The 59,027-nt window shown below is 46.5% G+C and overlaps 1 protein-coding gene across 1 annotated transcript; it reads right to left on the reverse strand.

The window, feature by feature from the left end:
• Positions 1–30,421: 30,421 nt before the first annotated feature.
• Positions 30,422–37,130, reverse strand: KCNA2 (potassium voltage-gated channel subfamily A member 2). The gene is made up of 2 exons (XM_065592370.1): positions 35,991–37,130; positions 30,422–35,334 (listed from the first exon to the last, which is right to left on the reverse strand). Exon 2 carries the CDS (start codon positions 35,167–35,169, stop codon positions 33,673–33,675), a length of 1,497 nt encoding a protein of 498 aa, XP_065448442.1. The 5' UTR covers positions 35,170–35,334; positions 35,991–37,130; the 3' UTR covers positions 30,422–33,672.
• Between the last annotated feature and the right edge of the window lie 21,897 nt (positions 37,131–59,027).

A 59,027-nucleotide genomic window follows, 5' to 3' on the forward strand; every position in this document is an offset into this window, starting at 1 on the left:
GTAGCTACCTGTGTATGTGTGTGTTTATCTCTAGGTTTACTCCAGTGTGTGTCTACAAATAGATCCTGGCGTGTGTATGTTTAAATATAGCTCTATCTCTGGGTACATAGATATAGATACCAGCATTTGTTATGAAAGATTTATTAGATGAGTGTGTGTAGGTAGAAGGAAGGAAACACATCCCTCTGTTTGTGTGAATTGCAATAAGGGGGGAACAGGGGAAATCAGCACAGGGCCAGCAAGAAAATAATCCATACAGGCCCTGAGCCTGTGAGCTGCTTCATGAGGCTGGACGCCTGTGTAGCCATGGAGCCCCGCTGAAGCCGAAGGGGCAGCATGGGGGTTTACCTGCATGGAGCAGCTTGCAGGATCAAGGCTATAGGGTGAAACTCATCCCTATGCAGCAGCCAGCCTGAGTCCCATGCACTTACCTCTTGTTTAAGCCCATAAGGCAAATTCATTACCATTACCCTGTGGTAATGCTAGGGATGGTGCAAGGAGTGAGGGGAGGTGGCTTGTGCTTCCCTGAATTTGCGGCTGGTTGGGCCACCAGTACATCATGGGGCTGCCCTGACTTATGCTTCCTTCTACCCATAGCCTGCTTGGGGCAGCATAGACTCCCTGGGGAGCAGGTTGGCCCCAGCCAGGCCTATACTTCATCCTTGTCATGCCACCCCTCCCCCCCATTCCTCCACCTATGGGTCACCTTGGCACACAACGGGCACGGGGGGGCAGAAGCTAATGCCTGGTAAGGAGCCCTACTACTCTGGCAGTGTTCAGGAGGAGGAGCTGTTCGCCCATCCAGGGTAAATTCCCAACCCCATATCAAAGGTCTCAGTTAAGGTTTGCAAGCAGAGAACTAAAGAAGAATGACATTTTGCCATTTGATACAGAAGGCAAGAGAGGGAGAGATCACTAGGAAGAGTTTTTGTGATGAGTAAATTTCACTCCGGTACAATCTAGAAGAGTTTTGAAAGGAGAAGTCTCTCTGCCAGCAAACTGTCCAGGGCAATAATGCAAAGAAGCAAGAGGTCATGGATGGGACTGGAAGGAGGGAATTGCCTGTAATCAATTCAGACATTTATTGCAAAAATTGCAATTGAAACATGACATGAATTGCCAAATGCATCAGTCACTTCAGAAAGGAGGTTGGATGGATTTTTTTTTTCCGGGGGGAGAATAAATTAGGATGGTAACAATTTTTCTGGAGGTTGATGCATTACCTGGGTAACGTCATCAATAAGAAAAGGACTCTGGAGTGCTATAAAGTTTCTGATGGTCCATCAAGATCTCTCATCCCTTAAATATTCCTGCAGAATGCTTTTAAGCAGGAGGTGGCTAAGCCAAGTGGTATATTCAGGGGTGACTGAGTTCACAAGGTTGGGACAAGAAGAAAGTACGTTCCGAGTACACAAGAGTTTGGTTCTTCTCTGCTCTACCCTGCAAGCTAGTCTTGGTATCTATTGCATCTTTCACTCCTGCCTCATACTTGGAGCTTCCATATATCGGCCAGAGTTCTGCCAGCAGGACAGGTGCCGATGATGCGTTGTTCTTCGTACGGAGAATGTAGTGAAACAGTTTCCATCAAAATTGGTCTTTGTTTGATATTAAGAGAACCACAGAACAAGGGAATGCCCAGGAGAGAGCACTGTGTGTGTAGTCCTGGACCTCCTGTCATAGACCTCACTGCGCTAGGTGTGGTACAAACACAGAATCAAAAGGTGTTCCCTGCCCCAAAAGAGCTGACCACCTCAATGAACCTGCACTGAACAGCACACAAATTAGAAGCGAGACTCTGCAAACAAAGACTGGGGTTTTCCAAGGAGCCTAAGGGTGATACCTACCTCTTCTTGAGCAGCTCCATTCCTTACACTCCTTGAAAAATCCCAGGGGGTTAAATTTGAGCCCATTGAAGCCAGTGGGAGTCTTGCCATTGACATCAATGGTGCCAGGATTTCACAACGTAGAGGTTCAGACATGGAATCAGGCGCTGTTTCTGATCTCACAGCGCTATAGACCAGGAATAACTTGATCAAATTCAGTAGAGTTACCTTAGCTTTATGCTGGTCTAAGTGATGGGAGAATCGGCCCTAGCATCATGGCCGTTCCAGAGCTGAATGCACCGTTGTCTGGGAGAAAGATTCCACTCAGTGCGACTTCTGCTGCTCGGTAGCGATTGTAGCGGTGGGTCTGTTTGGGGGGATGAGTCAGATACCTGACTGGCACCATATATACAGGAAGTACAGCAGTAGCGGCGAAGGGCCTTAAGCTGATGCTATCCACCTGCACAATCTCATGGGGCCTCATTCACCCACTTGGCACCAGTCACAATGCCACAAGCATCATAACAGCTGGAGGGGGACACTGCATAAACCAACTACTGCATCCTGAGCATTAACCGATGTAGGGATCCCAGGGAACAATGATGGCTACACCCCCGAGGAAGGGTTCAAATGGACAAATGCCCCTTCTCAGGAGGTAAACATCTGCTTCTCCACAGGGGAGAGGCAAGTTCCCAATGCAGAGAAGGCCACATTGCTCCTCCCGTTACCTCTGGGCTTTGAGCTCTCTGCTGTGTTGGGGTTTTGCTTACATTCACGTCAAGGACCCTGTCTTCATGTCTAGAAACTCAGGTGCCATCTATAAGGTGAGGCACGATTTACCCTTCTCTCTATGGGTGAAGTGCAATTATCTCTTCACTGCCAAGCACCGTGTGGGGTATTTAAACCGCTCCCCTCAAGATTTTCCCCTTATCTCCATGTACACCGATCTACAGACATACCTGGCTTGTGCATCAGGTGGATGCTCTCCAGTGACTGCAGAGCAAAGAGTGGAATGACCACAGGGGAGGAAGGAGCAGGGAAGAGGTCAGGCTTAATTCTGCATTGTGTGACCTTGGGCAAGTCGCTTCCCTGCTCTGTGCCTCAGTTTTCCCATCTGTAGAAGGGCGATAATGATGCTGACCTCCTTTTGTAAGCTCTATATAAGAATAAGCATTGTTGGAGGTATATCCAGCAACAAGGCTCTCATAAGCAGGACCGAGTCCCCTCCTACAGACATTGGGGGGGAGGGATAGCTCAGTGGTTTGAGCATTGGCCTGCTAAACCCAGGGTTGTGAGTTCAATCCTTGAGGGGGCCATTTAGGGAACTGGGGTAAATATCTGTCTGGGGATTGGTCCTGCTTTGAGCAGGGGGTTGGACTAGATGACCTCCTGAGGTCCCTTCCAACTCTAATATTCTATGATTATTGTGATGGACTTGCCCCCCCTCCCCCCCAAAGCATCAAATGGGATAAAAGCTCTGTGCTATGATCAGGCCAGCACAGCATCACCAGCTTGCTAACAAAAAAGCCTGAGTCCATGTGTGCTTAAATCTGCTCAAGTCTGACATACAATGTCACTCCGGAGAAGGCATTTTCTGGAGATGTTCCTTCTTGTGCGTCTTCCGCCTGTAACGTGTTGCTCAGCATTGGCAGAGGAGCCATCAGTCCAAGGACCAATCAGCAGATTTCAGAATAACAAACCCCCGTATTTCATGTCCTTATCACTCTGTCTCTCCACAGGCCCTTGTTTAGCTGTTGCTACTTTGAAATGCCATGGACTAGCCAGCTTGCCATGGAAGGCTGATGCAGGGTGGAATTGTGAGCCACCCACAGGGTGTTTTTCCTTCCACCTCTGATATCCTTTCACTTCTTCCTCCTATGAACTTCATGGCTGTCCCATCGGGGCTCTTCAAAGCTAGAATTGATCACAAAATCCCCATCAAAACTATATTTAGGGAGGCAGTGATCTGGAGGATAGAGCACTGGACTGGGAGTCTGGATTCTGTCCCAGCCCTGCCACTGAACTGTTGTGTCCCCTTTGGCAAGTCTCTTCACTTTGCCATGCTCCTGTTTCTCTTCCACCCTTTGTCTGTCCTGTGAGCTCTTTAGAAAGAGAGAGGCCTTGCCCTATGTGTCTGAATGGTGCTTAGCACAATGGGGCCTCCAGGTGCCAAGAAGTGGCGCAGGTCCTGATCAAAAGTGAAGGGCTCAGTTCTCGAATCAGATCATACTTTGGGTAGATTCATAGACAGGGCCGGTGCTACCATTTAGGCAAACTAGGCAGTTGCCTGGGGCGCCAAAAAGCGGTGCCCCCAATTTTTTTTTTTACATTGTTCCTATGCCCTCCTCCCCAAGCGCGCAGTCGCCGCTCCATTTCTCCCGCCTCCCAGGCTTGCAGCATCAATCAGCTGCAAGCCTGGGAGGGGAGGAAAATTAGAGCGGGGGCGGAGTGCTCGGGGAGGAGGCGGAGCAGAGGTGAGCTGGGGGGGGAGCTGCCGCAGTGGGGGCACCTCAGGGCAAAGGGGGGTGGAAGCTGCCACAAGGGGGGGCGCCTCAGGGCAGAGGGGAGGGTGGGGAGCTGCCGCAGGGCTGGGGAGGCGGGGGCGCAAGGTGGAAGTTTCGCCTAGGGCGCGAAACTTCCTTGCACTGGCCCTATTCATAGATTCATAGATTCTAGGACTGGAAGGGACCTCGAGAGGTCATCAAGTCCAGTCCCCTGCCCTCATGGCAGGACCAAATACTGTCTAGACCATCCCTGATGGACATTTATCTAACCTACTCTTAAATATCTCCAGAGATGGAGATTCCACAACCTCCGTAGGCAATTTATTCCAGTGTTTAACCACCCTGACAGTTAGGAACTTTTTCCTAATGTCCAACATAAACCTCCCTTGCTGCAGTTTAAGCCCATTGCTTCTTGTTCTATCCTTAGAGGCTAAGGTGAACAAGTTTTCTCCCTCCTCTTTATGACATCCTTTTAGATACCTGAAAACTGCTATCATGTCCCCTCTCAGTCTTCTCTTTTCCAAGCTAAACAAACCCAGTTCTTTCAGCCTTCCTTCATAGGTCATGTTCTCAAGACCTTTAATCATTCTTGTTGCTCTTCTCTGGACCCTCTCCAATTTCTCCACATCTTTCTTGAAATGCGGTGCCCAGAATTGGACACAATACTCCAGTTGAGGCCTAACCAGCGCAGAGTAGAGCGGAAGAATGACTTCTCGTGTCTTGCTCACAACACACCTGTTAATACATCCCAGAATCATGGTTTTTTTTTTTTTTTTTTTTTGCAACAGTATCACACTGACTCATATTTAGCTTGTGGTCCACTATAACCCCTAGATCCCTTTCTGCCATACTCCTTCCTAGACAGTCTCTTCCCATTCTGTATGTGTGAAATGGATTTTTCCTTCCAAGTGGAGCACTTTGCATTTGTATATTATTTATATGTAGCGCCAAAGGCCTCAACCAAGAGCCTCATGTACGAGGCACCGTACAAACACAACAAGAGCCAGTCCCTGTCTTGAAGAGCTTGTCCTCGAAGCAAAGGGTGGGAGACAAGAAGTATCACATTTTTTCAGATGGGGAAGTGAACCCCGGGGAGTCTATAAGGCTTGACCTTGATCGTACAGGGGTCTCCTGTGGCACAGCTGCGAGTCGGATCCAATCACCTGAGCCCTGGTCTAGTATCTTATACGCAAGGCCCCACCCTTCCTTTCTAGGTGGGGAGTTTGTGGTTTTGGTCCTATCTATTTTGTTACGTGTGTGTCCTTGGCTTGGGTTTACTCTTGCACTTGTCCTTTGCCTTGCTGGGCTAGCATGTAGGCAGTGATCCTCATTGGGTCACAATGGGAGATAACTAGGGTTACCATATTTTGTGCCTCCAAATGGAGGACACTCCACGGCCCCCGGCCCAGCCCCGCCCACACCCCTGCCCAACCCCGCCCCCTCCCCAAAGTCTCCGCCCCCTCCCCTGCTTCCCGCGAATATTTGATTCGCGGGAAGCCTGAAGCAGGTAAGGGGGGTGTGGGGGGAGGAGGCGCGGCCCAGGCTGGCCCCCCGGCGTTTCCAGCCTGGGTCAGCTCGGGCCCTGGGGTGCCGGCCCCGGCCGACCACCCCCGGCCCGCCCAGCACTGCCGGCCCCCGGCGGCCCGGCGCACCCCCCGGCTCCCGGCCCCGCGGGCCCGGCTCCCCGCCGGCCGGGGTCCCCGCCGGCCCGGCTGACCCGGCTCCCCGCGGGCCGGGGTCCCCGCCGGCCCGGCTGACCCGGCTCCCCGCCGGCCGGGGTCCCCGCCGGCCCGGCTGACGCGGCTCCCCGCCGGCCGGGGTCCCCACCGGCCCGGCTGACCCGGCTCCCCGCCGGCCGGGGTCCCCGCGGGCCCGGCTGATCCGGCTCCCCGCCGGCCGGGGTCCCCGCGGGCCCGGCTGACCCGGCTCCCCGCCGGCCGGGGTCCCCGCCGGCCCGGCTGACGCGGCTCCCCGCCGGCCGGGGTCCCCGCCGGCCCGGCTGACGCGGCTCCCCGCCGGCCGGGGTCCCCGCCGGCCCGGCTGACCCGGCTCCCCGCCGGCCCGGCTGACCTCCCGATTTTCCGGACATGCCCGGCTTTTGGGGATTTCCCCCCGGACGGGGATTTGAGCCCCCAAAAGCCGGACATGTCCGGGAAAATCCGGACGTATGGTAACCCTAAGATAACCCAGTTCTATATCTAAGGGCATTCTCTGCTGTCACCGCTAGTAGCCATGGTCCCATATGCAAACGGGCTACTCTTGTGGCATTAAAAATCCCCCTGTTGGCTGGAAAGTTAATCTATGTCAGTAGGCCTAGCAACAAAGATGCACTGGCTGCTCTGTGCATGGCTTTTCCTTCTGAGCTTGTCTGGTGGAAACGAAAGGGATACGTAGCTGGGAATCTGCACTGCTGACAATCAGATTTGCGTGACTCACTCTGTGTGGTGCACAGTGCCTCAATTAAAACCATAGGTGGTTCTCCTAGGCTGAATTCCTACTGGACTAAAACTCTCTGCCTCTTGTTGAGACAAACACATGCGATGCCTTGTTACAAGTTCATCCACATGTGGTATGCTTGTCTTACGAGGAATTATAAAGATTGACCTCCTAGGAAGGTGATGTTTATTTTCCTGCCAAGAGGGCTCAACTCTACTGGGCATTTTATCTTCCCAGAGATGATGTGCATTCGTCTTCCTGGGAATTACACCCTATGGGCTGGTTCTTCTGTGCTTGGACAATCACAAGCACTTGTCCTGACAGGAATCTTATGATTCCTAGGTTGGCATTTCCATGCAGGACAGATACCCCTTATATTCCAGGTACGATAAATGTACATGATCCCTAGAAGGGTATTGGATAGCGGTGATTCACTCTGAACCTCTCTAATATTGGCTGCATGCTCCCAGCGTGCATAGAACGCAAGGACACCCTCTCCGGTTCCATACAGCTGTTTGGCTGCAGGGTTTGGCCAGCTGTTTATCACCCTGAAAAGGCAGGATGGTGTTGGGTGAGTCATGCTTCTTGTTTCTAGCTACCTGTGCTCTGCTCTCGGGCATTTCCTGACCCTGGACCCAGGATCTCAACTTCCACTTCCCTGCTCTACCTGCTCGGTCGTGTTCCTCCCACCCCCATAAGCCAGGCTTCCAGGAGAAGACAGCCTGGAGTATTTTCCTGGCTGACCATCTAAACCATTGTTTCTTTGGCAAGAGGCTACCTTGGAAACCATCTGACCAGAGCGTGACTAGGCCTGGTGCCATCTTAACAGATGGCTGGGAGCGTAGGCAGCCAAAAAGCAGTGTATGAGCATTAAACGTGTACGCTAAAGGCATGAGTCCCAGAAGAGAGCATCCAAGGGGGTCTGTTACCCTGTAGGCACCAACAGCTCCCATTGATATTAATAGGAGCCGTGCATAAAGGGTGAAATTCACCCCTCTGCAGAGGGCAGCCACAAGGGCTGAAGCGACACATGTGCTGGCTCTGTGAATTTCACCCAGAGAGAGGGGCGGCTGCGTTCCAAAAAGCTGCCTGTGCTACAGGTGGCTAGCTCAGGGGGAGATGGGATGCTCTGGAGAGACCAGAGGCCAAGGAATTCCCATCCAGATTCTGAAGAGCCCCCAACATGGGGGCGTCAGGAACTTGGAATGGGGCTTGTCTCTAATTATAATTGTAGTATATTAGAAGTCCTGTGAGCTTTGAGGTCCTCCAATGACAGGCACTATACCAAAGACCTAGTGGGGGGGGAATACTGAGGATGCTCTGCATATGTCTTTCCTGTGGCCAGATTGTTTGTTTGTTTGTTTTTAACGCTGCTACTGTTTGGGGGTTCCATGGCTATTGCATGGGCTCCCCCTGATTTCAGGCACTTCAATTTTTGAGAGCCAGCCTGGGATACACAGAACCAGATTCTCTGACGAGCTCATGGTCAGAGTCCAAAGCGCTGAACACCCACAACTGGTATCACTGGAGCGGCTGGCTGCAAAGGCCCTTTGAAAATCTGGCCCTTGCTCTGTGTGTTTGAGTGTTAAATGCTTTTGAAAATTCCAGCATTTGGGGGCCTCATTTTCAGAGCAGCTGAGCACCTGGAGCGCTAGATGAAGTCACCGGAGTCACTCCAGATTTCCACCAGCTGTTCATTGCTGGAGTCTTTCCCCTCTGCCTTCCCCCTCCCAGAGCCTTTCACTGGCCCGTGTAGCTACGTGCCACAGTGTGGCTGCAGCCTCCTTTTCACTGCAGTGTGTATCGACACGTACCCTGCACACTGCTGCCAGTGGTGTGTAGTGTAGATGTAGCCCTAGTGTAGACGCAACCCACTGGGATGTAAGTGTTACATGTCCCCCTCTGTGCCCAATCCACAGAGGATGTGAGTCTATCCCACATTAGCTCCGGCGGTGGCAGATAATGCTTACAGCTCTAGAGACTCCCCAGTGCAGCTCTTGTTCTTGGCCAAGATGTTGGTACTAGCATTTGCACTGATGCAATTTACCCCTGCTTGAAACCAGCGTGACTTGTGCCTGGCTGCACTAGGAGCAGCAACATCAGTGGCTGAAATTGGGGCAAATCCCCCTGTGTGGACAAGTCCTGAGAATTGCTAGCGGGCCTGTCTGCAGGATTGGGGCTTAACATTCGTCAGGATCCAACAAGTGAAGGACATCTCCGGCTGAAGAACGAAGAGGGAGATCGATAGAATGGTCACATTGGTGTGCATCAGCAGCATCTTGAAATGTATTTAATACGTTAAAATACACTCCCCCGTTTTGCTATTTATGGAAAACAAGTGTCTAATCCTCAAGCCGCGATTTTGCATTTTGTGCTGAGCAGGCAGTTTCTGCTGGTGCCGCCGGGGAGGGGGAAGTGCTCCACAAATTGCAGCGCAAGCTGCAGAAGAGAACTGAGCAGCCCATTTAACCTATTGTGAAATCAAAGGAGAATCAAGCAAATCGAAGCTGCCGAGACACCAAATGTCTCGAAGTGAGTGCAGCTCGGTTCGGTTGGTATTTGCAGTTTAACTTGACCTGCACTTTTAAAACAGAAATCAATGCTTTAAAGATGCATGTGTTTCTGGTCCCTTGGGCAGGGTCTGTAAGGGCTCAACTCATACACCCTGGCCTGACTTGTAATGAGCTTCATACAGCAAAAAAACTTCAGGACCAGACTCCAAAGAGAAACAACTGAGCTTCAGTTCATTTGCAAACTTGACACCATCAGATCAGGGTTAAACAAAGACTGTAAATGGCTAGGCAACTACAAAAGCAGTTTCTCCTCCCTTGGTGTTCACACCTCAACTGCTAGCAGAGCACCTCACCCTCCCTGATTGAACTAACCTCGTTATCTCCAGACTGATTCTGGTTGTTGCATAGGTGAATGGACAAAAATTAAGGCTTTTTCTGTCTATTGTGTTTCTTTAGCATCTATCACTGTCGTAGAACCATAGAACTGGAAGGGACCTCAAGAGGTCATCTAGTCCAGTCCCCTGCACTCATGGCAGGACTAAGTATAATCTAGACCATTCCTGACAGGTGTTTGTCCAACCTGCTCTTAAAAATCCCCAAGGATGGAGATTCCACAACCTCCCTAGGCAATTTATTCCAGTGCTTAACCACCCTGACAGTTAGGACATTTTTTCTTGATGTCCAACCTAAACCTCCCTTGCTGCAATTTAAGCCCATTGCTTCTTATCCTATCCTCGGAGGTTAAGAACAACAAATCTTCTCCCTCCTCCTTGTAACAACCTTTTTTATGTACTTGAAAACTGTTCTACTGTCCCCTCCGTCTTCTCTTTGCCAGACCATTTCTCCAGTTTGTCCAGATCATTTTGAATTTTAATCCCATCCTCCAAAGCACTTGCTTGGTGTCATCTGCAAACTTTATACATGTAATCTCTATGCCATGAAGATATTGAACAATACCTGACCCAGAATTGATCCCTGCAGGACCCCACCCGTTATGCCGTTACAGCATGACTGTGAACCACTGATAACTACTCTCTGGGAATGATTTTCCAACCAGGTTTGCACCCACCTTATAGTAGCTCCATCTAGGTTGTATTCCCTTAGTTTGATTATGAGAAGGTCATGCGAGACAGTATCGAAAGCTTTACTAAAGTTGAGATATACCATGTCTACCACTTCCCTCCCCCCGCATCCACAAGGCTTGTTAGCTTTCCTTTGACAGGGTATCAGGTTGCTTTGACATGATTTGTTCTTGACAAATCCATGCTGACTTTTACTTGTCACCTTCTTATCTTCTAGGTGTTTGCAAATTGATTGCTTAATTTGCTCCATTGTCTTGCCGGGTACAGAAGTTAAGCTGGTCTGTAATTCCCTGAGTTGTCCTTATTTCCCTTTTTATAGATGGGCACTATACTTGTCCTTTTCCAGAATCTCTCCTGTCCTCCATGACTTTTCAAAGATAATTGCTAATGGCTCATATCTCCTCAGTCAGCTCCTTGAGTATTCTAGGACGTATTTCATCAGGCACTGGTGACTTGAAGGCATCTAACTTGTCTAAGTAATTTTTGATTTGTTCTTTCCCTATTTTTAGCCTCTGATCCTACCTCATTTTCACTGGCATTCACTATGTTAGACATCCAATCACCACCAACCTTCTTGGTGAAAACCAAAACAAACGTCATGAAGCCCCTCTGCCATTTCCATATTTTCTGTTATTCTCCCCCTTCCCCCCCATTGAGTAATGGGCCTACCCTGTCCTTGGTCATCCTCTTGCTTTGAATGTATTTTTCTTGTTACCCTTTATGTTTTTAGCTAGTCTGGTCTCATTTTGTGCCTTGGCCTTTCTAATTTTGTCCCTACATACTTGTGTTATTTGTTTTTATTCATCCTTCGTAATTTGACCTAGTTTCCACTTTTGTAGGACACTTTTTTTTTTTTTTTAGATCATTGAAGATCTCCTGGTTAAGCCAGGGTGGTCTCTTGCCATGCTTCCTATCTTTCCTACGCAGTGGGATAGTTTGCTCTTGTGCCCTTAATAATGTCTCTTTGAAAAACTGCCAACTGTCTTCAATTGTCTTTCCCCCGAAGAAGTGGGCTGTAGTCCACGAAAGCTTATGCTCTAATAAATTTGTTAGTCTCTAAGGTGCCACAAGTACTCCTGTTCTTCTTTTTGCGGATACAGACTAACACGGCTGCTACTCTGAAACCTTTCCCCTTAGACTTGCTTATCATGGGATCTTACCTACCAACTCCCTGAGTTTGCTAAAGTCGGCCTTCTTGAAATCCATTGTCTTTATTTTGCTGTTCTCTCTCCTACCATTCCTTAGAATCATGAACTCTACCATTTCATGATCACTTTCACCCAAGCTGCCTTCCCCTTTCAAATTCTCCACCAGTTCCTCCTTATTTGTCAAAATCAAATCTAGAACAGCCTTCCCCCAGTAGCTTTCTCCACCTTCTGAAATTGTCTCCAATACATTCCAAGAACTTGTTGGATAATCTGTGCCTTGCTGCGTTATTTTCCCAACAGATGTCTAAGTAGTTGAAGTCCCCCGTCACCACCAAGTCCTGTGCTTTGGATGATTTTGTTAGTAGCTTAAAAAAAGCCTCCTCCACCTCTTCTTGGTTAGGTGGTCTGACAGTAGACCCCTACCATGACATCATCCTTGTTTTTTACCCCTCTTATCCTTACCCAGAGACTTTCAACAAGTCTGAGCCCTATTGCCCTCTCAACCTCAGTCCAAGTTTATACATTTTTAATAAAAAGGCAACACCTCCTCCCTTTTTTTCCCTGTCTGTCCTTCCTGACCCAGCTGTACCATTCTATACCAATATTCCAGTCATGCGTATTATCCCACCAAGTCTTTGATGCCAAGTATGTCATAGTTGTGTTTTATTTACTAGCATTTTGTGATGCACGGAATCTCAATATTTCTTAAACATGAGGCTGGTATTAAAGAAAACAATGGCTAGTTACAGACAAACAGGCTTCTACCCAACTCATGTTTCAGCTTTAGCTCCTTGGTTTACCAGGGACCACACCCTGCATAGAATTCTGTACAACACACAGACATCTAGTGGCTGAATAATATTCTGTAAATAAATATCACTGCAGTAACTAAGACATGAACAAATTTAAATGTTCTCTGCTCTGAAGATAAAAGCTACAGTTTGAATTCGACATGTTGTAACAGAATCCCCTGTACTTCTCCGATAAGAGTGCCTTGTTCCTGTTTAGCTTAACCCAAGACTGGAAAGGGAGCTGTCCAGCAACTAATTAGACTCCCCAGCTGAGTATTTTGTTCATTTGCAATGACTTCCCACATGGATAGTCAGCAGGGGTTGAATCTGTGACTTTCAGCCCTGCACCATTGCCCTCTACCACTTGAGCTAAAGGCATACTCTCTTAGATGGTGGCAGTAGTGGGATCTTATCTAATAGTGGACCAGCCACCGGTCATCGATTTTGCCAATGTGTTATACATTCCGAGCTCACAAAGCATGGTTTAGGGCTGGTAGATTTTTGGGGCTGAAGGAGACCAAAACAGCAGCCTCCTAGACACAAAGAGGCTGTGGGAGTTGTAAAGGAACAACTAGGTTTGGGTTGTGTCTTGTGCTGACTTGACTTCAAGGAACTGTCAGGCCCATATTGTTCCTTTCCTAAACTCTGGAGAGAGAGAGAGAGAGAGAGAGAGAGAGAGAGAGAGAGAGAGAGTGTGTGTGTGTGTGTGTGTGTGTGTGTGTGTGTGTGTGTGTGATGATCTGCTATTACCACCTTCTAATCCGGGAAGTGTGTTGACCCCTGAGCCAAAACTGGTGTGCTCCAAGGTAAAAGGATTTTGACCTGGACTTCTGCAGCTGCAATGGACTATTCTCAGCCACTCTGCAATTATAATGTTCGAGTCGGCATTCCTTGTGTGGAGATTTCACTTTAGTTAACCAAGGATATAAGTGAGCTAGTGAAAGCCAGGTCCTGAGTACAGTGGAAAAAGGTTCAAACACTGTGCAGTTTGCATTTTTGCAAGGAACGGAGCAGGTGCCTAGTGAACTAAGCTTGTTCTGCCCCGCTGGGTAAAATATGTCCTTGGAGGTCTGATTCTGCTGTGGTGTACACACAGGCATGGAAATCTCAGAGGAGAAACAAGGAGTAGGTATTGGGGGGGAAAGTTGCTGTGGACTTCTAAGGATCTCACCTTATCCATGGAGAAATGGCAAATAACTTTGTAATGCTCAGCTGCTTATCGATCTAGGGAGTGGATGACTTTGAGCTGGTGTGTCCCACTTAGCTATCCCCATAACTGCTGCTTTACTGAGCTGATTACTCTTCAAAAGGGCAGTAAAGGAACTCAGTGTCAGGGGATGTTGTGAAGGCCAAAAGTATCACTAGGTTCAAAAAAGAATTAGAAAAGTTCATGGAGGATGGGTCCATCGATGCCTATTAGCCAAGATAGTCAGGGATGTAACCCCATGCTCAAGGAGACCCTAAACCTCTGACTGCCAGAAGCCAGGACAGAAAGACTGGGGAAGATCCCTCCAAGATCCCCCTGTTCTGTACACTTTCCCTGAAGGTCTGGTACAGCCCACTGTTATAGACAAGATACTGGGCTAGGTGGGCCATTGGCTTGATCCAGTCTGGCAGTTCTTATGTTGTTTTTTTCTTGATTTAGCATTGCCACATTCCCTATAAAAATTCTCTACAATATCTACCTTAGCTAGATTTTTTTCCTGCTGCTACTATTAGTTTGGGGTTCCATGAAATTCATCAAACCATCTTCCATCAGCCCACTGACTGTCTCTCAGGGAGTTGGATTACCTTCACCGACAGGAGAATTCCTCCCTTTGGCGTAGGTAGTGTTAACACGGGAGCACTGCAGTGGCGCAGCTGTATTGCCATAGCATTTGAAGTGTAGATAAGCCCATCGCCTCTCCAGATGGCAGAAGCACTCTTCCATCAACATAGTTGTGTCTATAGTAGGGGTTTTGTCAATACAACTATCTTGGTTGAGGGTGGGGTAGCTTTTTGTGTTTCCACACCCTTGACCAACACAGCAATGTCAACATAACTTTTAAGTGTAGCCCAGATCTGCATTCTCTGTCATTTCAGGGAGATATCTATAAATCACAAGCTAAAAGAGGAAAGATGGTCTTGTGGTTTAGGCCTGCACTACACTTAAAGTTTATACTGGTATAGCTATGTCAGTGAGAAGTGTGAGAAAACCACACCTCCTAGCGACCCAGCTATGCTGACAAAAACGCCAGTGTAGTCACAGCTATGCCAATAGATGAATACTTCTGTCAACAGAGCAAAATCATTCGGGGAGATTGCATTCCTGCACCAGCAGGAAACCTTCTGTCCATGTACATTGGGTGCTCTGCCGGCATAGGCTGTGTAGTGTAGACACGGGTGACCTCTAGGCAAATCACAGTCTCTCTGGTCCCAATTCAAGAAAGCACATGCTTAAGTGTTCTCCCTAATTGGGATGGATTTTGGCACATGCTGAAATGCTTTCTTGATTCAGGGCCTCTGTGTCTTAATTCTGCATCTGTAAGACGGGGATAATGATGCTTCCTTTTTCACACTCTCTTTCTTGTCTATTTAGATTGTAGGCTCTTCCAGGCACTAACTGAATATTACTATGCATCTGTAGACCCCCTTAGGCCTCCAGGTGCTACCATAATACAAATAAGTGAAATCCATAGTTAAGCTCTGTAACAAGCTGGCAGCCTTTGCCTGAAACTCCCTCCCTGTTAGGAGGTGTTGCTTCTGCTGGCAACTGGTCAAGAGCATTCTGCTGCCTCATAGAAGTTGGTGTTATGTTACCCAACACAGACACAAGGGAGGTGAGAATGTCCCTCTAGCTAGAGAGAGAGAGAGGATCTAGGGTGTGGGCTGAGCAGGTCTGAGGGAGGAACACTGGGAGCAACCAAACACAGGGAGAAGGCTCTAGCTGATCTTTGCTCTAACAAACAGTTAATTTCTATATTAATAAAGCCAAACCACAGAGAGGGAATGAGTTTGAGATTCTACACAGTGTGTGGACTTTTTTTTTTTAGAGCAGGTTCAGAGAGACACCTACTCAGATACTCAAATAAGTGGCCTGATTTTCAGAGGTGCTAAGCAAATGCAATTCCCATTAATTTCAAGGGAAGCTGTGGGTGTTTAGAGCCTCTGAAAATTAGCAGAGGGTCCTGTGGCACCTTTGAGACTAACAGAAGTATTGGGAGCATAAGCTTTCGTGGATAAGAACCTCACTTCTTCAGATGCAAGAACCTCACTTCTTCTTGCATCTGAAGAAGTGAGGTTCTTACCCACGAAAGCTTATGCTCCCAATTCTTCTGTTAGTCTCAAAGGTGCCACAGGACCTTCTGTTGCTTTTTACAGATTCAGACTAACACGGCTACCCCTCTGATTCTGAAAATTAGGCCACTTTTGTCCAGGTTAACAAAATATGGACTTAAGGGCTAAACTTCAGGCACCCAAGTTTGTAAATTTTGAATTTAGTCTCTTGGCTAAACCCAATCCAAGTCAATAGTGTTACCCCAGGGATGAATTTGCCCCTTTGTACACCACCTTCCCTTTGGATAATAATATTTCTCTCCTCCATTAAATCGCTAATGTTTATAAAGAGCTTTAAGATCCTTAGATGGACTTGGCAAGAGGAAGTCAGAGTATAATGTGGGATTTCTTTTTCATTGGCATCCTTTGCTGATTAGCCCACACCATGCCCACTTCACTTAATGGCTCATGCATCTTCCAAGCCCTATGTTTTCAGAGGTGCTTTAGGAAACAGGATGCTCACTTTACCATAGGGAGGTTGCATCCATAATGTGAAGCCAGGAGAGCTAAAAATTCCTGCAGTTTCTTTTGAGCTGAGCCGATGGGTTGTAATGGAGCTTTTCCATGTCACACCTTTTGGTACTAAACCAAGGAGTGGGGCAGCACTCTCTCGGCAGTTTGTTTATTTCCTTTCTTACATACTAAAAATTCACTCACCATGCTGAGCTCTTCCAAAAATCTGACCCTGATGGTGTGTGCAAAGCACTGTGAAAATTCTGGCTGAAGAAAGGAAGAGTTGTCTAGTGGTTAGAGAACAGGAGTCAAAAATTCTGAGTTTCATCCTGAGCTCTGCTTAATGACTCCATGGGTGATCTCAGGCAAGTGACTTAGAATCTCAGGGTTGGAAGGGACCTCAGGAGGTCATCTAGTCCAACCCCCTGCTCAAAGCAGGACCAATCCCCAGACAGATTTTTGCCCCAGATCCCTAAACAGCCCTCTCAAGGATTGAACTCACAACCCTGGGTTTAGCAGGCCAATGTGCAAACCACTGAGCTATCCCTCCCTATGCCTCAGTTTCACATCTTTAAAATGGAGATAATCCTTTTGTCTGTTTAGCTTGCAAGATGTCTAGGGCAAGGACTGTCTCACTGTATATCTGTACAGCACCTTAGTGCAGGTCTTCGTAAAGGCCTCTAACTACTATGGTAATATAAGTAATAACTAGGTATGACCTGGTGGACTCAGTTGAGATTGGCTTTGGGATCTGGGAGTTCATTGGACCCTGAAATTAAAGAAAATCTGAGGCGGAAAGGACAACACCCTCCCCGAACCCTCAAGAATGGAAATTGAATGTAAAGCTCTAACTAGCATGGAACTCAAGCTCTATCAAGACAAAACACATGAAGGTTCATCTCTGGATTGCCTTAGAGGCCTCTTTAATTTATGAGCCGGAGTGGGCCTAAGAGGGTTTATAGGCCTTTGGCTGACAGTGAGGCAACACTCAGTGGGGATAGTGCAGGAAAGTAGGTCATTTACCACAAGCATAACCAGCCAGCCTGTGCTCAGCAGGGATCAGCTGTTCTCAGCAATCAAGATCAGAGGTGCGAAGCAGCCGCTGTGTATCTGAGAGCTGGAAGGCCTTTGCTGAAGTGAAGGGAGCCCTGCATAGTACTGTGCCTAGCTGCCTCTGCCAGAAAAACTCTTCTACAAATATTATTGTCGATTTTAAATTCTATAAATATGCCAAACTGTCACTTCTATGGAAGGGCGCATGTTACTGACTACATTTCCCATGTATTTTAAGCATGCCTGTGCCAAGGCAACATGCTAACAGTTTAGCAATTTAAAATAATTACTGTATATGGCTCAAAGACTCCTTCTGAGCCGTGTCTTCAAAGACTGGGCAGGGTAGGCTGACTCTGTTATGGGAACTCCTTGTAGCAATTTATGTTTATATGTTTGAGCCCACAATCTAAATGGACATTGTAACAGTTTCAGGGTAACTGCACCTTCCATGGTCCATTTCAGGAGTTCCCAGTCAGGTCTCCAGCTGTCACCTGTCTCTGGGCCAGCACTCTTGTCTCACTCCCTTCTGATCAGGGGGTTAAAGCTACCCAGCTCCCTGCCTTACTGCTTAAATCCCAGTGCTTGTGGTTGACTTTCTCTGCAAGGGTGATGAACGGTGCATTGCTAGCAGATATGAGTTACCACACAAGTCCGTCTAAGTAAGTACATTTATTCTTAAGGCAAAAGCAATACAGAGAAAAACATAATAAAAAAAAACAGATTTAAACACACACTAAACTCACCAGGAGTCACCCCCTCTGTCTTGTGGGGCCCTAATAGGCCAACATCTTTCCACTGCTTCTGCAAAGTCTGGGGGCTGCCTGTTGGAAAGAAGGTCCTGTCCATTTGCTGAATCAGAAAGGAGGCCTTGAGTCAGTTTAAACCCAGCCTTTTGATATCCAGCTTTGTTTGTTGATCTTTGGCAAATCCAGTATGAACCCGTATGTGCAAGGCTCCTCCAGTATATGCAGTACATGATACTTCTCTGAAGGGGTTTACTACCAGAGTGATTCACCTTAATCAGACTCCACCCCACCCCATGTTTAGTTGCTGGCAGAGCTGCCGTAACTCTCCTTTTCCCCGCCCAATGTTACATACAATCCCTGGCCCACAGTGATCTATAAACCATTCATACATTTAATACAATATGATCCCCAAACATATTGGGGGCGGTTGGAGTATCTATCTAAAATGGAAGTAGAGAGAAAGACACCGATGTATCTTATCTCCATGCGTATATCTATTTTCAAAGGCTGCTAGTCTTGCATTGACTGCTGGCTCTTTCAAAATGTCTTTGCATGTTGGGCATACCCAATGGCTGAGGTTACCTGGTGATAACATGCCATCCTCAGTTCTGTAGTGAGCGTGCGGCTCACCAAGGCTCTGAGAACTGCAACAGCTTCCTGCATGAAGAAATTGTTATAGATGTTGAGCATGCTCAAGGGAGACCAGGGAAAAAGACTTGGCATCTGAGGTGTTCCTGTGAATCTGTCTAGTGATTATAGGTCAGTGTTTTAATACAGCCATTAAAAAGTGGATGAATATCTGAAGCTTTTCCCAATCAATCTTGAATTTGTAGTGGCTCATTAACACATTGAGTCTGCAAACCCTTTGGTAAAAATACACTGGTATTGCCATTCAGAAACACAACACTTGACAGTTACACCAGCTAGAGAGCATCCCCTGCATGTTACTTATGACGGATGTTGTGCACCGGAATCTCCAGCTTTGCTTTTAACAAGACCAAAAACGGGTGTGAATTTTTGTGCTGGATTCTGACACAGTTATTGACAGGCTCAGCTGAGAGGCCAAGGAATGAATTGGCCATGGAGAATCAACTGTTTTACCTTCCAAGATGGTGGATTGAGGCTCACTTGTGGGCTAGCTTTGGGAACGGTGCCCTGCCTCTGCCCATTTTGTATCTCTTCTGTTCAGCTTCAAACACTAGGGTCAATTTGCTACATTTCCATGGGCACCTTCATAAAATACAAAGTCTGTTGTGTGAGGAAGGCTGGTCCAGTGGTTAGAGTGCTAGTCCAGAGACCCTCGTTCCATTTCATGCCCTACCACAGACTTCCTCTGTGACCTTGAGCACATTACTTATGCCCAGATTTTTAAAGGTAGCTTGGTGCCTAACTCCTATTGATTTCAACAGGAGCACCCGCAAAGTTGGCACCTGTGCTCTGATATAGATTCTCTGAGGATCTGGTCCATTGGCTTCATACTTCTAAAATGGTGAATGGGTTGCATTTCTGCCTGGTTATAAAATATCGCTTGTTCTCCCTGATGGAAAACTCTCCAAGGCACTAGGGATTCTTACTGGGTGGACCCTGACTGATTCCTTGACTCATTACAGTGCTGTGTATATGCACCAAGATTTTGCCAAGTGCCTAGCAATTTGGAGTGGCCTCTTAAAGAGGCCTGATTTTTAGAGGCCAGGTGCCCAACACTTTCTCTAAACCAGGGCCCTTCTTGGTATCTGAAGCTGGGCCCACCTCACTAGGGGGTTTTGGATATCTTGGCCATTGCAAGTTGGTTGTCTCCCATTGCACATAAGTACTCAGGACAGCTGAGTGAGCCAGCCATCAATGAACAAATGACGCCACTGGAATGGGGATTACAGGGGCCAGAATGTTGGCGTGAGATCCCAGTAGAACCAGCCCAATGGCCTGGGGTCTGATGTTCTGAAACCTGTTGGAGCCAATGGTTCTTTCCATTAGCTTCAGATAGCTTTGGATCAGCCCTTTGGATATTCCCTGAGCTGTGAAGGGTGGTTGTTGGGGAACCCTCCACATTTAAGTCCTTTGGGATGGTGCTGCCGTGAAAGGAAAATGAAACCTAGGTGGCATTAACAGCTTTTTTACTGTATCACATACAGTATTGCGGCTGCAAAGATTTGCCCCCCAAGGTTCATGACAGCATCACTAGCAAAATGAATAAAGATGCCCACCCTTTTGTCATTAGCATCTGGCCATTTATGGTAATCATTAACCAGTGGAGTTATTACTTAGTACATTTGGCTTGATCCATTCACCAGCCAGATTTTCCCCGCAGAGGCATGTGGCAAACTCCCACCAGGAATCGAAGGGATTTGCGCTTGTATGTCTGAGGCCAGGTCTACACTAACCCCCTAATTCGAACTAAGGTACGGAACTTCAGCTACGTGAATAACGTAGCTGAAGTTCGAAGTACCTTAGTTCGAACTTACCTTGGTCCACACTTGGCAGGCAGGCTCCCCCGTCGACTCCGCGGTACTCCTCTCGCCGAGCTGGAGTACCGCAGTCGACGGCGAGCACTTCCGGGTTCGACTTATCGCGTCCAGACTAGATGCGATAAGTCGAACCCAGAAGTTCGATCGCTCGCCGCCGAACTACCGTTAAGTGTAGCCAAGGCCTAAGAGTAGAATTGGATGGCAACGTAGCTTTCAGGCTGAAACCTTTGATTTATGCCCAGATGTTTTTCAAAGAGCTTGGGGCCAGATTTTCCAACACTCAGCACCCACAATCCAGGCCAGATTTTCCAAAGAGGTCAGCTCTTTTTGTGACTCCATTTTCAAAGGAACTCAGCACCCAAAGTGTCGCGCTCATGGCTCATCTGGAAATGTGGCCCCCCGTTGTGGAGACCGAGCCCTTCTGAAAAGTGTTGCCAAAAGGGCCTGGGTCTTTCTAGACAGCGCTGCTTATAGCTCACTCTTGAGTATATTAGTAACACTCCTGGGTTAGCCAGAGGCATGACTAAGCTAAAATCCCTAGTGTAGGTTCAGATCCAAATGCAACCTTTGCAGTGTGCCATCTCTGCTGTTCCCTCCCCTAGCTAATCATGCTGCGTTCACAGAGCTCCCATGTTCTGCTGGCGGCGGGAACAAGGGAATGTGCTTTAGGAGCACCAGGCTCATCAAGACATATTTACATTACTTTGTAGACTGCAGATGCTGTGAAGGATATGGGCCAGTCGAATTTATCTGTCTAAACACAGGCGCTCTGAGGTCAGATACATAAATAGGGCAACGTTCTCTTCTCTGATCTAATAGTAATTGGCATTTATATAGACAAGTACAAGTTCAACGTGCTTTACAGCAATTAACAAATTAAACCTCGTCATGCCCTTGTGCGGTAGGTCGTTGCTATTTTATAGATGAGGGAGTAAGGCCGATGTTTTCAGAAGTGGCCCCTAATTTGGGTATTGGGAGGCACCTAAGGCCTGGTTGGCAGAGGGGCTGAGCTGCCCTGACTGTTTGTTTGTTGCAGTGGTGGGTGGTCGAATCGTCACCTTTGAAAACTGAGACTTGGGTTTCAGGCACCCAAAAGTGGAGATGTAATCCACCATTGAATGTGTGTTACAGGTCTCCTCCGTGCCAATCCAGAGAGGATGAGGTGTTACAGTCTCTAGCTATAAGGTTTGGGCTTTCTTAGCTCATGCTTTAAACTCTGGTGGTCCCCAGTTCAACCTTGGTGTGTCAGCCAAGATGGCAGCCGTCATGTAAATTACAGAGGCTCCTGAAATTAGAGGTTATTTGAAAACATTTGGGCCATAGGTTCAGATCCTCAAAGGCATTTAGATGCCAAACTCCCGATGATTTCAACGGGCGTTAGGTGCCTAAACACCTTTGATCTGGGCCTAACTCCTTAAGACATTCTTTATTGGTTCCTTCTGTGATGGGCACATTGCATCACTGCCGTAACTTCATTTAAACACAGGCTGATGTATCTTTATTTTTTTATTTAATCTGTTATTGAACAGCTCCCCAAAAGGATTGCAGATGTCAAATATAAATCAGTTCTAAGCACAAATGTTAAAGCCGGGTGTTTTGCAGTTCTGGTAGGATCACCGTGGAGGGTGCTAGATTGCAGCAGGCAGATATTTATACAAACCAGTTACTGTAACAGCCCAGTGATTGGTTTCCAGCTTTTGAAACTGGAGAGTCGAAAAGGTCAATAAATCTTGATGCAATCTGATCTCTCTCTCTGGTAAAATGGAAATAGTCTATTAGCATGTTGTCAATGTCACCTACAGTTCGGAAGGGATTTATTCCTCTGCACTGTGTGATATATCCTGAAGAAAGCACAGTGTCAACATGCATTAACACTGGGTCCTAGGGGCATCTTGTTCTCTCGTAGGAAGGAATCGGTAACAGGTTGTTATAGATAGTACTGATTTGGTTTTGTCTGCACAGCATTGCAAACAATACATCATTTGACTTTGCTTATCCAGTTACATGCTTTGGATGAAGTTTCTTTTCAACATCTTCCTTGTCATGTGGCTGCCTCTTTTAAAATATTTCACAACAGAACCTAGCCTTTTTTAACCAGGCAGTGTGACCTAATGGCTAGAGGACTTGAGTGGGATGCGGCAGTCTTGGGTTCTCTTCCCATCTCTTCCCACAGATCTGTTGTGTAAAATTGGGCAAGACATTTTGCTTCTGTTTCCCCTCCCCTGGTCTTTGTGTCTTGTTTATTTAGACTGAGGCCCTAATCCTCAAAAATATTTAGGTGCCTTCCAGAGAGTTAGGCACCTAAATACCTTTGAGGATTTGGACCTAAGCTCTTTGGGAGAGAGACTCTCTGCCTCTTACTCTATGCCCGTGCAGTGCTTTGCACAATGGGGCAGTGATCTCAGTTTAAGCCTCTAAGTACCACTGTAATACAAGTAATTCTTCGGAGGGTTTTGAGAATTAGCATGTAAGTAAATCATATTTTTTAAAAATCAGCCCCATGGCAGCCAAAAAAAAAAAAAAGTCCGTTTCTTTTGACAAGTATAATTTATTTGCAATTATTTATATGAATACTTTCTGGCATATTGGTAGATGTACCACAGTATATTTTGTAAAGTTAATACTAGTACTCTGTACTTATATCACCCTTTCCATCCAATGAGCTCAGAATGCTTTACAAAGATGGGTTAAATATCATTAATTCCATTTTACACTGAGGCACGGAGCGGTGAAGTGATTTGACTAAGGTCACGCAGCAAGTCAGTAGCAGACTCAGAAACGGAACCCAGAATTCTTGACTTCCAGCCCTGTGGACTAACCATTAGAAACACTGCCACCTGTGGGAGATAATGAGTTCTGACCTCATCACTGCACTCTGCTTCTTGCTGTGAAGTATTGGCTTCGAAGAGCGGGGGATCTATTGGTTTATTTAGGTGAGAATTGACAGGTTAGAGGATTGGCAAAGTGACAATTAACAGAGTTCAACTGTGGCCCTTCAAGTAAAGTTGTAGGAGAGTGAATTTTGGGGGGCAATGGAAAATGGTTTAGACACCAAGAGCTGGTGCAAATCAGCATAACTCCATTGATTTCAGAGGAACTAAGTCAATTGACACACTAGGCACTGCCAGACTGGATCAGATCTGAGGTCCATCGTCTTATCCCTGACAGTGGCCAGCTTCAGCGGGAGGCTTAAGATCCTCACTATAGACAGATGTGTGATAATCTGCCCCTTACATTGTCTCCCATGATCTCTACTAGGTAGAGATTGGCTTAAACCCTGAAGCATGAACACCAGCGGACAATTTGACACCAATTCTTTTTTTCCAAGCTGTTATGCAGCAGGGGGGAATAATGCTAGATTGACATCCTGTAAACTGAATTATAGTTCTTTTAATGAGACAAGCTTACATTCTTCAGCAAATTAATCTAAGCTTCCCATGGACACTTGTGATCCTGTTACACATTATGGGGGGGACTGGCAAGCACTCAGTTTATTTTCCCATAGACAGCTCGTTGCTAGCACAGTAATCTGCTCATTTCTCAAATGTTCTTCCCATTCCTTGGGCCAGTATTTTAGAATAAAATGTGACGCTCTCTGCAAGGTTCCCAGAATTCTTATCTGTCTAAAATGTGGTTCTTTCTAGGGACAAAATCAAGCATGCCAGAACACCACCACCGGCATTTAAACAGAACATTGAGTGGCTGCATACTAACATCTGGCCTGGGGTGGGACTTGCTCAAGCAAGCCAGTGTGTGTCTATGGTTAGGGCGGTGATGTAGGAAGCAGGAAAACATAGGTTCAATTCCTGGTGTTGAGAGTTACTGCCCCTTTATGCCTCTGTCTTCCTTTACGTGTCTTGCCCATTAAGACTCAAAGCTATTGGGAGCAGAGACTGTCTCGCACTAATATCGTGATAAGAGTCAGGAGCCCTAATTTCAAGGTAATTTGGGGATTCAACCACGTTAGGATCTTTTGAAAACTCCAGCATACATATCTGTACAGAGCCTAATGCAGTGGGAGCCAGATCTCAGCTGGGACCCATAGATTCTACTGTAATACAAATTAATAATAATAATATCCTTGCAGTATCCCCATGCAGTGACGTAACATTATTTCTCCTTGGGGTTCTTTCTAACAGGCAACTCAGCATTTGTACTAAGATACCTATGGTGTATGATGACAATACAATGCAGCCACCTTAGTTGAAATTTTCAAAGACGCAGTTGCCTCGTTCCTTAGATTTACATGATTATAACCCTTTGGAGGGAATCAGCAAAATGTCCAGATCATACAATATATCCTCCTTATGTATGGTCTGAATATTTATTTAATATAAGTTACTTCCATCATTTTCAGGAGTATGCAGCTGACCACTGCAGGAAAGTTTCTGATGGGAGAGAATCCTATTTTTAGTGGGTTGAGATTTTTGTCTTTTACCATTCAAATGCATAGAAAATGACAAGTCTGTCCAAAATTTATTTGCTTTTCTTTGTTTTCCACACAGAACCGATGCCAAAATAAATCCTCAATAATATACATATTTTTTTCTTAATTGGTGCTGATATTTACAAAATGTATGATACTCTATGAAGAATAAATTATGTACATCCATGATAAACCAGACAGCAAATGTTCATTCAGAATATGTATTTACACAGATATGTATATCTATATACAAATGTCCCACCTTATTGACTTCGGATCTCTCAGCTAACAGTGTCCAGTCAACGGTGAGAATGCCGGCCAGTCGTCAATAAGAATGATAATGTCTATACACACTGTGCAATTCAGATACAGCTGGTGTCTAAAATGTTGTCTAGCAAACACATGGTTAAATGAGTTGGAATTCCCATGAGCCCTCCTGCCACAGTTTATAGGCCTCTCTCCATTATTGGTCCCATTTCTCCAGTAACCATGGAGACGAAAGGTTCAGTTTCAGCATCATTATTACATGTCTTTCTTGGATTTCCTCTTCGTATTGATTCTCTCAAATTAGGCAACACATGCTTATTTGAGCCAATATCTATCTTTTTTTTTTTTTTTTTTTAGCTTCTAGCAATGATTAGTAATATGACACTGTAAGACATTTGCAAAGTCTCAGGCAATGGGGAAGCAAGTGCAAACTACTAATGGCAGTTCTTACATTTGGTTTAAATAAAAAATCCATACAAATCTTGAAATTATATGCAGTTCCCATATATATTTATACACACACACACAGACCCTGGAATGAAACCGTTGTCACATTGCAACATTCAACATCCCGTGGAAGCCAAAACATGCCCAGGAAGAGAAACATGAACTAAGGAATTTATCAGTTGCCACCTTTATGTGAGCTCTGGGCCAGATGCTCAACTGATGTAAATTGGTGCAGCTCCAGTGGCACCAATTTGCACCATCTCAGGTTCTGGCCCAAAGTCCTACAAAGTGATCCTGCCAAGATCTAAGCACCTGCAACTTCCCCTTTCTAGCAATAGGAATTGAGGGTATCCAGCCAGCATCATGCAGGGCTGAATGCCAAGATCGTGACTGCAGCTAGAAGATTTTAGAAATGGTCTGATGCAGAGAGAGCTGGCAGGCGATTATATTGGTAGAATGTGGCCATTGTGCTGAACTTCACAAAGGACCCTGAGCAGGGTGGGGGGAGCAGCATGTCAGCTTAAGACCAAAAGGAGTGTAAGGTTTGCTCCCAAGGATTGGTATAAAAAAGAATTGAGAGCAAGGTGTTCCCATTAGGGGATTGTCAGCTGTCTGGGGCAGGAACTGTCTCTGTGGTATTTGCTTAGACAGTGCTTTGTGGAATGGGGCCCTGATCCCTGCTTGGCGTCCCTAGACACTACCACAGTAGAAATTAATAGCAGCATCAACAACCACTTGCAAAAGGGAGGAGAGGAGCTCTGACAACAGGAAGAGTTCTTGGCTCTGGGGAAAGAGCTTAGCATGCTCAAGGTGTGTGAGAAAGGAGCCGTCTCTCACTCATGTAGAACCTTAAGATCCATGGTGAATACTAGGCCTAAACGTATGGATCTGTGCCAGCCTTTGCTCCCTGGCCTCTTTCCCCACTGGCAGCATAGCCAATTGGTCCTCTACTGAGCATATACACTGACCACACCCCCTTGTGGGGATGGAGGACAAGGGGAGGTAACTCTGCTCTGAGCAACATTAGGAACTGGAGTGATGGTCAGTGGGAAATTCACAGGATCTCAAGGAGAATGCTCTCCATAGACTTACTACTCCCCAGCTCCAACTATGTGGTGTCCATGCTGTAATCCACAGTCTTAGGTACATGCGTCCGCCCCTGAGTTCTGCTCCATCTCTCCCTGATGTGAGGGGTCGGGGGAAGGAAGCATTGGATCCTTCTTTATGGGGCTGTGGGACCTATAAGACAGTCAAACCTTATGGGGTTGAAATTCACAATTGTAGGAAATGCCCTGAATCTGATAAATCCTGTAACCCACAGTAATATCTACCTACGGATACTTTTCCCTAACAGCTATAATAATAATTTGATGCAGCTGATGCATCTTGCATCTTGCACAAACAAATCCCTTAGATCATTGCTTTGGCTTCACCTGCATAGTAACATAGATACTAGTGATGGGCCCAAGCCATGGATTGGTGATCTCGCAAAGTTTCAGGGGTATTGGGGGATTTGTTCCCTCCACTAGCGAGAGAAGGAACAGCTGTAAAGCTGGACTCCAAATTTCCTCATTAGTCAAGCGGGAAAGGTGTTTGATTCAACCCATTTCAAATTCTGATCCGGATCTGTTTCTCAGCTTGGGCCCACCTCTAACTGTATTGCGAACTCCAGAAACTCTAGGAGATTTTGGCAGTAATTTCAGTGGCTGATCTAGGAACCACCTGGTCACGAAGCAAGACCCTTTCTAAAATACTTCCTCCTCTGTCTTTTTCTCTCCTTCCGTGTATTTATGCACAAATATGCTCATATTTATACTCCCACGTGCTACACTCTCATAACACCATTCTTAGGATCTTTTTCTTGATATAGCATAGTGTTTGAGTAGGCCTTGGAAAAGGACATAAAACTAGCTGCAGAGATAAGTACGTCTGATAAAGCCTGTACCCACAGTACTATCTACATAGATATTTTTTCCTATCAGCTATGATGGAAATTCACCAGTCCCTCAGCCTAATGTGATTGCCCTTTGAGCAAATGCTATTTTTTTAAGGCATTAAAAAGAGAGAGATTTTATGCGTTGCCTAGCAATCTGCGCATCGGGGTTAGGTGTTAGAAAGTGACCTGTGTGCTAATCCCGGCTCTGACGCTGCCTCTCTCTGTGGCCTTGGACAAATCAGGAGGGTCCTAAGTGCCACAGTTAGGGGGGCCTGATGTGAGATGCTGTGGGCCTGATTTCCATTTCCTGTGGACGTCAAAGAGAGTTGGTAGCTCTGAAAATCAGGCCTGAAGTCCCTCAAACTAAAATCAGATGCCACTTTTGAACACTTCTTCCGGGTCACACAGGTGAGTCAGAAACAAAGCTAGGAACAGTACCTGAGCTCTAGGCTCAATCCCCACAAGCCGATCGTGGCTTTTTTTTTTTTTTTTGCTTGGGGCGGCAGAAATGCTGAAGCCGGCCCTGATGCCTGGGCTACATTTGGCCCCTTCTCTTTGCCATAGCCCCCTGTCATGAGGACACTGTTCCCTGTGAGCCCACTGTGGACTCTTAAAGCTCTTAAAGTTTGACATCGGGCCTGTTTTCAAATGCTGCACCATTGCCAAGGCAGGTTTCAGAGTAGCAGCCGTGTTAGTCTGTATCCGCAAAAAGAACAGGAGTACTTGTGGCACCTTAGAGACTAACAAATTTATTGAGCATAAGCTTTCGTGGGCTACAGCCCACTTCATCAGATGCATAGAATGGAACATATAGTAAGGCGATATATATACACACATACAGAGAACATGAAAAGGTGGGAGTTGTCCTACCAACTCTAAGAGGCTAATTAATGAAGAGAAAAAAACTTTTGTAGTGATTACACACATTGAATCTATTTCCCCATGTTAAGTATTCTCACACTTCTTGTCAAACTGTCTGTAATGGACTATCTTGATTATCACTACAAAATTTTTTTCTCTTAATTAGCCTCTTAGAGTTGGTAGGACAGCTCCCACCTTTTCATGTTCTCTGTATGTGTGCATATATATCTCCTTACTATATGTTCCATTCTATGCATCTGATGAAGTGGGCTGTAGCCCACGAAAGCTTATGCTCAAATAAATTTGTTAGTCTCTAAGGTGCCACAAGTACTCCTGTTCTTATTGCCAAGGCAGTCTACCCAGAGCAGAGCATTAGCCACATATATTCCTTCCTGCCTTTAGGTGCACTGAGCCAGGTGGTAATAATTTTCATCTGGCTCAAGGCAATGGAAGGGATTAAGCCATCACTCCTGGCTTCAGTGAGCATTATTTTAAAGTTCACCAAACTCCTGGGAAACTCAGAATATTTGGGGGAAGGGCATTGATTAGAGCTCGTTAAATGAAGGTTTGGGCAGATCTGTATTTTATCCAGGAGCGCCGCCAGCTTTTTTGCTGCCATAGGCGGCGGAAGGCCCCACCCCCAAAATGCCGATGATGACTGGGGCGGCCGAAGATCCGGCCGCCACGGTTGCCGCCCCCCCAAATGTTAGCGCCTTAGGCGACCACTGCGCCGGCCCTGATTTTATCTCAATTGGTTCGTCTATCCAGAGAGAAAGACAGACAATGATAGCCGTGGCTAAGTGTAAGAACAGCACTGTACACTTTGTTGTGATATCCCTTATGCCCAAAACATTGGGGGCAAATCAACCACTGGACCAGTTCTTGGTGTTCCCTACTCACCTAGGATGATATTTACCCCGGGCAAAGGAACAGCATGAGACCTCTAACCCACCTAAGCCCTTAAGATAAGGTGGTATACAGGCCTTATACTGGTCTTCTACATGAGGGGTGAAGGTCACCCAATGCAGCTATAAAAATCATTAAGGACCAAAAGAGCAGTCCGGAAGGAGGCAGGGTACTCTGGTGGCTTGGGCACTTGCTGGTATTCAAGAGATCTGGATTCATGTTCATGCTCTACCACGGATAGCCTGGGTGAGTCATTTAGGGTAAAATTTTCAAAAGTGCCTAAGTGATTCAGGAACCTTCATCCTATTGAAAGCCAATGGGGTTGAGGCACTTTTGAAAATGTTACCCAACGTTTTATTGAAAATTAGACTTGGACACTTTTGTTTTACCCACAGTCTCTCTGTGTGTCAGTTCTTCTACCACAGATGTCCTGTGTGACTTTGGGCAAGTCACTTAGGCCCAGATCCACAAAGATATTTAGGCTCCTAAAAGGTATGTCTACACTGCACAGCAAACCCAGGTTCTGACTCAGGTTTGAGCCCCCTTCCGTCTACACACAAATCAGTCTGACTCGGGTCACCAAGCACGCAGAACCCAGGTCCTAGGACCCTGCTGGGGGCAGGGGGGGCAGAGCTTGAGTCTTGCTGTGTCTCAGGTCCAAGCCCTGTCATTTTGCAGTGTTGATGCAGCACAAGCTTGTGCTGCACAAGACTTGAGTCGCAAGGCCTGTGTAGTGCAGTATAGATGAGTCAGCATGGCTGTGAGACCCCCATTCGGCAATTAGAAACCCAGATTTACAATGCAGTAGGGACACTCAAGCACGGGCTTGGAAACACCAAGTCCACAAGCCTGTGTCCCATAGACCTGGTTTACAATAGAGTGTAGACGTACCCAAAGATACAGATGTCAATGGGAGTTCGGTGCCTAGGCACTTTTGAAAATCCCACCAGAGGGCGAGATCTCTAGGTGCCTAAATACCTTTTAAAATCTGGCCCTTAGTATCACTCTGCCTCAGTTTCCCATCTGTACAATGAGGATAATACACCGCCCCACCTCACAGGGGTGCTGTAAGGGTAAATACATTACAGATTATGAGGTGCTCAGATGCTACAATGGTGGGGGCCGACTGATCGATTTAGGCTGGCTGGCCTCACTGGGAATTCAGACTGAGCTGCAAGTGGCACTGGTTTAGGACCATTGCTATAGAATATGATGTAATTATTCTTTTAATAAGGTTTATTGCTTTTTATTTTTATTTTTTATATTACATTTTTAGAGGTAAAAATGATTGGGTTTAAATGAACAAGGCAAAAAATGCACTTTTGTTGTTCATTGCTTGCACCAGTGAAGCAAGAGAATTAAGATCCCTCATTTAAAAAAATACATCCGCTGCAGTAGTGCAGCGTGGTGCTGAGTGCCAGGCACTGCCACTGAAGGGCACTGGAGCTGAAAGTGCTTTGCACCTTGCAGGAGTCAGGCCCTTTTGCCCTAACTGGAGAAAGTTCTGTAGTACCAGTCCTATTGGGCTGGAGTCAATCATCTCTCCCTTGCACAGGTGTAAATCAAGACTAACTTCATTTGGACCAGTGGCGTGAAACTACTGTAAGTGAGAGGAGAATTGGGACCAGAGGAATGTTTGGAACCATTGCTGATGACTAGGGTAGTACCTGGATTTTATCAGGGATATTAGAAATAATCCTTTCTCTCACGGCGGCCTATGAAAATGACGATAGGTAGAAATCGATTTGCCTGATCCAAAGTGCAACGGGAGTCTAAGGCCCCGATTCAGCATACCACTTAGCATGTGCTTAAGTTTAAGCACGTCCTTAAATGCTTCCCTAGCCTGAGGCCTAAACAAGGTAAATAATCGCTGGTTTCAGAGTTCTACTGACCAGCTAGCTAGTGGCTGAGATCTTCGCCACAGATCTTGCGGCCGGGCACTCTCTGATGCCGTGGCACATGTATGAAAAGAAGATTGCCTCTGTTGGTTGGTTTATCAAACAATGGGGAAATTCCTTTCTCTCCTGCCGCTGTTCGGATTGTCAGCTACGCTTCTGGACGTGGAAACTATGGGAAAACGGGAAGTAAATAAGCACGTGCCTGGGGAAAGGGACAGATCACTATAATCCACTTGAAACATTCGTGGGAGCAATGGGAGGCTCCCAACTATTCTGGAAGAAGACCGGGATTGGAAAGGGAATGGGGCAAGCCCTGAGTTCTTTATTCAGGCAGAACTTCCACTGCAATCAATGGAGTGGGGGAAGTTGCGGGCTTGAAGACTGAGTCAATACAGAATAAGTGCTCCAGGATCTAGGGAATCACTGGACCAGTCTTTAGATCCAGCCCTGCCTTCACCCCTGTGCAAAGCCGGTACATCACATTTGGCCTGTGGGTCTGAATTGTTGAGCAGTCCTTTTGCGGACTCTCTGCACAGAGGCGAGTTCCCTGCGCTCTGGGGAAAGTCCCATTGATTTCAAGGGAAGTTCTATTCTGGGAGGGGATTACAAGGTGCGGCCCAAAGCGAAGGAGTTCTGCTTTAGGGTGAGAGGGCTGCACGCCCTCTGTGAGCCAAAACAGAGAGGGCTCAGCACAGGCCAGCTGAAGCTGCAGCACAGTTAGGACCCGGGTGCATTTTCAAAAGGTGTGCTAGAAGGTGGAGCTTTATAATAATGGGAAACTCTTGCCCCACTAATTGAAAGCAAGGGGCCATCTGGGAAGCAGGCCGGATCCCACCTTCACTGACACCCGTGTAATCTCATTGACTTCAGTGTGTGCCAGTGAGGGCAGAGCTTGGGCCATTCTGCCCAAGAGCTGCGGGCTGTTGGTATATTGTTTCGGAGCAGAGGTCAATCGCAGGGCAATAGTTTTCCACTCCAAACCTGAACTCCTATATCCCGTATTACAACTAGTCATACCCAAGCCAACTCCTCCGCTGGTGTTGCTTAGTACTGTAGCTCCATTGAAACTAGTTTACACCAGCGGAGGATCTGGCCTATAAATTGCTTTGTGCCAGTGTTATATTGCATAAGCTCATAGAACATTTGAATGTATATCACATATATATATTACATACATCAAGCCCAATCCTCTGCTGGTGTCAATTGCTGTGGTTCTGATAAAGCTAATTCACAGCAGCTGAGGATCTGTCCCTGTCTTTCTATATACAACATGATAATATATAATGAAGCTGATGGTTGCAGAACAATAGAGTCAGGAGTTCTTTAACACACAATGCCACCTGTCCTTTGTACCATCTCTGGTCAGCCGTGGAATTCTGCTTGTAACACCAAGATTAATTACTAGTTCCTCCCCACGTGATGAGCACAGGTGCTTAACTTTCAGCTCACCTTCCTTCACTTGTACAATTCTTTGCTCCGTTTCAGTGACTACCAGGAAGCACCCAGAAAGCTTTGCCTTGCTTCTCAAATTTAGTCAGCCCATGCCTTGCCCTAATCCAGCCTTGTTTTTCTTTTTACTTCCATGAATCTCCTTCAAGTCATCGGAGAATCTATAAACACTATAAACATGAATACTGTATAGTCTACTAAGAAAAAATATATTTGTATGTGTATTCAATATTGTCATGCAACAAATATCCATGCAGCAGTACTGTATTACTGATTAAATTTCACTGCAGTATAAATATATTATAGGCCACAGCATAGTTTGCTCCAGTATTCCAAAAAAATATGCTTTTTCAACTCATTTTGAATGTGTCAGTGGATGTGTCTTTGGTGACCCTGAAGATAGTGAAGATGGAAGTGTCATCTAAAAAAAAAAACCCAAATAAAAAGCAGGCTCTTGATTTGTTTATGTATCCCTTCCTATCGCCGGCATAGAAAATTTAAGACTTAATAAATAGTGTTCTGTCATGCTAATTCTCTCTCCCCTAGGTCTCACACTGACATACTGCAGTGGATGAAACCATTGCAGCATGCAGCATTTTCAGTTATGAAACACAAGCCTGCATGATGTATTCTTGGTTGGCATTTCCAAGGCAGAAATCTGAGCCTTAAAGTAATTTGGACGCCTGGATGTATGTTCCTTTAATTAAACTATGCATGACCTTTTCATTATGAATCCATACGCTTGGAAGCTAGATGTGTGCTATTTCCTTGGGATATATTTTTGTATGTGTCGAGTGCAGTGAAACACTTTTTCTGCTTGACATTTGTGGGTACTGTTGTTTACATGAGGTTTCTCGAATGACTTTTTTGTTCAATATCCTTGGGATTGCAAGTGATATAATTTTGTTTTGAATGCCTACATGCTCTATGTCTCTGGAAACCCATAAACCTGTGATGTAAAAAAACAATTTTTGCAAGAAAGCTTATTCAGTGTCTAAATAAGAAGTTTAGAAAGTCACTTACACAACTATTGCTTCCCATGCAGAACCAAATGCACGCTGTAGAACATACTGTTTTAACTACAATGCAGGGTATTATGCAATATCTGCAATTGTTCCACTTCAGCTTTAAATATGTTAACAGGTTTTCAGGACTACACATCAGTTAGCATTTTGGTGATATTAACGTAATTTGTGTTAGCCAGGGTGCAATTGGCTGTCTTCAAGTTCTCCTCTCTAAAGTCCTCATTACTATTATTTACACCTTCCTGTATCTCCATATAATCAGACTTACTAATAGTGGAGGCACTTCTGCTTTTCTTTAGGTCAGGGGAAGAAGGGATCTTTGGGCAGCTGGTCACTTGCAAATATTGGGCTTGCTCCTCTCCTTCCGTCTCGCGGTGATAGAAGTAGTTGAAGTTGGACACTATGACTGGTACTGGTAAGGCAATCGTTAATACACCTGCAATGGCGCATAAGGAGCCCACTATTTTCCCACCGATGGTCGTGGGGACCATGTCTCCATAGCCAACTGTGGTCATGGAAACCACAGCCCACCAGAACGCATCTGGGATGCTGGGAAACTGAGACTCGCTCTCATCAGCCTCTGCGAAGTAGACGGCGCTGGAGAAGAGGATGACGCCAATGAAGAGGAAAAATATCAAGAGACCTAGTTCCCTCATGCTGGCCTTGAGTGTCTGCCCCAGGATCTGCAGCCCTTTGGAGTGCCTGGACAGTTTGAAGATCCTAAAAACTCTCACCAAGCGGATGACTCGAAGGATGGCCAGAGACATGGCCTGTTGGCCTTGCTGGCCATCCTCTGGTTTCTCAGCCAGTTCGGTCCCTAGAGTGATGAAATACGGGATGATAGCTACAATGTCAATAATGTTCATGATGTTGGTAAAAAACCCAGCCTTGCTGGGGCAGGCGAAAAACCTTACCAAGAACTCGAAGGAGAACCAAATGATGCAAAGTGTCTCTACTATAAAGAAAGGGTCTGTGAAAGAGGTCGACTGCTGATAGCTCATGGTACTGTTGGAGTAGGGGTGATGGCTCATCCCACCACCATGCAGGTCTTCGTCATCCCGAAAAACAGGCAGTGTTTCCAGGCAAAAGCTCACGATGGAGATTAGAATCACCATGACAGAGACAATAGCTATAATCCTGGCGGGCCCTGAGCTTTCTGGATACTCAAAGAGCAGCCACACTTGTCTCTGAAACTCGTTCTCCGGTAAAGGCCTTTCTTCTTCCTTAATGTATCCTTCATCCTCTCGGAACATCTCCATGGCTTCTTCCCCGAGTTCATAAAACCTGATCTCCTCCGAGAAGATGTCTAAGGGCACGTTGACAGGCCTCCTTAACCTGCCACCCGATTGGTAGTAGTACAAAATAGCATCAAAGCTGGGTCTGTTTCGGTCAAAGAAATATTCATTCCGGAGAGGATCGAAATATCTCATTCTCTTTTTAGGGTCCCCTAGCAAGGTCTCTGGAAACTGAGCTAGCGTCTTGAGTTGCGTTTCAAACCGCAGCCCCGAGATGTTAATGACCACCCTCTCACAGCATTCATGATCGGTTTCAGGGTTATAGGTGTCCTGAGGATGACCTGCCAAAGCTGCCGCTTCATCTGTGGGGTCTCCAGTAGCAACTGTCATATTTAGGTTTAAAAGCAATCCTTAATCTAAACTCTTCCGGCTGCCCGGTGCTGGGATCAGGTTCAGGGGAAGGTTACTCTCCTGGGAAAGGACAAGTTCATAGGTTTGGAAGTGGCTCATGAAAATGCAGAGGGATGATCGGGGAGGGGGAAATATTTTAGCCTGCTGAGAAAGAGAGAGACGAATTAAAGTTGTGTGTATTAGGAACCTGCACCTGGCAGAATATACAGCATATTCCTCAGCTGATTTTAATTTGCTTTCTTGGTGCAGAGTTTGAAAACTCCGGTCCCAATATCCGGTGCTGATGAAAAAGCACTTGAGGAAACCTTTCTAATGAAAACGAGGGAAACATTTGCATTGGCAAAACCAAACTTTTTTTAAAAAATACAAGAAAAAATCACTGAATTCTTTTCTATTCAAGGGACTAAACTCTGGATGCCAGTGAAAATGAATATGATATCAATAGATTCTGCTCATGCACTTAAGGGTTAGAAATCAACCATGCAATAGCAGGCAATTCAGTGTTAACCTAAAGGAGCACATTAATGTCTCCAACTTAAAGTTAAACACGTTCACCGTTCTTTTGCACTGGAAATAAAATTGCAAGCCAACATGCTTCCCTATGATAATTTTTCTCTCTCTCTTTAGGCTTTACAGCCAAATGGTTTGGTTTATTTTTTTGCGGCTAGTTAATTTGCAAACACCTGTGCTAGCTGACAGTTTGACTACTGCATTTCCCATCCTCGAGATTTTTTTTCTGTGGCTCCTCTCCCCTCCTTCTTTGCAAACGACCACTGCGTACAGAAAACAAATCGCATTACCTGGAGAAGCAAATCTCAGTGTCTCTTAGTGACACAGATTAATTGACTCTGGGGAAATCCTAGAGAGAGATACAGGCTTCCAAGATCCCCATAAGTTCCTCTCTTCAAAGTTCAAAATAATGGTGAGTCATCGTAGGAAGGGTGGGGGGGGGTTAGCTCTCCAGATTGTGCAGGTTAGGTCTGGTAATGGGGTGGGATTGGACAGGCAAAGGAGGAAAAGCCTCTTGATGGCTGTTGCAGCTCTTTACTTCAGGGCAGATCAGTGTCTATCTGAAGCTTTCTCTATGATGGTGGAAAGATGCTAAGCTCAGCAAAAAACCTGATGTCCCCAGTGTCCTCGGGAGGTGTGGCGTTGCCTGGAAAAAACAGCAGTACGGTAAAGAGCTGGTGGGTGCTTTAAAGCGGCATCTGCAAAAGACCCAGTTCCTAGAGGCAGCCCTCTTCCTCCTGCATGCTGTTTTATAATTCCTCACTGCCCCATAGTGCAACAAGGGAGAGGGGCAGAGAGCACCAATGGCCACCCGAAAAAACAGAGCTGCCTCTCTGTCTGCCGCACGCGGGGCGGCCCCCAGCACAGGGCGAAAGCCACCCTGCACGTGGGAATTGGCGCTGGGGGTCGCAGCTGCAGCCTGGTGCCGGGCGCTGCACAATGTGATCTCGATCTTCTTTCTCCTCACCAAGGCAAACAGCAGACCATGCCCCCTGCCATGCTCAGCTCCTGTGCCACTGCGCCAGGTTCGCAGTCATGCCGCACATCCGAGTTGCCTTGGGATGAAGCCTGCTACTTGACTCCCATGCACTAGCGGCTTTGCAGAGGCTTTCCTTGACAGCTGGGTAGGATGCTCAGCGTCAGCTCTTGAGCCTGGCTCTCCAAACAGCCCACAAAAAGCCCCAGGTGAACTCAACTTTTGCAGCCAGAAATTGTCACTGAGACTTTCACGCCCGAGTCCCTGGCACAACATGTTGTCATCAGCTTCCCTGCATCGAACTTGGTCAAAACCAGACAATCTCAGGCAGCTGGGACGTTTCTTTGGAGGATGGTGTTTCTTATTGCAGAGAAGTCCAACCAACCATTTTTCCTCCTAAAGAGAGAATCTCTAGCATCCTTTCTTCAGCTGCAGACAGCAGCCTCGCTTGCCTACTCTGAGCCAGGATTACAGAACTAGGTAGGGGGAGTCAGGTGGAATAGGACCTTAGCTCTCACTCTCCTAGGCAGAGATTTCTGCCTCCACTTGGGCAATTATGCCTCTGGTGCTGCCTCTTCATTGTCACCCTTGGAGGCTTTTCTCCAGACCCCCCCCTTTTGTTTGAAATCTCCCAGTTTCCTTCGAATTCTCCTCACCCTTCTCCTTATGTACTAGAGGAAATAGTACAACCCTGACAAGGCTTGCAGCATTCAACTGCTTCGCTTAACCCTTTTTTAACAGGCCCAAATTAGGGAAGGTTAAAATTGATCCCATTTTTTTTTCTTCCTCTCCTCACATTCCTCCCTGCAATGACTCTGTGGGAGAATCTGACCCTCTCAGCCACTCTCAAGAATCTTTTTTTTAAAAGCCATGAGCAGCGTATTAGTGCTGCATAAGTGACAAGCATCTTATTGGACCCAATTTCCTCTGCAAGACAAAACAAACCAACCTTGATTTTTTTTACACAGTTATTTTTCCTCTGTCCATTCAAACAAACAAACAAACAAACAAAAACCCAACAACCAAGGTTCATTTAGCAGCAGAAATATTGTTTTAGCATATTGATTTTTATTTCACTGTCTTTCTATATTCTATATAAGCTAGTGCTTATCAGATGTTGTTATGGTGTCATCTGATCTTAGCATTTTTCAAATCACACCTCCCCTCCCCTTTTCTCTGTACCGTTTTATGGTTTCATGCATTCCTGGATCATCTAAGGTTAGAAGCAAGCGGGAGAGAAGAGCCCCATCCTTTGGCCTATTTCATGCTCATTGAGGTTTTTGGGGGTGGGTTGATTCTCTCTCTTTTTGCAAAAAGTACCAATGTTAGTTGCATGCACAGACCTCATTCAAAATCAAGCTCATTGCAGGCATGTGAGCCGTTCCACACATTTCAGAGTGCTTAGCATGATTTCGGAAGACAGAGGGAAGATTACATGCATTGAGGAAAAGGTTGTGTTTGCTTAACCCTTTTCACTCGAAATATGAAGCATCCGTTCTCACCTCGTCCCCATATCTACTCTGGCGACACCATCAGAGGACCCAACCACATCAGCCACACCATCAAGGGCTCATTCACCTGCACATCTACTAATGTTATATATGCCATCATGTGCCAGCAATGCCCCTCTGCCATGTACATTGGCCAAACCGGATAGTCCCTCTGCAAAAGAATAAATGGACACAAATCGGACATCAGAAATGGTAACATACAAAAGCCAGTAAGTGAACACTTCAATCTCCCTGGTCATCCTATTACAAATTTAAAAGTCACTATCATTGAACAAAAAAACTTCAGAAACAGACTTCAAAGAGAAACAGCAGAACTGAAATTCATTTGCAAATTTAACACCATTAATCTGGGCTTGAGTAGGGACTGGCTGGCTCATTACAGAAGTAGCTTTTCCTCTCCTGGAATTGACACCTCCTCATCTATTATTGGGAGTGGACTACATCCACCCTGATTGAATTGGCCCTGTCAACACTGGTTCTCCACTTGTGAAGTAGCTCCCTTTTCTCCATGTGTCAGTATATAATGCCTGCATCTGTAACTTTCACTCTATGCATCTGAAGAAGTGAGGTTTTTATCCATGAAAGCTTATGCCCAAATAAATCTGTTAGTCTTTAACTAACCAGACTCCTTGTTGTTTTTGTAGATACAGACTAACACGGCTACCCCCGATACTTGTTCTCACAGTGTGTGGTAAACCTCTGGTTAACGGTGGGGGTGGGAGGGTGGAAGGCAACGACTTACAATTGGTTCTGCAGTCAGGCATGCAGTGCATACATAAGGAGCTGTCTGCACTAGGGTACCACTCCTTACCTGGGAACAGTAGAGGCTAACTTAAAGGGGACACTGCTGGAGGGGTGGGGAGCAGGAAATAGATGGCAAAAACTGCACTACTGCTTTTGACAATGAACCATTTAAAACAGAAAGGCTTCAAAATTAATATTCATATGATTAATATGAGATTTTTTTTTCTCCCTCCAAAGCAGAGACCTATTTTTCAACCACTGGGAAATAATAAAATCCTTTGCTTTATGATGTTACTGAAACCTATAACTCAGATCCTTGGCCATATTCTGCATAACAGTCTGCATCTGCCCTATTAAGATTTGAAGGGTGAAGAATAACCAGCTACCCCTAACTTCGGGAAGGGAAACGTATATGGGTGATCAAAATCGGGAGGAAATATAGGGCCAGATTCTGCCATCCTTCATTGTGACTAGCACCGGGGTGAAGGGCAGTGTTGTCCAATGGTTAGGACACTGTCCTAGGAGACCTGAGTCCTAGTCCCGGCTCTGGGAGCGATTTGCTGTGAACAGGGTTGATGAGAGTAGGGAAACTACCTTCGCTGCATGGAAATAAGGAAAAGCCAGATGAAAGATAAGGGACAAGGCTTTATTTTAAGGGATGTTTTAGGAAACACCACTTCCCTTAGCAGATCCTGTTGTTTTTCTCTCAACTGTACGTTTCTACTGCCCTCAAGTATGCTAAGCAATGATTATAAGCTTCAGTGTAATGTTTCAAACGGTACTAACGATCAGTGTTAACACATGTCAATACATAGTCAAAGAAGGGACGAGTGATCACCCGAAGTGATAAATCAATGAAATAAAGGACAGTCCCTTAAAATAAGGGATGGGTGGTCCCCCTACATGAGAGTGGGGGGAAGTGGGGACAATTGTACTGGGGACCCAAGCTCGGGGGAGGGGGGCCCTCAGAAAGTCTGTGTAAATAAAGGGAAATGGGAAGGGGTGGGGTCCCACGAACATGATGTACCCAGGCCCCAAATTTTTCTCAATGCCCTGGCTGTGATGCCTTAAAAAAATTGCTTCACATCTGTCTAGTCTATTTAGACTGCAAGGTCTGGGGGGAGGAACTAGCCCTTGCTGTGCATTGGTGAATTGCCACTATGGGACCCTGAACTTGGGACCTCTCCTGTATTTCTACTAATAGAACTACTAATCGTTCTATCATAGCGCCTAGGAGCCCTTGTCCTTGACTTAGACCCCACTGTGCTAGGCGCTGTACAAACACAGACTAAACAGATGGTCCCTGCCACAAAGAGCTCACAATATACGTAGAAGACAAAAGCCAACAGGTGAATACAACTGGCAGAAGGGAAGTGCAAGGAAATAAGGCCACAGCGTTGGTCAGCTGGCCTAACCGCTGTTGAGTTTTGTGTAGGCATCGTAGCAAAGAAGAGTTTTAAGGAGGGCAATGAAGTGGTTTTGTGGATGTTTACGGGACGGGCCACCCAAGCATGAGAGGCAGCAGGGGAGAAAACATGAGGGTGCTTGTTTGAAAATTGAACAAGTGGACAGTGGAAGCTGGTATCGACTGATCAGAGCTGGGAGCTGATATGTGGGTAGTGAATGAGAGATGACAGGTTGGGTGGGGATAGGCCTTGAAGGGTCTTGAAAATGAAGACAAGCAGGTGATGTGCTGCAATGTGAGATCCTTGCACGGAATAACACTTCAGTGCTGAGGAAGGCAGTAAGGCTCATCCTGGTGCAGAATGCCATTCGTCATGAGCGACAGGATCAAACTCGGAGCCCATGCGAAGATTCCAGGACAAATGTGCCACCTGTCAGGAGCGAGGGCCCCCGAATCGGTCTTGAAGAAAATAAACGTCAGAGAACCGCAAAAAAGGAAAGGCGTCCCAAGCGAACCTTGAAAGTCACTGAGGAGAGTATAATATTATATATTATTAAAGCATGCCAGGCTAATAAGCACATTAAGAGCCATCAACCCCTTTTCCCCTCCAACACGCTACGGCATGAGGGAAATGGAGAACATGGTCTCAAGGATCCCATATGCAATTATTGTTCCAGCGAGGAGGAGGGCTGACCAATGACAGAATATTTGTAAAGCATAGATTCATAGATTCTAGGACTGGAAGGGACCTCGAGAGGTCATCGAGTCCAGTCCCCTGCCTGCATGGCAGGACCAAATACTGTCTAGACCATCCCTGATAGACATTTATCTATCTGCATCTTATATGTGAAGAGTGCTATACAGCAATGCTATCCAGGCAAGGTTGTTATCCAGTGTAAGAGGTCGGTTGGAGTGGTGGACTTTAACGGGCTTTGACTCAGGCCCTAAGTGTGATTTGAGGAGAGGCATTGGCCCAAGGGAGGTTAGACGCTTGGCAGGCTTTCCTGCAAAGGGGAAATAAATCAGAAGCTCGTATGTCAGCCCTTACATTCAACAGCACCTGATAAAAAGCACCAGGGCCTGAGCGGAGAATGGGCGTGTTCGGTGAGACATGCGCTTAAATGGAATCCACGTCACACCAAGGGGGCTCTATACTCTGCCATCTCCCTAGACCACTGTGAAGCAAGAGAAACATGGCGACTATGCAGCTGCCTCTCTCATTCACCCAGGATGGGGGTTCACCTGTACTTGCCCTGTTATGTACAGCACCCTGCACCTGCGCTAAGGAGAACCAAACCCTGTATATGCTAACTATTGCTATTTATATTTCATCCATGCAATCTATTTTAATAGCCACGGGCGAGTAACAGGTATCCTAAAGAGAAAGAAACAATAGAAAACAGTTTAATTGGCATTCCTATACTGCTTGCTGTTGTTACATTTTTCTCTACAAACCTAGCATCTCTTTCTGCTAGTGAGATATGCACCAGAGCCGTAGGTAGGCTTGTAGAAACCTCTTTTCGCTTCTTTACCCACAGCCATGCTACCCTGGCGGGTGAATTTTTGTCAGGTTTTACAAGCTAGGAGGGGATCGGGTTTTGTCGATTTGTGGACGGGAGAATTCCACGGAAACCCCAGGCAACTGCCAGAATAGTGTCATGTTTCAATGGATGGCGCCAAGCCAATGACTCAGCAGGGGATGCTGAAGGTGCCATTTTTCAGATGGGATATAGAGGAGAGCGCCTGACCCTTTCTGGTCATTTGAGAGCCCACGGCATTTTTAAAAGCAGAAATGTATTTCACTGCTAAACTGAACCCCAGCCAAATTCCACTTAGGACAATGTATTTCTGCTTTTCTAAAGTCCCCTGTGCTTACAATTGGAAACAGGATTCTTCTTCATGTACTTGTAAGAGCTTTTTTCCTTATTTAAAACGGTTTGTGAGCTCCGATCCCATCCAGGAGGAGCGTGGTGAAAGAGGGTCTTGATTTCATCAGAGCCACTTTGTCCTTTTGCTGCAGACGTATCAGCAACGTTGGAGACGGGCAAGCTGTGGTCCAAAAATGATCTGTGGCTGATTCTTCTGGAAAAGGTAGAATTGAGGCCAGTGTGGGAAGAGGAAAATGGAGCAGGATTTTTAACTATTAGTCAGCTCCATTTCTAAGGTTTTGCAAAATCACCCTCCTTTTTTTATGGTCTCTGTATAAAGGGCCAGAACCTCAGCTAGCGTAAATGGATGCAGATTGAAGTGAATGAGGCTATGCTGACTTACACCAGCTGAGGATCTGGCAGCAAATATTTTCCTGAACCATAAGGGCTCTTCATAGTCACAGAATTAGCTACCCTTTTTTGCAGTAGCGTAGCTGGGGGGGGGGGGAGTGGCCGCTCCCCCACCGAGCACAAGTGGCGCCATGTCAATTTCTTGGCACTTTTTACTCACCTGGGGAAGCGATTAAAAAAAAAAGGCGCTACCCACTGCGGCACTTTTATTTTACTCACCTGGCAGCGCTCCGGGTCTTCGGCAGCGGGACCTTCACTCACTCCGGGTCTTCGGCGGCATTTCGGCAGCGGGACCTTCAGTGCCACTGAAGACACCCAGAGCGAGTGAAGGGCCCGCCGCCGAAGACCTGGAGCACCGCCGGATGAGTAAAAGCGCCACCCACTTTTTTTTTTATTGCTCCCCCTGTTCCCTCCACCTGGCTACGCCACTGCTTTTTTGTTCTGCAAGATATTTACATGCCAGATGCGCTAAGGATTCATATGTCCCTTCATGCTTCATCCACCATTCCAGGGGACATGCATCCATACTGATGACAGGTTCTGCTCGATAACAATCCAAAGTAGTGTGGACCGACGCATGTTCATTTTCATCATCTGAGTCAGATGCCACTAGCAGAAGATTGATTTTCTTTTTTGGTGGTTTGGGTTCTGTAGTTTCCTCATCGGAGTATTGCTCTTTTAAGACTTCTGCAAGCATGCTCCACACCTCGTCCTTCTTGGATTTTGGAAGGCACTTCAGATTCTTAAACCTTGGGTTGAGTGCTGTATCTATCTTTGGAAATCTCACATTGGTGCCTTCTTTGCGTTTTGTCAAATCTGCAGTGAAAGTGTTATTAAAATGAACATGTGGTGGGTCATCATCCGAAAGTGCTATAACATGAAATATATGGCAGAATGCGGGTAAAACAAAGTAAGGGACATACAATTCTCTCCCCCCCCCTCCCCAAGGAGTTCAGTCATAGCGATTTATCCTGCAAAAGGGACAGCTTACCAGCCTCATTGAAAGCAGCACCTGGGCTTTAATCCACATCCTCAGCTGGGCCAGCTACTCTGGGTTGAAAGTGCCACTAAACTCAGGTCTGAAGGGTTTGAGTATGGACCGGAGGGTGGGTAGGCACAACACCTGAGTTGAGTTAACTCTGCAGTGAAGACCTGCTCCTGTGATTGTTTAAAGCTGGGAGTTAGGTACCCACATCTCTTTTAAATTCAATGGGAATTGGTGCCTCATTCTCTTAGGCTCCTTTGAAAATCTCAGCCTAAATCTCTTAGTCACACTCTTAGGGAAACTCCTGTAGGTGCTACAGCTGTTGGCATGTGTAACACATGCTAAGGAAGAGCAAATCGGCCAGTTGGGTTTGCTCCTCAGGGTATGTCTACACTACGGGATTAATCCGAATTTATATAATTCGAATTTGGGAAACAGATTGTATAAAGTCGAATGTATGCGGCCACACTAAGCACATTAATTCGGCGGTGTGCGTCCATGTACCGGGGCTAGCGTCGATTTCTGGAGCATTGCACTGTGGGTAGCTATCCCATAGCTATCCCATAGTTCCCGCAGCCTCCCGCGCCCATTGGAATTCTGGGTTGAGATCCCAGTGCCTGATGGGACAAAAAACATTGTCGCAGGTGGTTCTGGGTACAGCCTCACCCCTCCCTCCCTCCCTGCATGAAAGCAACGGACGGCAGACAACCATTTCGCGCCTTTTTTCCTGGGTGAACACTGCAGACTTCATACCACGGCAAGCATGGAGCCTGCTCAGCTCAAGACAGCAGTCGTGACCATTGTAAACACCTCGCGCATTCTCGTAGAGTTTATGCTGAGCCAGGACCAGAAAAACGAGGCGAGGAGGCAGCGGCGGCGGCAGCGCAGCGACAAGCGTGATGAGGACATGGACATGGACACAGAATTCTCTCAAACCGTGAGCCCCGGTGCTTTGGAGAGCATGTTGTTAATGGGGCAGGTTCTATCCATGGAACCCCGATTCTGGGCAAGGGAAACAAGCACAGACTGGTGGGACTGCATAGTGTTGCAGGTGTGGGATGATTCCCAGTGGCTGCGGAACTTTTGCATGCGTAAGGGCACTTTCATGGAACTTTGTGACTTGCTGTCCCCTGCCCTGAAACGCCAGAATACCAAGATGAGAGCAGCCCTCACAGTTGAGAAGCGAGTGGCGATAGCCCTGTGGAAGCTTGCAACGCCAGACAGCTACCGGTCAGTCGGGAATCAATTTGGAGTGGGCAAATCTACTGTGGGGGCTGCTGTGATGCAAGTAGCCAAAGCAATCACTCAGGTGCTGGTACGAAAGGTAGTGACTCTGGGAAATGTGCAGGTCATAGTGGATAGCTTTGTTGCAATGGGATTCCCTAACTGTGGTGGGGCGATAGATGGAACCCATATCCCTATCTTGGCACTGGAGCACCAGGGTACCCAGTACATAAACCGCAAGGGGTACTTTTCAATGGTGCTGCAAGCACTTGTGGATCACAAGGGACGTTTCACCAACATCAACGTGGGCTGGCCGGGAAGGGTTCATGACGCTCGCGTCTTCAGGAACACTACTCTGTTTAAAGGGCTGCAGCAAGGGACTTACTTTCCGGACCAGAAAATAACCGTTGGGGATGTTGAAATGCCAATAGTTATTCTTGGGGACCCAGCCTACCCCTTAATGCCATGGCTCATGAAGCCATACACAGGCAGCCTGGACAGGAGTCAGGAGCTGTTCAACTACAGGCTTGAGCAAGTGCAGAATGGTGGTAGAATGTGCATTTGACCGTTTAAAAGGTCGCTGGTGATCGTTACTGACTCGCTCAGACCTCAGCCAAACCAATCTCCCCATTGTTATTTCTGCTTGCTGTGTGCTCCACAATCTCTGTGAAAGTAAGGGGGAGACCTTTATGGCGGGGTGGGAGGCTGAGGCAAATCGCCTGGCTGCTGATTACGCACAGCCAGACACCAGGGCGATTAGAAGAGCACACCAGAAAGCGCTGTGCATCAGAGAAGCTTTGAAAACCAGTTTCATGACTGGCCAGGCTACAGTGTGAAATATCTGTTTGTTTCTCCTTCATGAAAACCCGCCCCCTTTATTGACTCATTCTCTGTAAGGAACCCACCCTCTCCCTTCCCCCAGCTTGCTTTCAAACCAAATAAAGTTACTATCATTTAAAAATCATTTATTCTTTATTAATAGATTATAAAAAGAGGGGGGGAACCCGGGTGGGGTTTGGGAGGAGGATTGGCGGGAAGGAAAAGGCCACTAAAAAAAGGTTAAAAAAATGACAGCCTTTTGCTTGGGCTGTCCACTGGGGTGGAATGGGAAGGTGTACCGAGCCTCCCCCCACCCGCGTTCTTACACGTCTGGGTGAGGAGGCTATGGAACATGGTAAGGGGGGAGGAGAGTTATACAGGGGCTGTAGCGGCACTCTGTTATCCTGCTGCCGTTCCTGAAGCTCCACCAGACGCCGGAGCATGTCTGTTTGCTCACACAGCAGCCCCAGCTTTGCATCCTGCCTCCTCTGATCTTCCTGCCGCCACCTCTCATCTCGAGTGTCTCTCCTCTCCTCACGTTGGTCCCTCTTGTCCTCATGTTCACTGGCTTCTTTCCTATACTTTGAAACCGTGTCCTTCCACTCATTCAGATGAGCTCTGTCACTGCGGGTGGATTCCATGATTTCTGCGAACATATCGTCTTGTGTCTTCTTTTTCTGACGCCTTATCTGTGATAGCCTTCGGGACGGAGGAGGGAGGCTTGAAGAATTTGCAGCTGCTGGAGGGAGGGAAAAAAGGAGAGAATTTTTTTAAAAGATACATTTTGCAGAACAATGCTTATACTCTTTCACGGTGACCAACACTATTCACATTACATAGCACATGTGATTTCTGTGCAAGGTCGCATTTTGCCTCTTAATATTGAGTGCCTGTGGCTTTGCTGCTAGAGATCACAGACGCAGGTCTGGGCAACAGAATTCGGCTTGCATGCGGCCATGGTAAGCCATTGTCTTTTGGCTTCTGCGCCCTCCTTTCCCACATACCAAGCAAAGCCCGTTGAGTGTTGCAGTTTTCCTGTTAACCTTCAGCAGCAGAAAACAAACTAACCCCCCCCCATCCAGTTCTCTGGATGATCGCTTTATCCCTCCCCCCACCGCGTGGCTGGTATCAGGGAAGATCCCTGCAGGAACCAAACTAAGACCTCCCACCCCGCCATGAATTCTCTGGGATGATCGCTTTACCCCTCCCCCCACCGCGTGGCTGGTATCAGGGAAGATCCCTGCTAGCCAAACGCGAAAAGCTCTGGGCCAATTCCTCCCCCCCCTCCCCCCACGCTTGGCTAACTGCAGGGAAGGATTTCTTTTCAGCCACAGGCAAACAGCCCAATAGGAACGGCCACCTCTGTCCCCTTAATTAAATTCCCGTATTTCAACCAGGTTACCATGAGCGATATCACTCTCCTGAGGATTACACAGCAAGATAAAGAACGGATGTTGCTTGAATGCCAGCAAACACCGGGACCATATGCTGCCAGGCTTTGTCATGCAATGATACCAGATTACTTGCTGCAAGCATGGCGCGGTCAAGTGTCCTACCATGGAGGACGGAATAAGGCTGCACTGCCCAGAAACCTTGTGGCAAGGCTTTTGGAGTACCTCCAGGAGAGCTTCATGGAGATGTCCCCGGAGGATTTCTACTCCATCCCCAGACACGTTAACAGACTTTTTCAGTAGCTGTACTGGCTGCGAATGCATCCCAAGTCCTCAGGGCAAAGTAATCATTAAAAACCCTTGCTTTTAAAACAAGTTTTATATTTTAAAAGGCAAACTCACCTGAGGTCCCTTCCATGGGATTGTGGTCTTGGATACTGGGTTGGGAGGGTACTTCAGTCAGGCTGAGAAAAAGATCCTGGCTGTTGGGGAGAACGGAGTGCTGGGTGCTCTCTGCAAACTCGTCCTCCTCCTCCTCCTCCTCTTCCCCGTCCGCAGAATCCTCAGGTGTAGCTGATGAGATTATCCCCGCCTTGGAATCCACGGTCAGAGGTGGGGTAGTGGTGGCGGCCCCCCCTAGAACTGCATGCAGCTCGGCGTAGAAGCGGCATGTCCGCGGCTCTGACCCAGAGCGACCGTTTGCCTCCTTTATTTTTTGATAGGCTTGTCTGAGCTCCTTGACTTTCACGCTGCACTGATCTGAGTCCCTATTGTGGCCTCTCTCCATCATGCCCTTGGAGATTTTTTCAAAAGTTTTGGCATTTCATCTTTTTGAACGAAGTTCTGCTAGCACTGAATCCTCTCCCCATATAGCGATCAGATCCAGTACCTCCCGTACGGTCCATGCTGGTGCTCTTTTTCAATTCTCGGACTGCATGGTTACCTGTGCTGATGAGCTATCTGTGGTCACCTGTGCTCTCCACGCTGGGCAAACAGGAAATGAAATTCAAATGTTCGCGGGGCTTTTCCTGTCTACCTGGCCAGTGCATCCGAGTTCAGATTGCTGTCCAGAGCGGTGCACTGTGGGATAGCTCCCGGAGGCCAATACCATCGAATTGCGGCCACACTAACTCTAATTCGAAATGACAAAATCAATTTTGGCGCTACTCCGCTCATCGGGATGGAGTACAGAAATCGATTTTAAGAGCCCTTTATTTCGAAATAAATGGCTTCGTTGTGTGGATGGGTGCAGGGTTGATTCGATTTAACGCTGCTAAATCCGAATTAAAGTCATAGTGTAGACCAGGCCTCAGTTTGGGCTAGTGGGTTTGTGAGCCAGCTGCAGCAGTTTGGGGTACTTGGGCCCCATTTAATTTTAGCAGCTGTGACAAAATATAAAGTAAGTGACATGGGCGGTGAGTCACCTCGAGAAAAAAATCGGCTGAGTGCCCACCCTCAAATAGGAGCATTAAATGTGTGAGTGGATGGAGCTAGTGCCTATAGCTATTTTGAGTATTCTCAGTCCTAATGCTTGCTTTTCTGTTTAGAGAAGCAGGATGCCAAACTGCACCCAAATGTTGTCGCTGATGCTGATGCTCTGTCCTAGCCTCTAAATAATGAGGAAAACAGATGCAGAGAACTAATTGACTGAAACACTGTGAAACATCATGGGGGTGAGCCTGGCCTGTCGTTCATTTATGTTCCTTAAGACTTTGATCTTCTACAGCACCTGCCATCTGAGGATCCCAAACCACTTTTGTGGGGTAAGTCAGAATGATTATCCCCATTTTACAGTTAGGAAAACTGAGGCACAGCGTGATTAAGTGATTTGCCCAAGATTACCCAGTGGCAGAGCCAGAAAAGGAATCTAGGAGTTCTGAGTCTATCTGTCTGAGGTATTTATCTGGCCCCACCAGCATCGTATCTGTGGTACGTCCCACTCTTTAATGTATTTACCCTCACAACCCTCTATGAGGTAGGTGGGTGGTATTATGCCCAGTTTACAGATGGAGAACTGAGGCACAGAGAGGCTAAGTAACTTGTCCAAGGTCTTATAGGAAGCCTGTGGTAAAGCAGAGAATTGAACCTAAGTTCCCCAGGTCCTAGACTCGTGCCTTAACCACTGAACCCTCCTTCCTCTCTTAGGCCTCTATTCCCCTGTCTCACCTGGCTGATCCTTTGATTTGCTTCTCTTGCCTCTACAATAAGCCCACTTGCCACCATAATCCATCTCAAGTGCATCCTATCCCATCAGCAGCAGCTTCTTATCTTCCTTTTGTTGAATTACAGCTAGAAATAAAGTTGGGCCCAAGCCATGGAGTTCAAATCTGAATCTTCCCAGTGTCTGGTGGTGCCCAGATCTGGTGTTCCGGTTCTGATCCATCTCTAGTTCTCAGTATCAGCAGAGGCTCTTTTCTCCTAGCCATGATACACCAATCCAGAGGTGACTGTACCACTTTCCCCTGGGGCCGTGGGAAAATAGCAATTGTTTTCTTTGCAAAATTAAATAATATTAAATGCAGTCTCATGCCATATTTTTCAATACTGATTTTCAAATTAACATGTTGTGGGGTTTTGTTTTGTTTTTGGTTTGTTTTGTTTTTTAAACTTCATGTGTTCTGATGTGAGTCTTAATTTGCATCTGGACAAAAATGTTGACTGCCAAGGTTGGCACTCAACGGATTGGGATCCTTACGCCGTCTGTCTGTATTTTTCATCTGAAACAATTCCTCAACCTCTTCCATGTTTCCAGTGAAACTGGAAGGAACTTTGCTCAGTCAAAATGAAATCAGAGAACTTCAGTTTTGGAGGGGTTTGAAATTCCTTGATTGGGAATATTTCATACCGCCCTGCGGTTCGCTATGGAAAAGTTAATGAACCTGCTGCCTTTTAACTATCCCGTCCAGTAGGCGCTCAGTTAACAATGTGGTGAGTGCATTATGAAAGCTTTACACCGATACTAACCAAGGAAATAAGACTTTTCCTTTAGAGCTTATTAGATTGGATTTCTATAGCCAAATTTTTCAAAAAGGACCCAAATTTCCAGAGCCCAAATGGAGACACCTTAAAGGGGCTTGATTTTTCAGAGAGTGGGTGCTCAGTACTTTCTGAAAATATGGCTCTTTAAGATGTCTCAAGTTTGACATCTAAACCCTAAGGCGTCCCAAATCACTGGTCACTTCTGAAAATCTTGGCCTGTGTTTATATCCTAAAGCACCATGGGTGGTGTTAGCCAGTCAGAAGACTTTGGTATATGAATACTGTTGTGTTTCTGGGCTGTCACACATTGCTGCCAGCTGTTAGCTTGAACTAACATGAACTTCTGATACTATGAGCTTGAGGACAATCTGTGTTATTAACTGGGAGTGGAATATGAGGCACTGGCTTGAGTGTACGGTATAGTGACCACTGCCCTCTAGTGGAATATAGAGGCCTGTTCGTATAAATCACTCTGTGATTTTTTTTCTCCTAATCTCCACATACTGTACGGCTGGCTGGTTGGCTCGAGGAAGTGGGAGATATTTTCAGTTCTCTGTAGGCAGCCCATTCATCTGATTTTCAGCCAAACAGTCCTCTTTTCCTATGGTTTTGTCCCCTGTCTGGGGCTGAGACAAAACTAGATGTGGTTTTGTGTGCATCGTGGCCAGCGGACACCATTTGGACCTCCACACTGCGTGTGAAGTCATGCCAGTGGGGGTGGAGCCACACCATTACCGGAAGTACCGGAATGTCTGGTATTCTGGGGGTGTGGCACTAGCCACCTTAATTGTCACCTTAACTCTGTCACTGTCCAGCCCAGGCAGTAGTGAAAGTCATTGTTTGAAGACTCTTTGGTAGCCAGGGAAGTGGCCTGGCTGGATCAGCCTCAAGTTCCATCTACTCCAGTCTCCTGTCTTTGCCAGTGGTCAGCTACTGAGGAAGGTGTAAGAGCCCCACAGAGTCCCGGTCCCTAACAGTTAGAGGTCGGCTTAAGCCCTGATGCATGAGGCTTTACATCCCTTCCAGAAATTTTCTTGTGCCCGGGTGAAATAGACTGGCGATCTCCCTCTCGTTCTTAGTGGGCAAGTATCCCAATGACCAAACCTCCATCCTCTGGGTGGCACTCTGGGTGCTGGTCCCAGCAGAGATGGTACGGATGCCTGATACTCAGACCTGATGGACACCGCGGAGGAAGCTTGTACTGCAAATAGAGGCCTTTGACTGCAGAGGCTGGTGCAATTTACTAGCATTACATTCCTTCTTAAAGGCTCATTTGCAGGTAGTATTGACTCCCAATGCCGTGCTCTCCACCCATGCCTGGTGCTGAAGTTGCCTATAAGACACTTCTTCACCCAGCAATGGGATATTTTTCCTAGCTCCCCTCTCGGGGAGGTTGCTCAGCACTTGATCCCACCTCTTGCTGGCAGCTGAAGCGGTATGAAGGCTGGGGGTGGCTGGAATGTTGTTGTCCATCTGAAGGTGACAAGAGGGTGAAGGGAGAGAGGTCGCAATGTTTTAGGATCAACAGGGGCTTTGACAGAGCAGGAGTGTGTATCACAGAGAAACTGCCTCTTCCCTAGGAGCACCCTCTGTGGTGGCTCCCTGTTCTGGCAGCAGACTTGCTGTCTTCTAGGGATTTTTTTCCCTGCCTTCCTGGGGCCGGACCTTTAAATCTGATAGAGCCAACTAACCTCAGCCCTAAAGCAACTTCTGTGCTACCTCTCCTTCTCTTCCAGCAGGTAACTACGCTTCTCCCAGCTTCCCCTTTCTTGTTCTGAGGACACAGCGCAGCCTCTCAGGTGCTCTTTGGGTTGATCCAGCTCTAGCGAGATGAAAAATGCCCCCTTTCATATTGGTGACTACGTTTTTGATGTTTGTGATCATTAGATCTGGTGGGGCTTTCTAAATGACAGTGATGACAGGACTTAGCCCATAAGCATCTTTAGATCCAAATGTGTTTTACAAAGTGGAGTACATACCATTCTCCATTTTGGATATGTGGAAACTGAGGCACAGAGAGGGGAAGTGAGTGACTTTCCCAAAGTGCTCTTATTATGAGACCTCCTGTCTCCTAAATAATGATACTTCATTATATTGAGGGTTTCCGCTACAGAATGCTTTATTAAACACTTTAGAGATGGGTATTTGAATGCCAGTTTGTCACTCATGGGGAAGCAGAGGCAGAGTGCTTCCCTGCCTAACACAGATCTGTGACTGGAACATGGGAGTTCCTGGCTCTTCCCATTAATCCACATGCACCCTCCAACTCTTTTAAGCTATTGCAATTTTCTAATTTCCCTAAACACCAATGCTAGGAAGCAATGCAAGGAGTAGGATGAGCTCTTTACAGTATAGGTAAGGATTAAATTGATCATAATGTTCGGGGGCCGGAAGAAATTCCCCAGGATGTATTAGCAGGGTTTTTATCCCCATTATTATTTGAATTATATTACAGTACTTACCATCAACCAAGATCAGGGGATAGGTGCTATACTGACACCTAGTGAGGGAAAGCAGCAAAGAGTCCTGTGGCACCTTATAGACTAACAGACGTATAGGAGCATGAGCTTTTGTGGGTGAATACCCACTTCTCTTTGCTGTTACAGATCCAGACTAACACGGCTACCCCTTTGATACTAGTGAGGGAAGTTGTCCTGGAGAGCTGACGCTCTACGAGGCAAGACGGACAGGGGAGATGATTATTACAGGGTCACAGCAGATCCAGATTCGAACTGTGGTCTTGGGAGTCACAAGAAGCTGCCAAGTCACTGGACTGCCTTCTTTCCCGGTCAGGCAAAGGCATGATACCCTTTCATCTCTTCTTCACATCCCCGTGTGCATTGGGCAGGGCTCACCCATTCGGATCTGGTAGATACATCCCATGGGATCAGTTTCCCTTCAGCTTCAGAAGGGGTGCCAGAGGTGGATCTGCACAAAAGGCATGTGTTGCATGGGACACTGCTTTCATCTCTATCTTGTACTATGGCTCATCTTCACATAAGGTGCAAAAAGGGGATTCTCCGGTCACCAAAGGCGGACTCACGGCGCTGAGATGGCGTGAAGTGCTGCAGGCTATTGGACATTCCAGTGGAAGCGGTGTGTGCTTTTTCATTAAGCTGCCAATCAGGATAATTTGTGAAGCCAGGCTTGCTGAAAAGACATCCGCCTGTCAAGCTGCCATCATACGGATTATAGTTCCAGCCTGTGCGCGGGGAGGGGCGTTCCTTGCAAGCGTGGGTCTCTTGTTAGTTTCAGCACACAGCAGATGGCCTGCATGTGAGCATCTCCCCTAATATCATTCTGTCAGTCACACAAACAAAGGGCACGAATAGCACAAACGGGATATTTTTAGAATGGAATATGAGTAACCATTCTGCTGTTGGCCTCTTGGTCCAAATGCTGAGCAGCTGTGGTCTGTGGATATGAACTGAAGATCAGGTCAGCAGCACACGATCCATGTCAGACAAGCTGGCAGGAAAAAAAAATCCATGAATATTTGTTCATTGACCAGGATGGATTTGCTTTCTATGCACACAGGAATTGCAAGACTGGATCATACCTGGGGTCCATGTAGTCCAAGACCATATCTCTGACAGTGGCCAGCACCAGATACCTTTAAAGAGGGTGTGGAAACCCCTGCAGGAGGCAGTGGATGTGTTAACCAGGGTCCTCCTAAACCTCAATACTTAGAGATTGGCTCATGCTCTGAAATAAGGAAGAATTGTGGCCCAGGTCCTCAAAGGAATTTAGGTGTTTAACTGCCATTGAAATTTGAGGATCTGGTCCTGTAACCCTTCCAGTATTCTTGGTTTTAGTCCTTACTATTCTAACGCTGCCTATTCTTGTCATCTCTCTTTGAATCCTGCACTGTCTCACTGATATATTGTGTCAGAGAGTTCCACAGGCTATTTATGTGTTATGTAGAAAAAATAGTTCCTTTTATCACTCTGAAATTTGCTTTCCCTAGACTTGTGTGCAAATTTGACTAATGCAAACACCTGGGAAAGATGAATTTGCACCTCAACGAATCATCAGGAGAGAATTTCAAACTGTTCAGTATACTGAAGTGTAAAATTCTCTATTAATGCCATGTTGATTAATTGCAGAAGTCCCATTGTATTCTTGTCTCCTCATTGGATAGCGTCTGTAATTAATCAGAGGATGAGAACAGACCCCAATGACTTCTGTATCTAGACAAGACAGTGTGAATGACAAGTGTTTTCAATGAACTCTTTGCAACCTATGTGCTGGACAAGAATGTCCTGCTGCAGGAAATAAGGGCATAATTTGAACAACAAATCAGTAGGTGGATTTTGAAATCTATTTCTGGATAACTCACCCATGGAAAAAGAAAGTGAAGCTCTGTAGAATAAATTATGCATTTGGAATCATTCATTCCGTTTTTCTTGATCCCAGTAACATTCAGCAGTACCCAACAAGGAGTATTGCCAAAACCATTCAAAAATCATGAGCCAGCTCCAGAAAGTGGGGAGAGAGAGAGGATAGAATTCACAATATTTTTGCAACACCGTTTTGTCATTTTTTTATTCCAAATTTTTAAATTTGAAATTTCACTAACATTTTGAAGAAAATTTAGGCTGCTAAATTCCTATGCCACTTTTGAAAATTTTCTCCAGAGAGATTAAGTGAGTTGCTCAAGATCATAGAGGAAGTCTATGGCAAAGTTGGGAATTAAACCCAGAGTTCCTGAGACTCATGCCAATGTCTTTGCCACAAGATCAGCCTATCTCTTGATGCTTTTTTTTTTTTTTTTTTTTTTTAAGTGAGTTGGCTTTATGAGGCTGGACAAATTCAAGTCACTGGCGGAATCTCCAAAAATTCTAAAGCATACTTCGGACAGAGCAGGACCAGAAATTGCTTAGCATATGTCTTCACTGCAGAGTTGGCCCAGACCTAGTCAGCTGGGTATAGGAACCTGCATTTGCCAGGCCTAGATGTGAGTGCCCACACTGCTAACCCACACTTGAGTTCTAACTCTGTAGCTGCATTCACGGTGGCACTGCATGCCACTAACCTGTCTTAGGCACTAAAATTTCTGTGGGCAAATCCTATGGCTCTTAGTGCTGCATTAAGCTGTCTTGCTCTGTGAACTGTTTTGCAGTGTATTTTGGGAGAAATTGTCCATCTTTCCTGGACCCCCCACATGGAAGTGTTCTTAACCTCCAACTCAGTAAACCAAAGCACTTCCATCTCAGCCTGCTGCTCACTTCTGCCCACGACCTCTGTTCTGGATGGTCCCAAGGCATGAGTCCAACTCAGGCCTAGGACCTGTTCCAGCTGTTGGCATTAATGCACCACCCATTTGCACAATGGGAGGCAGTTAGAGGGTTTGCACTGTGAGAAGGCGGCAGCATGCCTTGCTAAGGGGATAACAGAGGCTGCATGCAGACATGGAGACAGATGATGGAGGTTGTGGATTCCCCTTTTGCTGACCAGTGCTCCTGGAGCAGGACCACAAACACAGAGTGGTGGCAATCCATCATCCTGCAGACCGGGGATGACCCAGCAGCGGCTGCAGAACTTCTACTTGAGGACGGACACCTCCATGAAGCTGTGTAAGGAGCCTGGAACGTCAGTGCCAGGACATGCAGATGAGAGAGGCCATACTACTGCAGAAGTGGGGTTTTATTGCCCTGTTGAAGCTGGCAACCCCTGACAGCTACAGATCAGGGGCTACCAAGTTTGGCATTGGCAAATCAACTGTTGGTGCTGCAATGATGGAGATTTGTGAGGCACTTATTGCTGTGGTTCACCCACAGGTGGTGAAGATTGGTAATGTCCTCAGAATAATAGCTGGCTTTTAGGGAATGGGGTTCCCAAACAGTGCAGAGCCATCAGTGGTTCACACATGCCCATTATCTGCTGCCCACAAGGTACACATGAGGCGACACGTGGGGTGGGGGCATGCAAGGTCACCCCTTCCCCCCACCCCAATTTGCTGCTTGACTTGTACTGAGCATGCTCAGTAACACTGCTGAAGTGGGCTGCCCTCACTCCAACCCAACTAGCGGCAGGCATGGGTCGCCCCTTATGCAGGCCTTGGTCAACCATGGAGGGAGTTTCATGAACACCAGGGTGGGATCTCCTGGCAGAGTGCATGATGCCAGGGTATTCCAGAGATCACCCGGAAGCAACCACATCCCCCTTATCAAACTCCTTGTCTCCACTACCAAGGCAGTGTACCTTGAAGACAAAGAACCTGTCCCCGCTTTTTACCACGAGGTGGCAGCCTATAGCATGATAGAAATGTGTCACCTCTACTGCGGAGCACACAGTATTCCAACCCTCTGAAAACGAGCAACTGAAAAACAAAACCGTCTCCTGAGATGCAGCGTGCACTAAAATTCCTGCCAAGACTTTTAACATCTGTATCGTGCACGGGATTTGTGTGGTAACTGTGCCCCCAAACCACTTGCATATGGAAAAGTCCTATGGAATAATAGAGGAAATGATGCAATGATATGCTTTAGAGGAAATTCCATAGAATCCTGCTGGCTGCATGTCTGTTCTTTCTCCTGGACTTTGTCTTCAGGCTTTATAGAGATGAATAGTATGGTGTTAAATAATAAATACCAAGAGCAGGAGACTGGAAATCGGAAGCATAGTTAACAGGGTTAGGAAACATTTTCAGCGGAGGTTTGAAAGTGGGAGAAAAATGAATCCTAATGTTCTGTGTCTGTGTACAGTGCCCAGCGCAATGGGGCCTGAGCCCGGGACTCTGAGCTGCTTCTGCAATCATCATCAGAATTGATAATGGCCGTTTTCTGTTGTCTCTATTATTGTTGATGGTAGATATAATGGCAGCCCCCAAATGCCCTGCCAGGATTGGGGCCCCGTGGTGCCGAATGCTGTGCATAGGAAAGAGACAATCCTGTGATCATATTAGCAAAGCGAGGCCTTAGAATGTGGTTGGAATGGCTGTCTGGGACTTGCTGCTCTTTCCGTCTTGTTTAAGGTGAAGGTTTAGCCACAAGTCTAAAAGTGGGGTTATGCTGAAAAGGACGGCAATCTATTGTTCTCCATGCTCACCGAGGGAAAGACCAGAAGGAATTGGCTTAGTTTGCAGCAAGGGAGATTTAGGTTAGATATTAGGTAAAACTGTTTAACTCTGAGGATAGTTACGCTCTGGGACAGGTGACCTCGGGAGCTGTAGAATCCCCATCATTGGAGGTTTTCAGAACAGGTTGGACAAACACCTGTCATGGGTGGTCTAAGTATATTTGGTCTTACCTCAGCACAGGGGGATGGACTGAAGTCCTTACTCACATGGACCAGTTCCCCATTATGCTAGGTGCTCTACAAACTCATAAAAAGACAGCACCTGCCCCAAGGAGCTTACATTCACCTCTGACAATTAAGCCATTTATTTAGGTATTTAAATATAGATTTAGATGCTTGACTTTAAGCACATAAGTGTACATGTTATTCACATTCATTAGCTAACTAATGACAATACCCAATATTTGATATGGGATTGAATAACTCTACTCTTTCAAATCCTTCCTGGAAACTCACATCTTTTCATTAGCTTTTCATTGCTTCCTTCTACCCTGGTCAAAAATTCTAGCTGTGGGGTTTAGTGGATAGAGGAGGAAAAACAGGGGAGACAGCATAGTTTACTGGAGAGAGTGCTGGCATTTAGGAGACTAGGGTTCTATCCCCAGCTCTGCTACTGTCCTGCTGGGTGATCTTGGGCAAGTCACTTTCTTGCTCTGTGCCTCAGTTTACCCATCTGTAAAATTAGGATTATGCGTTCTGCTTAGAGATCTATGGATGGAGATGAGTAGGAGCTAGGGGTTATTATTACATTAAATCATTTTTGGAGGGGGGTGGGAAGTAAGAGAGGAACTAAAGCAATGCTTGTGCAACATTAAACTCAACTCTGTGATCTTTCATCTCCTCATACCATTTTTGACCTCCCTTGTTTGTCATTCCTGCTGGTGTTCTGTCTAATTTTGAGCCCGTTCCCTTTGATTCCAATGGAAGCGATGCACCTAAATACTTTTGAAGATTTGGGCCTTGGTCCTTAGGTATTTGACCCAGTTCAGCAACTGCTCATTACAAGCACAGTGCTTAGTTCTGATAAGTCACATCATGATAGCAAGCACTTGGCAATTAATGTTTTCAGGATGGGACCACTCTTTGTAAGTCCCTTCTGTGTCAGGGATCTGCCTGCCAGCGCTGGTCAAAAAAGTTTGGTTGAAACACTTTTTTGCTAAATACAGCTTTTTTTTTTTTTTTTAATGAAAATTTTCACAGAAATGTCCTAATTTTCCAGCTGTTCCATGGAAAACCAAACATGTTTTGATCTTTGAAGACCGGACACCAATAAAAATTTGTCAGTTTCTCATTTAAAAAAAAAAAAAAAATGTTGCAAAAAATGTCAAACTACCCCCCCCCCCTCCCCCAACTGTTGATTTCTTTTGAAAATTTTTGCTGAAATACCATTTTCCCACCACTCCTGGCCAGATTCTGAGCAACTGCAGATCTAGTTACTTATGGACAAATAAGAAGACAGTAAACAGGCACTAGACATATTTCACTGTATAATCTCCCCCTCTGTTTTGAGGGTTTTCTATAGCACCTAACTATACGGATGAATTTCCAAAGGCGCTCCGCTCCACTGGCTGCTTCATGGAAGCTGCGGGGTGCTGAGCTCTTTGAAAATCTAACCCATACAATCTAAGGAAACACTTTGGCATGCTCTGCCATTCACAGCCCAGTAGTCCGCACTGCGGTGGACTGTAGACAAACCCTTAGGGACCCAGTGGTGCTGGAACATTTTTAATAGTGGGGGTGCTGAAAGCCAGCCCCCTTACCTCTGTCCACCCCCCCCCCAAAAAGCTCAGGCCAGGAGCAAAGCCCTGGGCATGGGGGGGCAGCAGAGCCCCGGGCGTGGGGCCAGCAGCCAAGACCCCACACAGGGCCAGCAGCTGGGAGCCCAAGGGTGCTGCAGCCCCCCCTCGCGCCCCTACTTTCCATGCCTATGTAGG

The sequence above is a fragment of the Chrysemys picta genome, chromosome 4 (genome assembly GCF_011386835.1).
Source record: "Chrysemys picta bellii isolate R12L10 chromosome 4, ASM1138683v2, whole genome shotgun sequence".
Lineage (NCBI taxonomy): Eukaryota > Metazoa > Chordata > Testudines > Emydidae > Chrysemys > Chrysemys picta.

Excerpts from the sequence above, each read along its gene's own strand:
- KCNA2 (XM_065592370.1), bottom strand. The coding sequence starts at position 35,169 with ATGACAGTTGCTACTGGAGACCCCACAGATGAAGCGGCAGCTTTGGCA.